This window comes from Nicotiana sylvestris, chromosome 6 (genome assembly GCF_000393655.2).
Source record: "Nicotiana sylvestris chromosome 6, ASM39365v2, whole genome shotgun sequence".
Taxonomy (NCBI): domain Eukaryota; kingdom Viridiplantae; phylum Streptophyta; class Magnoliopsida; order Solanales; family Solanaceae; genus Nicotiana; species Nicotiana sylvestris.
In genome coordinates this window covers 204,775,325-204,847,413 of record NC_091062.1, presented here as the reverse complement: position 1 = coordinate 204,847,413, position 72,089 = coordinate 204,775,325, and the positions used below count along the sequence as shown (strand labels likewise).

At 38.1% G+C, this 72,089-nt stretch overlaps 3 protein-coding genes across 4 annotated transcripts in view; 2 read left to right on the top strand and 1 right to left on the bottom strand.

Annotated features, from left to right (window-relative positions):
• The window catches only part of LOC104210872 (cytochrome c1-1, heme protein, mitochondrial), a 12,774-nt gene extending 7,978 nt beyond the window's left edge, over positions 1-4,796 (bottom strand). The window contains exons 1-3 of one of the 2 annotated variants that reach the window (XM_070147825.1): positions 4,635-4,796; positions 4,514-4,546; positions 4,328-4,413 (exon numbers count right to left, since the gene is read on the bottom strand). In XM_070147825.1, coding sequence (XP_070003926.1) covers positions 4,328-4,413; positions 4,514-4,546; positions 4,635-4,638 — 123 coding nt within the window. In that variant the 5' untranslated portion in view covers positions 4,639-4,796. The remainder of the gene's footprint in view (positions 1-4,327; positions 4,414-4,513; positions 4,547-4,634) is intronic. The other variant, XM_070147824.1, reaches the window with a different exon arrangement.
• Positions 4,797-29,552: 24,756 nt separating this feature from the next.
• On the top strand, positions 29,553-30,491 carry LOC138871955 (uncharacterized). The gene is made up of 2 exons (XM_070149883.1): positions 29,553-30,278; positions 30,327-30,491. Exons 1-2 carry the CDS (start codon positions 29,553-29,555, stop codon positions 30,489-30,491), a joined length of 891 nt encoding a protein of 296 aa, XP_070005984.1.
• A 27,518-nt stretch (positions 30,492-58,009) lies between these two features.
• Positions 58,010-61,258, top strand: LOC138871954 (uncharacterized). The gene is made up of 6 exons (XM_070149882.1): positions 58,010-58,474; positions 58,672-59,083; positions 59,196-59,434; positions 59,601-59,824; positions 59,932-60,916; positions 60,995-61,258. Exons 1-6 carry the CDS (start codon positions 58,010-58,012, stop codon positions 61,256-61,258), a joined length of 2,589 nt encoding a protein of 862 aa, XP_070005983.1.
• Positions 61,259-72,089: the final 10,831 nt, after the last annotated feature.

The following is a 72,089-nucleotide window of genomic DNA, read 5'->3' as shown; positions in this document are numbered from 1 at the left end:
AGACAATGCTTCACCTGTAGACTTAGGGATGGAAACCGAGGACAATGAAGATATAAAAGCATAATGGGGAGATGACAGACGATGATAACTCAAACCAACATAATGAGGATTAGGGTTTAGTGTGGTCCGTATACCTTTTCGAAGTGCAATCGGTGTACTAGGAGCAGGATCCGCAGTAGGAGCCGTGTCAGGTGCAGGACGAGAACCAGATGGGCCTGATGTAGGGCGCGAACGACGATGATAAGTCAAGAGTGGTGTTCCTGTGGCTGGGGAACTAGGAGGGATAACACTGGACTCCTCAAAAGTTGGTATGGGTGAAACCTCTGTGGTTGAAGGTGGAGGAGGATTACTAAACTCCTCAAAAGTCGGTATAGGTAAGACCTCAGATATGTCATGGTGGTCAGCAGAAGTGACATCAGTTGTGAAGAAAGGTTTAGACTCGAAAAATGTGACGTCAGCTGACATAAGGTACCTATGAAGATCAGGTGAATAACAACGATATCCCTTCTGAACACGAGAATAACCAAGGAAGACACACTTGAGAGCACGAGGAGCTAACTTATCTTTCCCCGGGGCTAAGTTATGAACAAAACATGTGCTCCCAAAAACCCGAGGTGGAAGAGGGTATAAGGCTGACTGGGGAAACAATATTGAATGTGGAATCTGACCCTTGATGGGAGATGAAGGCATCCTATTAATCAAATAACAAGCTGTGAGAACTGCATCGCCCCAAAAACGCAGCGGAACACGAGACTCAATTAGAAGTGTGCGAGCAGTCTCAATAAGGTGCCTATTCTTTCTTTCTGCAACCCCATTTTGCTGAGGGGTATAAGGACAAGATGTCTGATGAATAATTCCATGAGAAGACATAAACTGCTGAAACTGAGAAGATACATATTCTAAGGCATTATCACTGCGAAAAATGCGGATAGAGACACCAAATTGGTTTTTGATTTCAGCACAAAAACTCTGGAATATAGAGAATAACTCAGAACGATCTTTCATTAAGAAAAGCCAAGTACATCTTGAGTAATCATCAATAAAGCTAACAAAATAACGAAATCCCAAGGTTGAACTGACTCTACTAGGACCCCATATATCAGAATGAACCAAGGAGAAAACAGACTCTGCATGACTCTCAACACTACGCGTAAAGGAAGCTCGGGTATGTTTCCCAAGCTGACACGACTCACAATCTAATCTAGACAAACTGGATAAACTAGGCACCATCTTTTGAAGTTTGGATAAACTCGGATGTCCTAAACGTCTGTGGATTAGATCTGGAGGATCTGTAACTAGACATGTTGTGGAAGGACTGAGCGAGTTAAGGTAGTAAAGACCTTCTGATTCACGACCTGTACCAATTGTCCGTCCCGTACTGCGGTCCTGCATAATAAAAGAATCATCAATAAAATATATACCACAATTGAGGGCACGAGTCAAACGACTAACAGATGCAAGACTAAAAGGACAACCAGGAACATAAAGAACGGAATCTAGGGTGATAGAAGACAATGGGTTGGCTTGTCCAACTCCTTGTGCCTTAGTTTGACATCCATTGGCTAAAGTAACAGTAGGAAGAGACTGTGAATATACAATATTCGACAAAAGTGATTTATTACCAGAGATATGATCAGAAGCGCCTGAGTCCATGACCCATGGTCCAAGAGTACTAGACTGGGAAACACAAGCAAAAGAATTACCAGCAATAGGAGTGTCAGTCTGGGCAACTGAGGCTACTTGTGGAGATGTTTGCTTACTTGCTCGATACTGAAGGAGCTCATTATATTCTTCTTTAGATACAGAAAAGCCCTGGTTACCTGTAGTCTCGCTCTGAGCAACGTAGGCATTTTTGGGTGGACGGCCATTTAAGGAATAACACATTTCGCGAGTGTGTCCAAGTTTGTGACAATAAGAACACTTGGGTCTAGATCTCCCAAAACGACCGCCTCCTCGTCTATTCTCCATAGCTTGAGATGCCCGAACATCCACTGTCTGGGATGCAAGAATAGAGGAATCAAGTATGTGTGATAAAATCACTAGGTGACTTGGTGTTGCAGCAAGGCGAAGTAATCGAGAGAATAATTCATCAACTGTTGGGACAGTCGGACTCGCCAAAATATGGTCTCGTACTGAATCAAGATCACGAGGAAGTCCAGCGAGTGTAAGAACTAGAAACATTTTCTGTCGCTGCTTTTGTTGTTTTGACACACTAGCAGAAACTGGCATCAATGTCTCAAATTCCTCCATGATTGCCTGTACCTGACACAAGTAAGTAGACATATCTAATTCTTGCTTCTTTAAGTTTGTCGTCCGTGATATCACATCATAGAAGCGAGATATATCATTAGTGTATAACGTACGAGCCTTTGCCCAAACCAAATAACATGTCTGGAATGGCCGAAACAAAGGCATCAACTTAGAATCAATAGAACGCCACAAGATGCTACATAATTGAGCATCAATTTTTGCCCAAAGCGCTATCGCCTTTTCATCTCCTTCGCTAGACTGTTTAATCAGATGATCTTGCACACCTTGACCTTTACACCACAACTCGACAGATGAAGCCCAAGCTAAGTAGTTTGAACCTCCCATTAAAGGTTCCGAGGTAATCATAACATTAGAGTTTCCAGAACTCATGCTTTTAGACCCAAAAACATCAATTCCCAAAGACATCTTGTAAATTATTACCAAATAAGAGAAATAATCAACTGTAATCCACTGAAAATAGAGTAAGGAACACTGAACCAGAATAGTAAACTACTGTAGCAGTTGGAAAGTTACTGTTGCAGCCGGAAAATATTCAAAGTGGTCGGAATGAAATAAAAACAGTAGGGGTAGGATCGGAATTACCAGAAGACCCAACTGTTCTGAAGGAACTTTTTCAAAAAATGGCCGGAAGTCAACTTTTTGAAATCACTATTCACGCCGGAAAAATAAAAAAGTGGTCGGAATTTGGTGTAACCTGGATGGGTAGGCTCGGAATTGCAAGGGAAACAATCTGTCCTGAAGAGTCGTCGCCAAAAAATGGCCGGAAGGTGGCCCACGCAACGTTGGAATTTCGCCGAAAAATTTTCTTTGGACAGCTACAGTACCGCCGGAGATTTTCACTGGGATTTGGTCGCCGGATAGTGACTACTCTTGTGGTAGTGTTGGATTTTGTGCACAACACTGACCGAGACAAAGCAGACGCAAAACAACTTTGAAAGTCGCCGGAAAAAAGGGTTCCGGTGACTGATTTTACTTCCCAAAATCGCTGGAATTTATGCACAGCGATAAATCTCTCACGATAGCTCTGATACCATGTGAGAAGGCACGGGAGAAAATATGATATATTGATATTGTATGTGATGCAATACAAGAGGTGCTATTTATAGCTACTCTATACAAAGGGGATACTATTCCTATTTCAATGTGGGACAATTACATAGCTATTTCTAACAGACTGAAGGAAGTTCCTCTACACAAACTCGTTGGATTGTTCAGTATCCTCCTAAATAGGAAATAACACGTCATTTTACAAGGTAAGAAAAGCATGGTCGAAGATATAAGCTACAAATGTATCATGTTGTCACAACATGGAAAAGAACAACATAAGCACTTCTCTCCTATCTATGGCACGAACTATTTGGTTCTTGTCAATCGAGAAACATTGACAATTTCACTCGCAACAAACAATATGTTGTACTGTATGTAGCATTAATCAGGTGTAATTGCCTTATCGCAAATATTAATATGGTGGCAGATAGAAAGATTGAAGCCAATTCTTCTTCTTTTTATTCTTTTTTTCTTCTTTTTTTGATGAAAAGGGATTGGAGCAAATTCTATAGCTCCTATGAACCTGCTTCATGTTGAAGCTATTTTGGCGCTTCTTCCATTTCAATTTTCTTTAGCACTTTTCCCTTTCCCAACGCCACTAAAACGAAACGTGGCATTTATATTCACAACTTTCAATTATTCAAATTCTCTTTCTTCTTCTTTGATGAAGTAACATTCAAATTCATTTAACTATTCAATTTTTAAACTTTAATAAGATGTTTTAGTGATAGAACTACTTTTCAACTATTACACAATATTCTCTTCCACTACCGCTATTACAATATACAAGTCAAATTAACTTTTTAACTCCATGTCTAGTCAAATCTTGTCACATAAAATGGTACAGATAATATATCACATATATATCTGATTTTAAGCAAAATAGCATGAGAAGGCCCAAAGCATCAAATCGTACAAACAGTGTTTCTGGTTCATCATATACACAACAAATTGCTCTTGCAATTTAACTCTGCCCGCACTGAAATAACAATACTATAAAAATTGATACCTTAAGTGCATCATTTCCACTGGAAAGCTTCGAGTCGTTCCTTTGGCCAGCTGCTCTCGTAATAAACCGATTGATTCTTCCAAATCCTGAATTAGAAAAGAACAAAATTTCTAATTTCTAATTTTACACACGAAAACTAGGAAGCGAAAATGATTTCGAAATTTATGCTGAGAGTTAAGCTGATACCGTCAAATCCTATTCTGATCTTCTTCCCTAAACCTGTAAAAAAAAGCGACAAGATTTAGCTCATTTATTCATCGGCATCAGTAAAATCCAAATCGGGATTAGGATTAATAGAAAATATTACTCATGATTCAAAGAGAGGACGTTGTTCGGGTGAGTAGCGGAGGTAGAAGAATGTAGCGTTTGCAAGATGAGTGCACTGTGTTGGAGATGATTTTGTTCGTGCGCGCGCGCGAGAGAGAGAGGGGGGGGGGGGGCGCCTGGCTCATAGACTTTGAGAATGAATGGTCAGAAATTGATCGAGTCTTCAAGTCGGGTTTCCAACGTTCGGGTCAAATTCCGGTTGCTACAGCCCGAATGCCTGGCCTTGTATTATTTAATTTTGGGAATCTTATCGAAATGTATTAGATAAGTCCTAACTTACTAATAACATCTCCTAGACTTACCAAAATTAGTCAAGCACATACAAAAAATAAAAACTCAAATAAATAAAGGTTTTTTCTCTCTAAAAATCACACGCAAAGATATTCGTCCATATTTTTAAGCATGATCAACAACATTAAATACAAGACGAGGAAAGGAAATTTCATAGATTAGGTAGCAAATAAAGTAGATGAAATATAAAAAAATATATACAATATTTCAAAAATCTTAGCAAAAAGGAACATTTTTCAATGGGTATGGTTGAAAATCATTGAAAACATACAGATGAATTGTTGGGATTTTAAGTATATGATATGCTTAAAATAGGGTGAATGAGAAATGGAGGGAAATGAAATTTTTGAGTGAAATTTTAAGTTTCCCCCCTTTGCAAAGGGACATTGTCTCATATTAAAAGAGGAAGAATTTTTTTATGGGTATATAAGCAATTGCTCTTCTTCTAACTCTTAAAGAGTTGAGAAGAAGGCAAGTCTCACGTCGTCGTCGTCACTCGCTCGGCTCGGCTTCGAATTCAGATTTGGTCAAATGATTGATTGGTTAATTTTTTGGATTAAATTTATTTGTTAATAGTAAAATATTAACAAAAATGTTATTAAATATTTGTTTTAATAACAGAATATTAATATTAAAATAAATATTAATATTAAATCCAATCCGTTTTTCAGTTGTGTAACTGAAAATTAAACTACCATCTTCAATTTCCCCTCTTTATTGTTGAGTAAATAGCCATTTATGTTATGGCATTTATGATGTGGTCGTTTCGCAAAAACAATCATTCTGAAGAGTTGCACCTCTTCAGATTTCAGCCCAACTTTGGCTATAAATACAAGACTCTTCTGCTAAGAATTTCCATACGATTTTCTGAGTTTCTCCTCCTTCTTCTGCATACTTTTAACATCAAACAAAGTAACAGTAAGTGTGATTTGCTACCGAACTTTGTGTTCACTGAAATACTGGGGTTTGAAGTACCACTACACCAGTGTGTAATTCGTTCTATCCTGGGAGGAAATAATCCCTAACCTTGGGTTCTAGGAGGGGATTAAATTCTTTAAGGAAACACTGTGAATTCAGTGGGCTCGGATTAAAATTTTGTTTCTGTTTTTCATTTCTATTTATGTTTATTTATATTTTCCAGAATTATTTTACAAATACAGTTTACTAACGAGCTTAAAGAATTTAATATATTTTCTGTATTTGTACTCACTGTTTTGGAGTTGTGGTTTTGTACTCTATTGGAGATTAAAATCTACGTGATTTTAACATTTGTGTCATTCTTTTACAGAAATGACTAATGATAATGTGAATCAAGTTGTTCCAATGGTGACTGGCAATGCCTTAACGAGCCGAACAACACCGACAGCATTGGCACCAACAAAGAAACCCGAAAATTTTTTCGGGATTGATTTCAAAGCGCTGTCAGAAAAAGATGTTCTTCTACTTGACTACTCTAAGTCTCCAGAAGTTCATCAAGGAAGATGTTCCTATGCTATCCGATGAAACTCCAGAAACTGAACGTTTTCTCGTGATTGAGGCGTGGAAGCATTCAGAATTTTTGTGCAAGATTATATTCTAAGCGGGTTGTAGGATGCTTTGTATAACGTCTACAGTGGCGTGAAAACGTCAAAAGAACTGTGGACTGCGCTTGAAAAGAAATACAAAACTGAAGATGCCGGGTTGAAGAAGTTCGTTGCTGCAAAGTTTTTGGACTACAAAATGGTAGATAGCAAGTCTGTTATTACTCAAGTCCAGGAATTGCAAGTAATTATTCACGATCTCCTTGCTGGAGGTATAAATCAAATTAATACTTATGTTGAAAGTAATAATCTTAGTATTTTTACTAATAGAAATTTCATTGAAGGTCTTGTCATCAATGAAGCATTCCAAGTAGCAGCGATAATTGAGAAGTTGTCTCCTTTGTAGAAGGACTTCAAAAACTACTTGAAACACAAACGCAAGGAGATGTCCCTTAAAGATCTCATTGTTCGGTTGAGAATCAAAGTGGACAACAAATCTGCTAAAAAGAGAGGCCGTGGAAACTCAACAATAATGGGAGCAAATATTATTGAAGAGAACAAAAAGAGGAAGAAGACTTCTGGACCGAAATACAACCCAAGCAAGAAGCGGTTCAGTGTAAATTACTACAACTGTGAAAAAGCCGGACACAAATCTACGGAGTGTTGTGCTCCGAAGAAAGACAAGAAGAAGGGTCAAGCAAACATGGTTGAAAAGCATGATGATGTTGATGACTTATGTGTCATGCTTTCCGAATGTAACTTGGTGGGCATTCCTAAAGAGTGGTGGATTGATTCTGGAGCCACTCGTCATGTTTGTGTTGTTAGAGAATCTTTTGCTACTTATGCTCCTGTTGGACCCGATAAGACGCTTTCTATGGGAAATGCTACAAAGGCCAATATTGAAGGATGTGGGAAGATATTTCTCAAAATGACTTCCGGTAAAGTGGTGACTTTGAACAACGTCCTTCATGTTCCCGAGATTAGAAAGAACTTAGTCTCTACTGGACTTCTTGTTAAGAATGGTTTTAAATGTGTTTTTATTTCTGATAAGGTTGTAATAAGTAAGAACGAAATGTTTGTAGGAAAAGGCTACCTCACTGAGGGCTTTTTCAAGCTGAATGTAATGGTTGTTGAAAATAATAATAAAATTTCAGCTCCGTCTTATTATTTGAGTCAAATGAATTATGGCATATACGTTTGGGTCATGTTACTTATAAACCCTTGCGGAAAATGATTAATTTGAAAGTATTGCCTAAATTTGAATACGACAAATCAAAATGTCAAATACGTATGGAATCTAAGTATGTTAAACATCCTTATAAGTCAGTTGAAAGGAATTCAGATCCTTTAGACTTAATTCACACAGATATTTGCGATATAAAGTCAATACCATCTCGTAGTGAAAAGAAGTATTTCGTAACTTTTATTGACGATAGTACTCGATATTGCTATGTTTACTTACTTAATAATAAAGATGAAGCAATAGACACATTTAAGCAATACAAAAATAAAGTTAAAACGCAACTTAACAAGAAAATTAAAATGATAAAAAGTGATAGGGCTGGTGAATACGAATCTCCTTTTGAGCAAATATGTTTAGAATATGGAATTATTCATAAAACAATGGCCCCTTACATGCCTCAATCCAATGGGATTGCAGAAAGAAAGAATTGTTCATTAAAGGAGATAATGAACACATTATTGATAAGATCTGGTTTGCCACAGAACTTGTGAGGGGAATCCGTTATGACGGCTAGCCGAATACTAAATCGAGTACCCCATAGAAAAACACAATCCATTCCATATAAAAATTTAAAGGAAGGAAGCCCAACTTGAATTATTTTAAAGTGCGGGGGTGTTTGTCAAAAGTGCAAGTTCTTAAATGCAAAAAGATAAAAATAGGACCGAAAACCGTTGATTGTATTTTCATAGGATATGCGACTAATTGTAAAGTATATCGATTTCTGGTTCATAAATCAGAAAAATCCGACATTCATAATAATATAGTTATAGAATCAGATAATGCTGAGTTCTTTTAAAATATATATCCGTATAAAAAGGAATGTGAGTCGATTGGTGAAGGATCTAAACAACATCGGGAAGAAACAAAAGAAATGGAGGGAGAGTTGCAGTTTTGGTCTTGAAATTCATCAAATGGATGTTAAGACAACCTTCTTAAATGGAGAGTTGGAGGAAGAAATTTACATGGAACAACCTGAAGGGTTTCTGGTTCCAGGTAAAGAAAAGAAGGTATGTAGACTTGTTAAGTCCCTTTACGGACTAAAACAAGCACCCAAATAATGGCATACGAAATTTGACCAAACAATGTTGTCAAATGATTTTAAAATAAATGAATGTGATAAATGTGTGTATATTAAAAATATTTCAAATCACATAGGCATTGTTTGCTTATATGTGGATGATATGTTGATAATGAGTAATGACATTGCCAACATAAATGCTACTAAGCGTATGCTAACTGGCAAGTTTGATATGAAAGACTTGGGAGTTGCTAATTTAATTCTAGGGATTAAGATCCATAAGACTCCTCAAGGTTTGACATTGTCACAATCTCATTATATTAATATAGTACTTGAAAAGTTCTAGCACTTAGGGTTTAAAGTTGCAAAGACTCCAATTGATGTGAATCTTGCATTAGCAAAGAACAAAGGCCAAAGCATATCACAATTGGATTATGCTCATGTGTTGGGATGCTTAATATACATCATGAATTGTACACGACCAGATATAGCTTGTGCTATAAGTAAACTGAGTTGATACACGAGCAATCCAGGTCAATCTCATTGGATGTCAATGAAACGAGTTTTGGGATATTTAGAACATACTCAGGGCTTTGCTTTGCACTACAGTAAATATCTTGCGGTGATTGAGGGATAATGTGATGCAAATTGGATCACAAGTTCAACTGATTCTAAGTCCACAAGTGGATATGTATTCACTATTGGTAGAGGAGCGGTATCTTGGAAGTCATCCAAACAAACTTGTATTGCCTGCTCTACAATGGAGGCTGAGTTCATAGCCTTGGATAAAGCCGGTGAAGAAGCTGAATGGCTCTGGAATTTCTTGGAAGATATTCCATTTTGGCCCAAACCGTTGGCACCAATATGCATACATTGCGATAGTCAAGCGGCAATTGGAAGGGCTAGGAGCGTTATATATAACGGTAAATCTCGTCATATACGATGAAGACATAAAACCGTTAGACAATTACTCTCTAGAGGAATTATCATGATGGACTATGTAAAGTCAAGTGATAATGTGTCAGATCCACTTACAAAAGGCCTAACTAGAGAGGTAGTTGAGAAATCATTAAGGGGAATGAGACTGTGGCCGAGAACAAGTCATAGTGGCGATAACTCTACCTAGAAGACTAGAGATCCCATGATCTAGGTTCAAGGAGATCAAATAAAGTCATTAATGGCGGTTCAACATTATCAACTAAACTTTTGGTCCATTCTCATGATGAGACAATGTTCAGTATCAAGAATAAGCAATAAGGCTTTTTAATGATTTCTAAATTTGATACGGGGTATATCAAATAGTTTATCTACGGGATGACACGTTTAGGAATCACCTATGTAAGTGCGAAGTGTTAGCCGCTTCAAGAAGAATTTTGCAAGGCCAGTTCTCTATGCATTTATGAAACCAGGCTGTGTTTATGGCTGAAACGAATACAACAATGAGAACCAAAGACGGTTAAGAGTTGGTTGTATGACTTATGGTTGTCTAGATATACACTAAAGTTCGACGGTTTAAAGATATCAAATCTACCGATTGACCGAGTATATCCGACATAAGTTCACTACGGAAAGTTCAAAGGGAAACCTACTTATCCAGATGTAATTAATCCTTGCTTGCAAATCACACAGTTTTTCATGAATATTTTCGTGATATAGCCATTACCCATTCATGTGGGGGATTGTTGGGATTTTAAGTATATGATATGCTTCAAATAGGGTGAATGGGAAATGGAGGGAAACAAAAAAATTTGAGTGAAATTTTAAGTTTCCCCCATTTGCAAAGGGACATTGTCCCATATTGGAAGAGGAAGAGATTTTTTATGGGTATATAAGCAATTGATCTTCTTCTAGCTCTTAAAGAGTTGAGAAGAAGGCAAGCCTCACGACGTCGTTGTCGTCGCGACCTCGGCTCGACTTCGACTTTGGCTTTGGATTCAGATTCGGATTTGGATTTGGTCAAATGATCGATTAATTAATTAATTTTTTTGGACCAAATTTATTTGTTAATAGTAGAATATTAACAGAAATGTTATTAAATATTTGTTTTAATAACATAATATTAATATTAAAATAGATATTAATATTAAATCCAATCCGTTTTCAATTGTGTAATTGAAAATTAAAGTACCCTATTCAATTTTCCTTCTTTATTATTGAGTAAATAGCCATTTATGCTATGTCATTTATGTTATGGCCGTTTTGCATAAACAGCCATTCTAAAGAGTTGTTGTGATGATCCAAAAGGTCATCACTTGTTTTAAAAGTAAATTCTACGTTTTGAGGCCTTAAAAACCTTTTTCTGTCTCACTTTGATTTGCATGCGTAGTCCGGGCACGTAGTCGGAAAGCCAATTTGTGAAAATCTATGAAAAATGATGAGTTTTGACTTTAAAATGAATTTAAGTTGACTTCGGTCAACATTTTGGGTAAACGGACCCGGACCTGTGATTTGACGTTCCTGGAGGGTCCGTAGGAAAATATGGGACTTGGACGTATGCCGGAATCGAATTCCAAGGTCCCAAACCCGAGAAATTAATTTTTAAAGAAAATTATTTTCTGAAATTATTTATGAGTTTTGTAAATGAAATTTGTTTAAAACTTGATGGTATCGGGCCCGTATTTTGGTTTTGGCGCCCAATACAGGTCTTATATGTGATTTAAGATAAACTTGTGAAATTTGGTAAGAAACGGACTTGAAACGACGTGAATCGGATCGTATTTGAGAAAATAGAAAAATTTGAAGTTCTTGAGAAATTTCTTGATTTTGATGTTAAATTAATAGTTGTTGATATTATTTTAGTGATTTGAATGCACGAGCGAGTCCGTATGATATTTTTAGGTTGGTGTGCATGTTTGGTTTGGAGCCCCGAGGGCTCGGGTGAGTTTTGGATGGCCACGGGGTGAATTTTTGGACTTAAGGAATTGCAGGCTTCAACTGTTTTAGTGCAGGCCTGTAGGCTTCGCATTTGCGAAGCCTGGCTCGCAAATTTGAAGTCGCAAACGCGAGGGCTATGTCGCAATTGCAAAAGTAGCCCAGGCCAGCCTATCTCGCAATTGCGAGGATTTTAATCGCAAATGCGATCCCCCAGCTTGTGGCAGTCGTCGCAAATGCGACAAGTTGATCGCAATTCCTAGATCGCAAATGCGAGCCCATTTTCGCAAATGCGAACTCAGCAGAAGTTTGGGTTCGCAATTGCGAACCCTGGCCGCAATTGCGACATCTGCAACCTGCAATTTTGTAACTTAACCGAAAATGTCTCATTTTTCACACTCTTTCAAAACCAAAACACTCTTGGGCGATTTTTCAAAGACAACTCTTCTTCCAAATCAGTTGTAAGTCAATTTTAACTCGTTTTCTTCAATCGTTAATATCTTTTCACATGTTCTACTCAAAATCAATGATTTTCATGGGGGAATTGAGTGTTTTGGGTAGAACCTAGGTTTTTTCAAAAAACTGGGGATTTGGACCTCGATTTGAGGTTCGATTTCAAAATAAATTATATATTTGGGTTCGTGGGAAAATGGGTAATCGGGTTTTGGTCCGAACCTCGGGTTTTGACCATATGGGCCCGGGGGCGATTTTTGACTTTTTGGGTAAAACTTTATAAAACCTATTTTCATGCATTGGAGTTGATTTATTTAGCATTTATTGATGTAATTAAGTAACTTGTGGCTAGATACGAGCGATTTGGTGGTGGAATCAAGGGGTAAAGCGATAATTGAGATGTGAATTGTGTTCGTGGCATCGAGGTAAGTGTTTGGTCTAACCTTAGCTTGAGGGATTAGGAGTCGAGTCCTATTTTCTATGTGGTAATTGTTGAGTACGACGTATAGGTATGGTGACGAGTATCTATACGTTGGTGTCTAGCATGCCCGTGAGTATTATATTGTGATTATCATGACTTCGTTGTATTATTCATACTTTGGTGATGATTTCTATTTGTTGGGCAAAGTTTGTGGAAATAATTATGACATTTGAACATTGAGGAGCGTTGGCTCAAGTTGTATAACGAATTGTGAAAGTATAAGTGGTAATTGAACCCTTTGGAGCATTGGCTCAAGTTTTAAAGTGAGTTTGAAGTAAAAATGAAAAAGAGAAAAGAATCACTACATTGACTCCCTTGCCGAGATATTGTTGTTATTTTGATGTTGTCCTTTGCCGGGACTCGATTGTTGAACCATTATTCCCTTGCTGAGATTCTTATTGTAATTTCATTCATTTCCTTGCCCTATTGTTTGTGATTGTTATTTGGGTGAGGAAGAGAGTTAAAGCACGAAGGGTGATGTCGTGTATTGTTTTGGTAAGAGAGTGTTAAAGCACGAAAGGTGATGCTGTGTATGATTTGTGAGGAAAGAGTGTAAAGCACGATGGGTCATGCCGTGTATTACGATGTGCCATTCCGTGCCAATTTTATTGATTATATGGTAAGGACAAGAGTAAAAGCACGAAGGGTGATGCCGTGCACATTTTCATTGCTTGATTGCTTTGGTGAGGACGAGTGTAAAAGCACGAAGGGTGATGTCGTGCACTTATTGATTTCTGATTCTTTGTTGATATTTGAGATATGTTGCTTCTTTCATTTACCCACTGTCTTTCTAATCTAAATTGGTATTTCCCCCGCAGCTACCCCTCTCATACTTGACTGTATATTACTGTTCTTCTTTTCCGCTATATATATATTTGAATTGCACAAGTTATTTGGTAGTCTGGTCCTAGCCTCGTCACTACTTTGCCGAGGTTAGGCTACGCACTTACCAACACTTGGGGTCGATTGTGCTGATACTACACTCTGCACTGTATGCAGATCCCAAAGCAGCTTTTGAATCGTAGATTGGGTGGCTGCCTTCAGTCCACGTGGAGATCCAAGGTAGTCCTGCAGGCGTCCGCAGGCCCTAGCGTCTCCCTCTATCCCTTTATTCCTGTTTCATTTCCTTAATTCAAAAATAGTGTATCGTTTATTTTTTGGACTTTATATGTAGTAATCTTAGATCGTCTGTGACACCAGTTCTGGGTGGTTGAGGCTTAAACAGTTGTATTAGATACATATTTTAGATAGTTTACTGCATTTCTTCCGTTTATTGAAATTTTCGCTGTTTACACGTTATTGATTTATAATTCTTAAAGAGTATAAAAAGGGTAAAAAGGAAATTTGCTCAATAGTCAGCTTGTCTAGCTCACATTAGTAGGCGCCATCACGACTCCCGAGGGTGAAAAATCCGGGTCGTGATTGTTGCACCTCTTCAGATTTCAGCCCAACTTTGGCTATACATATAAGACTATTCTGCTCAGAATTTCCATACGATTTTTTGAGTTTCTCCTCCTCCTTCTGCATACTTTTAACATCAAGCAAAGCAACAATAAGTGTGATTTGCTACCGAACTTTGTTTTCACTGAAACACTGGGTTTGAAGTACCACTACACCAGTGTGTAATTCGTTCTATCTTGGGAGGAAATAATCCATAACCTTGAGTACTATGAGGGGGTTAAATTCCTTAAGGAAACACTGTGAATTCAGTGGGCTAGGATTAAAATTTTATTTTTGTTTTTCATTTCTGTTTATGTTAATTTATATTTTTCAAAATTATTTTACAAATACAGTTCACTAACATGAATCAATACACAAAATTTGAGGAAGATTGGGGGTGATTTTGACTGATTTGCTATCAAATTCATAGTTAATTCGAGTTCAAAAAAGTCTTGTAGGAGACATCTATCAAATATGTATCATGCATGTATCTCACATATATATGGATATACATGTGATACACATTTGATACAAAGATGATACATATATGATACACAAATGGTACAAACTGTGATATTGTTCATCTTTACTTGGAATCCACCTCAAAACTCTACAAAATCATCTCAAAACTTAGATTTAAATTCCTTAACATGTATAGAATATATTCCACCAACATCCCCTTAAAAGAAAGCGAAAATTTAATATTTTTTTTTGCTACAAGTAACTAATTAGCTAATATTTTATAAATTGGCTAATTTTTGTACTAACTTACTTATGTGCTAACATAACTAGTAATTTCCCTTTAATTTTTCTATGTCCATAACTATATTCTTTCAAGTTGAGTAATTTTTCTCGGAAAAGGGCCAAAATTACCTATACATGTATTACATCTTCCTTTAAAAGTTGGTAGTATTAATACCTAAAAATGGCAGGTGGGGCGGGGCAGGTTCTGTTTGAAGCCGCGCAATTTAGACTCGCCCCGCCCCGCATAGGATTTAAATTCGCGTTCACCCGTCCTGCACTCTTCCCGCTCCGCTCCGCAATTTTTTTTAATAAAAATTCTTTTATTAACACTGAATAAAACTTGAATCATTCTCTTGGATCTTGTTTTCTTCTTGCTTAATAAAATATTCTGGGTATATAAAAAGTTATGCCTTTTTGTCACGATCCTAAACCCAGACCCGGTCGTGATGACGCCTTTCGTGAAGATAAGGCCAGCCAACACAAACTCCCAATTAAATTAACAGATAATAATTCATAATTAAGTCATTAATAATGATAAATCCCATAATAGAGTGAACTATATCAACTGCGGAAAACCAAATACATCCCGACATCGGGGTGTCACTAGTCATGAGCATATAACATAGTCTAAGAGTATGAAAGAGTTTATACAATCTATTACATGACTAGAACAAGGGAAATAAAATCGGAGGGAGAAACACTGGGCTGCGAACGTCGAGCAGCTACCTAGTGGACTCCGAATAGCCTGCTGAGTAATCAACCCTCACTGGCGGGACCTGAAGAACTTGAATCTGCACACAGGGTGCAGGGAGTAAAGTGAGTACTCCAACTCAGTGAGTAATAAAAATAAATGAAGACTGCGATAAGAAATCATGTAAAACACTACAACATGCTATAAAGAAGTAGTGTAAAACCAATAAAAGGCAATGAAACAGTGAAATCTTATAAAAACACCTTAGTTCAGAATAAGCTTCTTTAAAGCACTTTTTTAACAGTTAAACAAGTAAATGAAAGGCAACTAGAAAAGATAAACACATAAAATCCGTCCCTCGGGCACCATATCAATAGAATCAGCCCCTCGGGCAATAACATAGAACAACACCAGCCCCTCGGGCTATATCTCATATCACAATGGGTACCCGCACTCACTGGGGGTGTCCAGACTCCGGGAGGGCCTCCTTACAACCCAAGTGCAATATCAAGCCATCTCGTAGCATAATCAAATAGGCTCTCGGCCTCATATCAAGCCACCTTGTGGCGTACAACTTAGGCCCTCGGGCTCATAATCATAATCAATACAACATTGTTGCGGCATACAACCCGATCCCATAATAATCCTCACAACACAGGCCTTCGGCCCTGCTCAGTCAGAAATCTATAAAAGCCACTCGGGTACAATATAACATGATGCTCAGCCCAAAATATCATTTAAAGTGTTAAAACAGAGTAAACATGACTGAGTTATGAAAACAGTAGGATATAGCATGATTGAGTGCAGATATAAAATTAAAACAATGAGGAAGTAGCAGTAAACATCCCCTAAGGGTCCAAATAGTTGACACGGGGCCCAAATATGGCATTCAGCCCAAAACATGATGATAGCAAACAATTTTTTAATCAAATATGCGGTACAATAGTTATTTGGGATGGACTAAATCCCCAACGGTGCATGACCCACGCTCGTCATCTAGCGTGTACGTCACCTCAATATAGCACAACGATGTGAAATCTGGGGTTTCATACCCTCAGGACAATATTTACAATCATTACTCACCTTTATCCGGTCCAAACTCTAGCTCGCGACACCTTTGCCTCTTAAAATCGGCCTCCGGATGTGCCAAATATAACCAAAATCAGTGCAAAACCATCAAAATATGCTGAGGAACAAAGCCCACTCGAAAGAAATCAAATTACAACACAAAATCCCGAAATTGGCCAAACCCCACCCCCGGGTCCACGTCTCAAAATCCGATAAAAATTACATCAATAGACTCCTTATCACTCCCCGAGTTCATTCATATCATAAGCACCAAAATCCAATCACAAACGGCCCCTCAAATCCCAAATTCTAAGTCTCCAATTACAAGCCCTACTTCTTCAATAATTAGGCTTAATTCAACAATTTCCATGATTAATTAGGTAGAAATCACATTAGTATTGAGTATTAAGTCCATAAATCTTACCTCCAAGTGTTCCCCATTGATTCCCTTCAAAAAGCTTCAAAATCGCCAAAAATGGAGGAACTTAGGCTAAAAATTGCGGAAATGGCCTTTTTAAACATTCTGCCCAGTTATTAAATTTCCTTCACTGCGATCGCGAAAGTAGCATTGCGATAGCGAAACACAAAAGCTGACTGCCCCCGCTTAACCTTACGCGATCGCGAAGCAATAACACGCAGACCCACACGATCACAACAAGACTCACGCAAACGTGAAGGTACACCACATAGACCCATGCAATCGTAACCAACTCTATGCGATCGCGTAGGGAAACTCTGCCTCAGCCCCTACCTAAGCCTACGTGATCGCAACCCCTTCTATGCGATCGCGAAGAACAAAAGGTTTGCAACAGACCTGAAGCAAAATCTGCAACTTCTCAACATGCAATTTCATCCGTTTAACCACCCGAAACTCATCCGAGGCCCTCGGGACCTCAACCAAACATGCCAATATATCCCATAATATCATTCAAACTTTTTTCAACCTTCGGAACGCTCAAAAACAACATCAAAACACCAAATTTGCATCAGATTCAAGTCTGAGAATTCTAAACACTTCCAGATTCCTCTTTCGATCAAAAAGTCTATCAAACCACGTCCGAATGACCTGAAATTTTGAACACACATCCCAAATGACACAACGGACCTACTGCAACTCCCGAAATTCCATTCCGACCTCTATATCAATCTTACCTATCAACCGGAAAACACCAAAATTCCAATTTCGCCAATTCAAGTCTAAATCTACTCCGGACCTCCAAAACACATTCCGATCACGCTCCTAAGTACCAAATCACCTCCCGAAGCTATCCAAACCATCAGAATTCACATCCGAGCCCTTTAACACATAAGTCAACATTCGGTTGACTTTTCCAACTTAAGCTTACTCAAAAGAGACTAAGTGTCCCAAACCTTACCAAAACCACTCCGAACCCGAGCCAACCAACCCGATAGCACAAAATACAATTGAACAAGGCAATAAGAAGCAGAAATGGGGGAAACGGAGTGGTAACTCATGAAACGACCGGCCAGCCATTACATTCTCCCCTCTTAAACAAACGTTCGTCCTCGAACGAGTCAAGAAACAAACCTGAAACCTCAAATAGGTGAGAATATCTGCTCCGCATCTCCTGCTTGGTCTCCCAGGTAGCCTCCTCTACGAGACAAACTCTCCACTGCACTTTCACTGAAGCTATATCCTTTGATCTCAACTTTCGAACCTGACGCTCCAAAATAGCTGCTCGCTCCACATCATAAGTCAAATCACCATCTAACTATCCAAAACATGATACGGATCCCCAATATACTTCTAGAGTATAGAAACATGAAATTCCGGATGCACACTCGATAAGTTGGGTGGCAAGGCAAGCTCATAAGCCACCTCCCCAATCCTCCGAAACACCTCAAAAGGCCCAATGAACCGAAGACTCAATTTACCCTTCTTACCAAATCTCATAACACCCTTCATGGGTGAAACCTTCAACAGAACCTTCTCACCAAGCATGTAGGACACATCTTGAACCTTCATGTCAGCATAACTCCTTTGTCTCGACTGCGCTGTACGAAGCCTCTCCTGCATTACCTTTACCTTTTCTAAAGCATCTTGCACCAAGTATGTCCCCAATAGCCTAGCCTCACACGGCTCAAACCAACTAACTGGAGATCTACATCGCCTCCCATACAAAGCCTCATATGGAGCCATCTGAATACTCGACTGGTAGCTGTTGTTATATGCAAATTTTGCGAGCGGTAGAAACTAATCCCATGACCCTCCGAAATCAATGACACAAGCACACAATATGTCCTCCAATATCTGAATAGTGCGCTCGGACTGTACGTCCGTCTGAGGGTGAAAAGCTCTGCTCAACTCCACTTGAGTACCCAACTCTCGCTACACAGACCTCCAAAACTGCGAATAAACTGAGTGCCCCTATCTGAAATGATGGAAACTGGGACACCATGCAAATGAACAATCTCCCGGATATAGATCTTTGCCAACCGCTCTGAAGAATAAGTATTACACACAGGAATAAAGTGCACGGACTTGGTCAGCCGATCCACAATCACCCAAATAGCATCGAACTTCTTCAATGTCCGTGGGAGCGCAACTACAAAGTCTATGGTGATCCGCTCCCACTTCCACTCTGGAATATCCATCTGCTGAAGCAAGCCACCCGGTCTCTGTGAGCACCTAATTTTTGCCCTACATGAAAATAACTCCTAAAAATAAAACAAAAATAATTTTTAAGGGATTTTAGAAGTTTTTCTTTATTTAGTTGCATTTCATGCATTTTTAATATTTTTTTAAAATCATAAAAAATTGTCATGTTTTAATTTCATGCAATCTTAGGTTCAATTTGCATGTAGGAGTTAATTTTATTAAGCAAAAAATCATAAAAATAGTCATTTTTACATATTTAGAATTTAGTCTTTAAAATTAGCATTTTGTATTTGGTTTTAAGTTAATTAGTTATTTTAATGTTAAAAATGAATAAAAAATTTTAATTTCTACAAAAATAGACTGATTTAGAATTTTAATTGATTAAAGAAAAGGAAAATAGGAAGAATATATTTTTGGTCTTGTTTCTTTTAAAATTGGGCCAATTCCTAAAGACCCAAATTAATTTTAAACCCCAACCCAATTCCAGTAGCACTATCCAAATACCCATTACCCTTTATTAAAACTCTACCCCTACATATAAAAACACATTAGAGCTAAGAGAAAAAACACACTTTAGACCCCCCTCCTCCTTTCCTAAATGAACAACGACGCCTCATCCCTAATCCTTTCGAATGATATCTTCTCCAAACAGATAGCCACAACTCAATGCCCCTTCTAATTTTCCATCTCTAACGAGCAGCCACATAGAGCCAAAGAAAAAAATTAATTAAACAAGAGCTTTCATCTTCTCCATAGGCACAAGGACGACAAAAACAAAGGGATTTGCAGATAGAAACGAAAAACAGAGCACACATGAGAACACACACACATACGCAGATAGAGTAGAACAAACAGACGATAAGAGAGACCTAACCCCTAAGAGAATAGCTGCTGCTCTTCTGCTGAAAAATAAAAGACCAAAACAGAAAATAAATCCCCAAAAAAGGATGCAAAGTTATTATTAATTTCTAGCTTTTGTTTCAAACCTTCTGGATTTAAGAAAAAGAAGTTGTTTGTGTATGAAGAAATCATTGTCTCTGCTGGTTCGATGTGGCTGAGCTTGGTTCTTCGGGTTCGAGACTTTTATTTGGTCATTTTTCTCTCGTTTTATCCTTTAGGTATGTACATATCCACCTATCCGTATTTACTTGAATTTATAAATGAAATTTGGTTAGTTTGTTTTGAGATTTTATTCATCTACCTAAATTCTGACTGTGATGATTTGTAATGAACATGAATATGTCTGGAAGGACACTAGTACAAAAAAGGTCTTTGGCGGCAATTATTTAGTGGCAATAAGACAATTGCCGCTAATGAATTACTCAAGGTAAAATATTAGCGGCACATGACCATTAGCCAGTAAAAGATTTCCTTTTACCGACAAAATAAAATTACCGCTAAAAATTACTAATTGAATTTTTTTTTTTATTATTTTAACTTTCCCTCCCTACAAAAAGAAGAAAATATTTCCTTCCAACTTTTTTAGACAAGAAATTACATTCCCTCTAATTAGAAAACAATAGGAAAACATATTACTACTAGAGCTTCTGGTCAATGTGAGATTACCAAAAAGGGAACAAAACCCTAAGACTCTCAAATGCTTCAAAAAGGACTTTGAAAAATTAGAAAAACTGCGTTATTCTCTGTGGAGTCATCTTAATCTTACCACCACTTTCTTTTATCTTCGGCTATAACTTTCTTGTTTCTCTCTCTTGCGCTCTCTCTGACGTATATAAAGGTAGGGGGACATGGCGATTGCAGCGGAGACACAACCACACCAACTCAAGGTAACAATAGAAAAAGACAATTTTGGCAAAATCAAAAACTATTGAACTTTTGGATTTATATTGAAAATTTGTCGCAAGTTTAAGGATTTTAGGATTTTAACCTATTGAATTATCGGTATTCTCTTTTATTCGATTTCAATATTGCGATGAGCTTGAACTTGACAGATTTGTGGAATCCCTTTTGGAGTAATAAGTTTTTCTCCATTTTTAATGTGAGGTAAACAATTTTTACTAATTTCTTTATTTCATCTTAAATGACAGGTCTTTGCAGTTGCATTACAATTGTATACAACAACAATAACATCCTAGTATAATCCCACAAGTGAGGTCTGGGGAGGGTAGTATGTACGTAGACCTTACCCCTACCAATTGTATGATCTAAGGAAAATTGGTTATATTGAGAGAAAAGAGGTAGGTGTTGCAACCATACTTATACTGGTTTACTCTATGCTCCCCTTGTCAGTTGTCACGAGCATTAAGTCTCATCCAAACAAAAAGGAAAGAAAAGGAACTCTAATATTACTCTGAGGTGAAACAGTACGTGTGACGGAGTTAATAGTATATTCACTGCTTGGTTTTAATTGCAGCTGAAAAAGATGGTTTTGGCATTGCTGCATGAATCGATCTGATTCTTTCAGATGATATAATTGAAATGATTGTAGATAAGGTTGACTGCTCGACTCTATCTTTTGCTTGGCTGTTGCTGTGTGCCTTTTTGGTATTCATATTTAACGCCTAAGTTTTATCTTGTGCACCACACATTTTGTAAAGCAGATAAAAAGGGTGACAAGAAGATAGATCCAGAAGAGTGGAAGGAGTTTGCTTCAAAGAATCCTTCTCTTCTAAAGAATATGACCCTTCCCTCTCTGAAGTAAGTTATAAGGCATTTAGTTGCATTTTATAAAAAAAAAATTGAATAGCTAGGTTATTGTTACTTAACAAGTGGCCTTGCTTTATTATAGGGACATAAATTTAGCATTTCCTAGTTTTGTGATGAGCTCTGAGGTTGAAGATTTGGAAATATAGGCTCATACTTAGCATATAGCATTTCAATTGTTTTATGTCCCTCTTTAGAATAGAGGACAGTAGGAGGCGACTCTGAACACTTTCTAGTTGTTACGGGGTTGCACCAAGGGTCTGCGCTCAGCCCATTCCTATTTGCCCTGGTGATGGATGCACTGACTCATCATATTCAAGGGGAGGTGCCATGGTGCATGCTATTTGCTGATGACATTATTCTAATTGACGAGACACGAGGCGGCGTCAACGAGAGGCTAGAGATTTGGAGACATGCTCTTGAGTCTAAAGGTTTCAAGTTGAGCAGGACGAAGACGGAATACCTCGAGTGCAAATTTGGAGTTGAGCCGACGGAAGCGGGAGTTGAAGTGAGGCTTGACTCTCAAGTCATTCCCAAGAGGGGTAGTTTCAAGTACCTTGGATCGGTTATTCAGGGGATCGGGGAGATTGACGAGGATGTCACACACCGTATAGGGGTGGGGTGGATGAAGTGGAGGTTAGCGTCGGGAGTCTTGTGTGACAAGAAAGTGCCACCGTTACTAAAAGGTAAGTTTTATAGAGCAGTGGTTAGGCCTGCCATGTTATATGGAACTGAATGTTGGCCGGTAAAGAACTCACACATCCAGAAGATGAAAGTAGCAGAGATGAGGATGTTGAGGTGGATGTGCGGGCATACAAGGATGGATAAGATTAGGAATGAAGATATTCGAGAGAAGGTGGGCGTGGCCCCCATGGAGGACAAGATGCGGGAAGTAAGACTCAGATGGTTCGGGCACATTCAGAGGAGGAGCACTGATGCACCGGTGAGGAGGTGTGAGCGACTGGCTGTAGTGGGCACGCGGAGAGGTAGAGGGCGACCTAAGAAGTATTGGGGAGAGGTGATCAGACAGGACATGGCGCGACTTAGGATTACTGAGGACATGGCCCTTGACAGGGAATTATGGAGGTCGAGCATTAAGGTTGTAGGTTAGGGGAAAGTTGTGAATATTTCTACAGCACAATAGAGTGAGACTAGCCAGTTAGGAGTTAGACTAAGAATGTCATTGGTCGTCTATTGATGCAGGGCTTTACCTGCTAGTTTTACTATACCAGCCATCTATTTCGTATTTCGTATTCTGTATTTCATATCTCTTATATTGCTGTTATTTTATTATGCATTTTTATGGTACTAATATATCGGCTCCTGTTGCTTTTTTTGAGCCGAGAGTCTCCTGGAAACAGCCTCTCTACCCTTCGGGGTAGGGGTAAGGTCTGCGTACATATTACCCTCCCCAGACCCCACTTGTGGGATTATACTGGGTCGTTGTTGTTGTTGTTGTTGTTTAGAATAGAGGACAATCTAGGAGGAAATTTGAGGAATAGCAAATATAGGTTTCATTTTTGTTGCCTCATTATACGTATAGTTCGTTAATACCTCTGAGAGCGTATCAGGACTTTCATCAACCACATGATGCAATTCAGGTACTCAAATACTATATAACTAAAGTTCTGTCATTATGAATTCCCTTTAGGAGCTCTCTAATATACTATTCTGCTCAATTTTTCTGATAATAATAATAATTGATCATAGATGAAGAGATATTTTAGTTTTTTTTGATAAGGTCATATTTTAGCTTCTTTATTGCCAGAGTATCACCCTTAAATCAGCAAGTACTTGACATTAATTTATTATATATGTCAAAAATGTAAAAGCTTATAATTGAAAGTACAATCAGTATTTCATTAGCATGACACGTAAAACATACCTTCTTGCGTGTTTAGGTCTATTCTCGGTTTCCAAACCTCTCTATTTGGCTCTCTGAGAGATCAAGTATGGTAAGTTCACTTGGATAATAATCAGAATAAAATCTTGAAAGTGTGCATCTTTTCCATTGGAACCGTTTTAGTGAAGCAGGTAATTTTCCCAAATTTCTCTCTAGTTTCACATTATCGAATTGGAGTAGCCGCATATTAACTATTGGATCAAATACTTCGGTGTTCAATACCAACTCGTTGGTTTCTTTTGCATCATTTTGAAATTGTTCTTTGTACACTCTTTAATGTAAGCTAATGCAGAAGTAAAAGTGGGAACTTGTTGAAAATGCTCTCTAGTAATTGCTTTCGCACTTTTAATCTTTGATGATGGCTTCTGATATAGAATTGAAGATTGCCTCATTGGAAAGTTACAGCAGGGCTATTGCTCGTGAAAAATATTATTTCAAAGAGTTGGTGATCTCAAAATTAGGCCCTTGTTTTTTAGATATAACTTGGAATGGTATAGTTATTTTTAGTTTTGAAGTTTTAATACTATGCACAAAATGCTTCAGTTATCACATGATAGAAATTGCACCTGACAAGTATGTTATTTATTCAGTTGTTCTTTTATTCTTCAATATTATCTTTAGTAGATCTAAGCAATGTCCATTCAAGGGCATGAAAATAATTTCACTTAATTAGTCACTATTTCAAATCCTTTTGAATATTCTGTTTGATGAAAGAAATAAATCATGGCGCCAACATCTTTGTTCCAAGATTAGGGTGATGCGCTATGCAGTATTTTATGACTTAGGATATTAAAATATTTGTGCCATAGACATCGTAGTCATCCATAACAACAACTCGAACTTCTGATCGTTTACCACAATAAAGTCAATCTTCAGTTCCACAACAAGATTCAAACACAGACTTTTTTCATGTTCCTTTACAAAGATCATTCCTTTTTTGCCCAAGAATCATTCTTGGACTTTTGGGTATCTCTATAATTGCTTTATCATTCTGGTCTTCACCTTCACAAGAGACCCTTTTTGAATTAAGAGATGTGGACCGTGATGATAATAATAGTTTCAAAAGTTCTTTTATTCTTCCTTTGTATCCTAAGCGTGGTAGTATTTGGAATTCAAGGACAAATGTAGAGTTCAAACTTGGGAGGTTTGTGGATTTTAAACCTGATATTGTTATGGAGCTGGTCAATGATCAAGAAAAGATTGCTAAGTCTGTGTCTGCTGCTACTAAGTTAGACTCTTCTGCTAATTTTTCTGTCAAGGGTAATATTCATTCGGATGGGTACGTACGTCTGATTGAAGTATATTTGGTATTGTTTTTAACTTGTTCCTATATTTTATTTCATGATAATTTCTAAAATCATTAACTATTCCTCAATCTCAAAATAATTGGGTGTGTTTTATGTTAATTTTCTATATCCATTTCATTCTATTCATGTCATTTACTTATTTAGAGGAATATCACACAATTTGACTATATTTGACTACATTGAAAAATTTGCGAAATATCTTCAATTACCTGAGTTCTAAAAAGGAGTTAGGGTTGTGGATTAGGGATTTCTCATGGAAATGTTTTAGAACAAAATAGAATGTTGACTTTCTCCAGCTCTGTTTTATTTGGGGTGTAAACTTTTTTTTTTGTGTAAATTGGATTTATTAGGATTTTTAACTTATGCAGGGTCTTTTGACGGCATAGTGGTGGATAACCTGAGATGGACTCCACTAATTTTCACATTAAAAAGCCCCTTGGAAGAAAAAAATCCGGTCATGTATAAAATACAATGATAAATAGTATATAATAGATGATTAAACTTATAATTAGTTTAGCTACTCAACTAATCATGTTTTGTTAATTCAAGATATTATTCATGTTTTGGCAGAGAAAATTCGGTCATGCTTTGGCTAAGAAAATCCGGTCATGCTTTGGTGGAAATAATCAAGCATTTCAGTGCAATTCTTCAGGGGGAGTTCACGATAGGAAGCGACACCTTTAGCATTCAGAGTACTTACTCTTAAGGGTGAGTGAATTACATTAATTTTAAAGTTTGCAGAATTAAATAAAGTGTGTAGCCTCTATATATCTATCAAGTTTATTAGTTGTCTACTGAAGGCATTTGCTTGCTTTTCTTTTGTTAGTCGTTGCATATGTTGCTTTGATGTTATAAAGGCTATAGTTCTATAGTAGTGTTCTGTCATAGAATGATGTTGCATAAAGAAATATGGTAATATCTTTAGTCCCTTTATGTATGCTTTTTTTGTTATGTTAAAACTTGTGTATCTCTCATTTTATCAGTAATTTGATATTTTTAACAATTGCCATGGCTGCTTTATATAATTCTTAAGCCATCATGTTCAGTATCATACTGTAAAATTCTTGGGGCCTGGGAGAACTGTGAATCAATTCTTAGCTCATTGATCTAGCTCACTTTTCTTAATAAACAACCAACTTCTTAATGTTCTCTCTATATACTTTTGTCACATGAAGTTTGCAACTATATTCATAGCCTTATAATGCCACCACATTGATAGAAGCTGCATCAAATGTGTTTTTCCGCAAGTTCATCTAAACTTGCAAGAAATGGAAACAATATCCATAGGTCCTTACTCTCTTTTTTTCTTTCTAAACTTTATGGTATAGGATTGTCCATATTATATATAAGTTAATCCAAACAAATTTACTAGGGGCTTACAGTGGCCTTGATAGTCCATATTAGATGATTAAGTTGAAATACCATCCAGAACATTTTAAAGCATTTCTGCCTTTTCTGAAGATCTGGAATCACTTGATTAATATCCTTTTAAGGAAACAAAAGAAGGAAATGCAAAATTAAGATGGCGACCTTAGGGAAAACTGAAAAAGTAAGGAGACCATAGTTGAGATTCTATATATAGATCAATAGAAATTACATGAAAAGAAGTAGTAGCAATACATATTCTCCAAGCTTAGATGTAAATTGCTTACGATCTTCAGTGAGTTTGACCTTATTTTAGTGAGAATAACAACACAATTTGAGCCTTAAGAAGGTCAATAAAATTCTGATAAATCCCTTCAAATTCTGCTTATGAAGCTGAGAACATTGAAAGACTAGTGATTGTGAAGCTAAGAACTTCAGCTATATGCCAACGGTCTATCTTTGTTGTAGTTTGTGTTTCTTATATGGCTAAGCACTTCAGTGTTGCTCTTCTGTTAATTATGAGAAAGTGTGCTGTTTTTTTTCACCACGAGAAAGTGTTGCTGTAAAGGAAAAATGCTGGCAAATTTAAAGGATTTACATGCTCTTTAGGTACGTTTATAACATAGAATATAACTATTTCTATTCTGCTGCCCACATAGAGCTGAATTTACATATTATATCGAGCATTGCCGTTCTATATCAAACAATTATGCCATGATACATAAATTTAATAATTTTGCTCGATAAATATCTCAGTTGAAGACTATTATATTTCATCTCCTTGACATAATTATTTTGTAATTTCAGGTCATACAGTCTGATGATCCATAATTTAGCGGGTGGAAGATTTCAATAAGATGAAGTGTTGCAGAAATTATTTGAAGACTTATTCGTTATGATTTGTTATATAATGACATTAGCCATTTTCTTGAAACAATATAAGTTTATTTTTTAAGTTACTATGATATTAATATTTTGGATCACTACTTCCTTTTGTTTGTTAAGATTTAATAAAATACATTATGTTTTTATGAATCAATATTAATATGTTTTATTATTTAGATCATATTTCAAAAGAGCGTGTAGCTATTATTAATGGTGGCTAAACTATTGTCATTAAAGTTGGTGACTTTTAGTGCCAATTTAACAGGATATACCGATTATAAAAATTGATGATAAAAAGACAAATTATGATGTTTCCATCGGGAATATTGCCGCCATTATAATTGTTGTTAAAGATGAGTTTTAGCGGCAATTTTATTGAAGGGAAAATGCATAAGTACCCCCTTGACTTAGACCCGGATTTTCAACTACACACTTTTTCTTTGTGGGAATCCTATTACCCCCTAAACTTATTTTAAATGAAATTATTTGCACCCTTAACACCGACAACCAAACTCTTGGCAAGTGGTGAGTTACACGCGTCCCCACATGTATTTTTAGTACTTTTTTTATTCTTTATTCTTTTTCTTATCCTTTTTCTCTTATTTCTTATTTCTTATTATTCTCATTTTTTTGGTTATTTCATTCTCTTTCTTTTTGTTTTGGTCACCGGTAGTATAAAATGGTGGTCATCGAAATTTCACAAACACAATTTTTTTCGGTGAATTTTTTTTTCGGCAACAAAATTTTACCCCGATCTAAGTGTGTTTTGTTTTTTATATATATAATTTTTTGAAAGTGTAATTTATGTATGGGAGAAAGAGCAAAGAAATAAAAACGAATATAAGATGAGAAAACTTTTTCCAGTTAAAATTTCAATACATCATTTTTTTTTCCGGTGTGGGAAGGTTTTCCGATGATGAATTCCCCCCCCCCCAAATCTGAGTGTATTTTGTTTTGCTTATGAATAGATCTTTTTGAGAGTTTAATTGTGTGTGGAAAAAAAATAAAAGAAAAATAGTTAGACAAAGTCGCCGATGAATGAATATCCGCCGGAATTAGAGAAGAAACGAAAAAAAAGTAAAAGAAAAAAGAATAAGAAAAAGGAAAAGAAAAAAAAAGGCAAGAAAAAATGGTAAAAAGGAATAAAAAATAATCTGAAAATCGTTTTTTCTTGCTTCCCACTTTCCTTTGGGAGCGTGAAATATTCACACTCTGCCAAGTCCAAAAATATTTTTGCTTTTCTTTAGAAGTGCTTTTGTAAATAAATAAAAACTCAGAAATCCAAAACATTTTCTTAAAAGTTTCCTCTTTCGAAAATTAAGAGGCAACATCCAAAATCCAAAAATATTTTGTTTCTTCTTTAGAAAAAGAGAAAAATAAATGAAAATTCAAACAAAAAATATTTTCTTTTTTACTTTTAAAATTCCCATAGTTCAAATCAAAAGCAAATGAATTTTTAGAAGTCTTTCTTTCAAAAACAAAACAAAAATCAAAATCGAAAAATCAAAAAAAAAATTCTTTCTTCTTTTAAAGCATTTCTTTCAAAAATTCCAACCAAAAAAAAGTTAGTTTATTTACTCCATTTTCGATCTTCCCGAATTACGCAAGATCTGATTCATGCGGCGTCATGATACGTAGGTAATCCTCATCGGATTCAATCATAGCCATAAAATTAATTGAGTGAAAAATAAACTAAAAAAAAGAAGGAAAAATTGAGTTAAAAATAAAGAAAAAGTGAAAAAAAGAGCGACATAAAATAAAAGAGTAAAAAAGTACGAAAAGAGAGTGCCAAAAAAATTAAAAAAGCGAAAAAAAAGAAAAAAAAGAGTGATTAAGAGGCAGAAATAAAAAGAAGGGTACATACTGAAAGGGTTAACTAAGGCCGGGATGAAACATGCAACCGTTCAAAGACATGGTAGAAACGTTTAACTGTTTAGGTGCATTGCATCCAAACGTGCGATTTCCTATCTGTTAAGCGTCTCAAAACTAACAAGGTTGTTGGGTGTGCAAACTAGCCAGGTTTTAGTAGTTAGCTTTGTTGGTAGTCTAGCCTCCCCTCCTTCACAAGATCCAAAGGCACAGATGGCCTCCGTAAGCAATCTACCAATCATCGGTCCTGAGGATAGCCCAACATCGACGATTCTGCAGCTAGAATCAGCAGCTGCTGAAGAGAATAAGATGTTGCGTCTCCGCATAATGGAAATGTGGGATGCCTGATCTAATGGTAGGGAACTGCCAAGTGCAATCCCCGGGTTCCCTGAGTTGATCCCCAGGTCAAGTGAGGTTACCAATGCCCTTGTGCCCAACCCGCTCATCCCATGCGGGCACCCTCCAATGCCGTTCAATGATACTGGCATGCCTTCTGTGGTTCGCCCCCAAGCGCCAGTTTCTTGGGCACCTCCAATATTGTTCTCTACAGCACCAGTCGACACCAGAATACAACTAACTTTACCACAGCCGTATGTTGTGCCTCCAATGTTCACCTTTCAGCGTCCACAGCTTCAATCAGAAATAACATATGTGACCCCGTACACTTTCATTCAACCTCCACAATATTATCTCTCGGGGGAGCAAGAAAAGATTGTTAAAAATCCCGAGCAAGAGGAAGTGGCTCGGAAGATGAAGAGCCTGGAACAAAGCCTGAAAAACATGGAAGGTCTGAGTGGTCAAAAGAGTGTCTCATACTCCGACCTCTGTATGTTTCCCCATATCCACTTGCCAGCTGGCTTCAAGATGCCAAAATTTGAAAAGTACAACGGGCATGGAGACCCGGTTGCTCATCTGAAACGATACTGTAACCAATTGAGGCGTGCTGGTGGAAAAGAGGAGCTGCTAATGGCCTATTTTGGGAAAAGCCTCACCGGAATCGCTTCTCAGTGGTATACGGATCAAAAAATTACCCATTGGCACGTGTGGGACAATATGGCACAAGATTTTGTTCGCCAGTTCCGGTATAATGTGGACATCGCTTCCGACAGAAACTCTTTGTCCAATTTGAAAAAGAAAATCACGGAAAGCTTCCGCGAATATGCTGTCAAATGGCGTGACCAAGCTGCCATGGTAAAGCATCCAATGGATGAAATTGAAATGGTCACGGTCTTTCTATAGGCCCAAGAGGCAGACTACTTCCAGAACATGATGGCTGCTATAGGAAAGCCGTTTGCTGAGGCTATTAAAATTGGGGAGATGGAAAAAAATGGGCTAAAAACGGGTCGAATCTTGAGTCATGTTTCTTTTAAAGCCACATCACCTGATGTTGAAAATGGTTCATAGGATTTGATAAATGGAAATGGGAGAGAAGAAGGAGCCATGGTGGTTTCGAGCTCGAGGGGGACCCGTAGGTCATCCAGCCCATCATATATATGCTTCCTGAGGTCCTTCAACATTATTATCCTTTTCAAGATGCTGCGTATGCCGTGGCACTGCCTCCCTATGCGGTGATGAGCGCGCAATCTTACACGCAGCCACAACCTTATACACAAAATCGAGCTCTACCTCCCAGAAATGCCCATCCTTACCAAGCTCCATATAATCCTCAACCAAATTATCTCCAATACAATCCTAGCCCAAGAGAGCCTTTCAGAAAGAATCAGTTCACCCCTATTGGTGAATCGTATTCAAGCTTGTTCCAAAAGCTAATCAGGCTAGATCTATTGCAGCCAGTGGCCCGAACAGGCCAAACCCCGAGTCCCTCCTTGCACCGAGCTGACACTAGATGTGAATACCACTCTGGAACAGTAGGACATAGTACAGAGGACTGTTGGACCCTCAAAAGGGCTGTTGAAGATTTGATTGAAGCTGAAAGAATTGTTTTTCGGGATGAAGAAGCTCCTGATGTGATGAAAAATCTGTTGCCTGCCCACAACATTGGGCCAATGGCCAGAATGATTTGTGAAGCTGAGGAATTTGATCCGGCACTGAAAGTCGTTGCAACCATTGCCGAGACAGAAGAAAAGCCAAAAATGGTCGCCAAGCATGAAAGTTCTCCATTAGACGGGGGTCTTAGTAGCCAGTCTTGCTATCCTTTTTGCGTTCGGATTATCTCAGGGTGTGATCCGGATGTTTTACTTTATTGTCTTACTTTCTGATGTAAACCCTTCTATCTTCAAAAAACAGAAAAAAAAAAGATCAAAAAAAATAAAAAATAAAAAATGAAATGAAATTAATATTTCATTGTCCAAGAATGTCTCTTTTCTTAATCTTGTAATTTTTCTTTCTTTTTCTCTTTTTAGTTCTGTTAAATGCATATTTCAATAACATGATATGCTTGCGGACTTCATGCCCAAATCCTGAAAGTTGTCAGAGCTCGAAATAATGAATCAAGTATTAGATCGCAATGAAGATAAAGTTTAAGGAAATAAAACAAAGAGTTGGAATATCTGAAGGAAAATTGGTTCCAGATTAGAAAGGCCCATACATTACAACAAAAGTACTGCCAAAAGAATGCGTTGTACTTGAGACACATCAAAGGAAATGTTCTTGAAACAACTATCAATGCAAATGCAGTCAAAAGGTGCTCTGTTTGATCCTCCATATAGTATTAATATTCTCCGGTTGGGATGACGAAGGCTTTTATTCTCGCTACCCAAACACTATTAACCCTTTTGTAAACCATTTGAGCCGGTTACTCTTGTTTGATTACCCTCTTTGGAACTTAAAAGTGTTATTGAATTTTTTTTTGAAAAGAAATGAAAAAAGAGAAAACAAATATATACAAAAAAAGAGAGGAAGAAAAGACAAAGAAAATGAAAAAATGAAAAAGAGAAAAAAAGAAAGGAAAAAGAAAGAGAAAACAAAACAAAATAATCCAAATCACACCAAAACAAAAATCCAAATTCCCCCAAAAGTGAAACTAGGGCAGATGTTATAATGGTGTGGCGGCGATCCCGCCTGAATGGTTCCAAAGTTGTAATTCGATCCAAATCATTTTTACCCAAATCCTTTCAAGTCCTTTCGATCAATCGGTGAGAATGTTCAAGGATTAGAGAATACGGCTACTTGGATCCGATGCAATAAAAATGAGAGAAATAAAATGAGAGAGTTTTATTGGTAAAAATCCACACGGGCACCATGAGGCGATTGTAGGCAGAGAAATGAAAAACGAGAGAGTCTTGTTAGTGAAAACTCGTAAAAAGCACTATAAGGTGAGAAGAGAAATGAGAGAGGTCAGCTCGTGAAAACCCGCAAAGGGCGCCCTTGATCAAAAAGAGGATCCTCATAGCCATCGGCACCAACAGAGTCCTGGCAAGGTTTCTCGATTTTGAGGCAAAAATTGTGATGAATTTATGAAAGTCGAACGATTTACACAGATAAGACATCCAGTCCAAAAGGCATGTCATGTTCACTGAAGTCCGCATGTACTCTAGATAAGTCCTTCTTTCTTTTCCCCGAAAGGGACACTTCTTATTTTAAACTCATTCTCCATTCCATTGTTTGTTTTCTTTGAATTCCTTTCGGTCTAACACTGTTCCGAAACTAAGACAAAGAAAGGATGGCAAGACTGATTTACAGGGTTCTCATTTGGCACGAGCTAATGTGCAGAAAGGCACCCAGCCTCATCACGGGCATCAAGTCGACCCCGACTATCCATGACGGCCGATGCTTCGAAATCAAAACTCTTGGAAAGAGAAAATCAAATGGAGCGCCTATAAAGGCAAATGAAGTTGAAAAGGTTGAGTCCCACGTGGTTAAACGTCTCAGCAAAGAGTTGAAAAAAGAAGAAGCCAAGGTACCCCAAATGCTCTGAATTTGAAGTTGGGAGAAAGAAGCCAGAAAAGAAAGGCCTGCGAAGGCGAAATAAAGTTGGAAAAGGTTAAGTCCCACGCGACTAGCCGTTGCAGCAAAGTTTGAGGAGCCGAAAGTTCCCCAATGCTCCGAAGAAAAGAAAAGAACAAAAAAAATGAATGATGAAAAAAAAAGAATACAAAAAAAGAAGAAGAAAAAAAGAGAAATCAGAAGGGAAAGGCCTGTGAGGGCAAGATAAAGTCGAAAAGGTTGAGTTCCACCAACCAATCATCATGACAAAATCTGGAAAAGCAAGAGTTTTTCCAGAGTCAGAAAGGCAATCGGTATTCAGGAAGCAACCAGTTGCAGTTTAAAGGGCCGAGATCAAGTGATCAAAACAATCAAGGCCACAAAACCAACCACTGTTTCAAACTAACAATTGTTCTTTGTTTAAAAACATGAAATAAGTGCAATACAAAGCAACCTTGCAAGAAGCAGGTGCAACCGAAGAGAAATTACGCAAGGGCTAAAAACAGCTTTGTAGCAATAATCAATCCAAAAGGGAAGTCCCCTCTAAATTCTTTCCCGCATTTACTCATTCCATGAAATAAAGGAAGAAACAAAAAAATAAAGAAAAGAGATAAGAAGAAAACTCAAAAAAATAGTAGCCTAGGATCCCCAATCTCTATTTTTGATTTTCAAACATAGGGTCTCCACTCCCTAGTTGATTTTATTTTAAACATAGGGTCTCCACTCTCTAGTCGCTTTTTCGACATAGGGTATCCACTCCCTAGTTAAGATCATTTTAGACATAGGGTCTCCACTCCCTAGTCGCCTTTTGCCAACATAGGGTGTCCACTCCCTAGTTGAGATTATTTTAGACATAGGATCTCCGCTCCCTAGTCGCCCTTTTGCCAACATAGGTCTCCACTCCCTATTTGAGATTTTAGACAAAGAGTCTCCGCTCCCTAGTCGCCTTTTGACAACATAGGGTCTCCACTCCCTAGTTGAGATTTTAGACATAGGGTCTCCACTCCCTAGTCGCCTTTTGCCAACATAGAGTCTCCACTCCCTAGTTGAGATTATTTTAGACATAGGGTCTCCACTCTCTAGTCGCCTTTTGCCAACATAGGGTCTCCACTCCCTAGTTGAGTTTATTTTAGACATAGGGTCTCCACTCCCTAGTCGCCTTTTGCCAACATAGGGTCTCCACTCCCTAGTTGAATTTATTTTTAGACATATGGTCTCCACTCCCTAGTCGCCTTTTGCCAACATAGGGTCTCCACTCCCTAGTTGAGATTATTTTAGATATAGGGTCTCCACTCTCTAGTCGCCTTTTGTCAACATAGGGTCTCCACTCCCTAGTTGAGATTATTTTTGACATAGGGTCTCCACTCCCTAGTCGCCTTTTACCAACATAGGGTCTCCATTCCCTAGTTGAGATTATTTTAGACATAAGGTCTCCACTCCCTACTCGCCTTTCCAACTTAGGGTCTCCACTCCCTAGTTGAGTTTATTTTTAGACATAGGGTCTCCACTCTCTAGTCGCCTAGTTGACTTTTAGTATAGATATAGGGCTCGACTCCCCAATCCTTTTTTCTCAAGGATACACAATCCTGCTTTTTTTTTTTGCTTTCAATAAAGAAGTAGTTTAGAATTTTGTTACAATAACTCATGAAATTTTCCTAGTGAAAACTGGGGCAGAAAAATTTCGTTCGTTTATTTGTTTTGATGTCAGAGCAGGTTTTACCTCGAGGCGCAGGGTTCAAGATGACCAAAAGAATGAGTTTCAATCCAGAATAAAGAAAAAGAAAAAAAGAAAAAAAAGGGAACTCAAAGTGCAGAAGTGGAGAAAGATGTGGACTACTCAAGATATGATTGAAGTCACAAGCTTTGCATGTCCCGCCTTGATCCGAAAAGCTGAAGAAGAAGGAACCAGTATCTGCAGCTAACAAGTATCAAGATTCACATCAGAGTTTGTAGGAAGAACCATCCAAGACTCAAGATCGAGCTTTAGAAAGTTTATAGATAGGAATCTTGTAACTCGTAGTTGATAGGCTTAGCTAGTTTAGCTTTTCATCTTTCATTTTGGTGTAATAAGGAGCTCAACAAGCAGAAACAGCAGCAACAACAGTGAAATCACAGTTTTCCGGTAATCTCAGCTATCAAAACTTCCAGAACTACACCGACCTGATTCCTTTATAGCCAAGGATATGTAAGCAACCTCCGAAGTAAGGTTCAGTCAAACATTTCCAAAATGCTTCCAAATGGAGTTTCAAACGGGCAAAAATTGCTCGTAATTGCTCACTTTATCTTTGCTCGAAAATTCTTCTTGTTTCCGAGCAAAGAGGGGCAGCTGTGAGCACCTAATTTTTGCCCTACATGAAAATAACTCCTAAAAATAAACCAAAAATAATTTTTAAGGGATTTTACAAGTTTTTCTTTATTTAGTTGCATTTCATGCATTTTTAATATTTTTTAAAATCATAAAAAATTGTCATGTTTTAATTTCATGCAATCTTAGGTTCAATTTGCATGTAGGAATTAATTTTATTAAGCAAAAAATCATAAAAATGGTCATTTTTTTACATATTTAGATTTTAGTCTTTAAAATTAGCATGTTTTCTTTGGTTTTAAGTTAATTAGTTGTTTTAATGTTAAAAATAAATAAATTTTTTTAATTTCTACAATAATAGATTGATTTAGGATTTTAATTGATTAAAAAAAAGGAAAATAGGAAGAACATATTTTTGGTCTTGTTTCTTTTAAAATTAGGCCAATTCCTAAAGGCCCAAATTAATTTTAAACCCCAACCCAATTTCAATACCACTACCCAAATACCCATTACCCTTTACTAAAACCCTACCCCCTACATATAAAAACACATTAGAGCTAAGAGAAAAAACACACATCAGACCCCCCTCGTCCTTTCCTAAATGAACAACGGTGCCCCATCCCTAATCCATTCGAATGATATCTTCTCCAAACAGATATCCACAACCCAATGCCCCCTTTTGATTTTCCATCTCTAACTAGCAGCCATATAGAGCCAAAGAAAAAAAATTAATTAAACAAGAGCTCTCATCTTCTCCATAGGCACAAGAATGACAAAAACAAAGGGATTTGGAGATATAAACGGAAAACAAAGTGCAAATAAGAACACACACACAGATAGAGTAGAACAAACGGACGATGAGAGAGACCTAACCCCTAAGAGAATAGTTGTTGCTCTTCTGCTGAAGAATAAAAAACCAAAAACAGAAAATAAACCCCCAAAAAAGGATGCAAAGTTATTATTAATTTCTAGCTTTTGTTTCAAACCTTGTGGATTTAAGAAAAAGAAGTTGTCTGTGTATGAAGAAACCATTGTCTCTGCTGGTTCGCTGTGGCTGAGCTTCGTTCTTCGGGTTCGAGACTTTTATTTGGTCATTTTTCTCCCGTTTTATCATTTAGGTATGTACATATCTACCTATCCGTATTTACTTGAATTTATAAATGAAATTTGGTTAGTTTGTTTTGAGTTTTTATTCATCTACCTAAATTCTGACTGTGATGATTTGTAATGAACATGAATATGTCTGGAAGGAACTGATTATAATGTTAAAAACATGATGTAATATTAAGTAATGACAAAAAAAGTAATTGTGAATAGTGGTTATAGCTTGAAACTAACTGTTTAGATCTTAATGACCTTCTGCCGTATTGATTGGTGGCGAGACATCCCAATAATTTCTAAGACTATTTTAGAATCTTGGAAGACCTCCATATTTTGGGGCCTCGCTGGAAGCCCATTCTGTTCATTGGATTTGGTAAATTCTGGTACAAACTCGTGGAGCAAACTAATTAGTAGATTCTTTATTTTATTCTTAATCAACACAATGTCAATAATAAAGAGTGGTTTCGAGGGTCTTGTGCCCAGATTTTTGGACCGCCATTTGAATTTTCATATTCATTTAAGATATCTCATACTTCACAACCAGTTTTAATCATTCTTCCATATAAAAATCATATAATGCATTAGGTGCACCCATAATCTAGCATCGTGATCATGTACACGTTTGCATGACATAATTACAATTTTTCTAAATAAATCGAGGTGTGCCATACAAATAAGAATCTATAAGCTATGGCCCTCACTTTAATATTAACTTAGTATTAAACGATCTTAAACACTCGTAGTTTGCTTTAGGATCGACTTAGACTATTATTGTGATTATGTATACGTTCGTGTAACATAATTGCGAAATTAATTCTAAAAAGAGACTCGAAGGATGCGTTCGCGCAAATTCAACCAAACTTTCTTAATAATTAACAAAGCATTATAAATTGTGGACACGTTCGCGTGACATAATTTTTGACGCGCCAAAGGAAATGAGTATACGTACGCGTAACTCGATTCTTTAATTACGGTTAATTCAAGTGACTAAAAGCGGTAAAAAGATAAATGCACATAGGTCCTAAATAAGTAATTAGACAATTTAAGCCAAGTAGTAATCACTAAGCGATCGTGCTAGAACCACGGAACCCGGGAATGCCTAACACCTTCTCCCGGGTTAACAAAATTCCTTATCTAGAATTTCTGGTTCGCAAACTTTTAAAATAAAATAAAAACTTCCTCGATTTGGGATTTAAAATAAACTGGTGACTTTGGACACCAAATAAATTATTCCAAGCAGCAACTCTAAAAATTAAATAAATAATCCCATTTCGAATAATATCACTTAAATTGAAAAAACTACCTTATCCCCTCTCGGGCAGTAAAAAGGAGGTGTGACAGCTCTGGCGACTCTGCTGGGGATAAGAACCCAGAACTTCTGGTTCAGGGTTCAAGAATTCGAGCTTGTTAATGCGATTTTTATTTGTCTTTATTGTTGATATTACTGTATTTTGTGGACTTAATGTGCTAATTGTCAATTACCGCTTTGATATTACTTGAACTGTATTTAAAGGTTTTCTTACGCCACCCCTCTGAGTCTTCTGAAAATGGTGCACACGTCCGCGTGGACCGCTTTTTCTGTAGAAATTATACCAAATAGATTAAGGTTGGGCCAGCAACAAGGCCGGGTAGACTTTAGTGCTCCCGGTACGTTGCCCCCTCTTCGGCCCCAATTGTCCGCTCGGGTAACCAAAGTCTAGAACACAAACCTCATGTTTTAAACCTAGAATAACGCAACGTCATGCCGGATTCCTAGTAGGAATGATTATTTACATCACGTGCATTTGACCTTGGGGACTCAACACAGGGGTTTTGTCCGTCTAGGACAGGTGTACCCAAAATAAAGACCATCCTGATGCATCTTACGTGCTACTTATGCATCTGTTTGTTTCGGCTTGCATGTTGACCGGCTTCTAAAATAGGGAAAGAAAATAAAAATAATAATAATAAAAAAAAGGAAATCAAAAAAAAAGTGAGAGGTAGGTATTTAGAAAATTTGGAAACTTTGCTGAAATTCTGAAAAAAGAAAAGTCATTTCAAAATGAGCCAAAATTTCAAGTGCAATGTTTTCCCTGTTCCTTCAAAACTGACCGATCTATGCGGGTTTGATTCTTACCGAATATGAGATATGTAGGCAAACCTCATCGATTCCGACCCCAATTTTCAAAAAAGAAAAATCCAAAAATATTTTCTTTTAGTCCCTTCTTTAGAAATCTTTTCTTAGAAAATTAAAAAAAAGGTTTTTAAACTCAAAAATAGTTTCCTTCTTTCTGAAGTCTTTCAGATGGAAAAAGAAATAAAAAAAATCAAAAAGAATAAATATCCGAAATACGGGTTTCCTTTATTTTGAAGTATTTTTTCAAAAATTAAAAAAAACCAAAAAAGGGGGAAATATTCTTTTCTTTCTTTAAAAGTATTACTTTCGTAAATGTCAATAAAAAAATTTAAATTGAAGTCCAAAAATATTTTTGCTTTTCTTTAGAAGTGCTTCCATAAATAAATAAAAATTAAGAAATCCAAAATATTTTCTTAAAAGTTCCCTCTTTCGAAAATTAAGAGGCAACATCCAAAATCCAAAAATATTTTGTTGCTTCAATAGAAAAAGAGAAAACAAATGAAAATTCAAACAAATAATATTTTATTTTTTAATTATAAAATTCCCAAAGTCCAAATCAAAAGCAAATGATTTTTAGAAGTCTTTTTTTCAAAAACAAAACAAAAATCAAAATAAAAATATTTCTTTTCTTCTTTTAAAGCATTTCTTTCAAAAATTCCAACCAAAAAAAGTTAGTTTATTTACTCAATTTTCGATCTTCCCGAACTACACAAGATCTGATTCATGCGGCGTCACGATACTTAGGTAGTTCTCATCGGATTCGATCATAGTCATAAAATTAACTGAATGAAAAATAAACTGAAAAAAAGAAGGAAAAATTGAGTGAAAAAGAAAGAAAAAGTGAAAAAAGAGCGACATAAAATAAAAGAGTAAAAAAGTAAGAAAAGAGTGCCAAAAAAATAAAAGAGCGAAAAAAAGAGTGATTAAGAGAGACAGAAATAAAAAAAGGGGTACATACTAAAGGGGTTAACTAAGGCCGGGATGAAACATGCAACCGTTCAAAGACATGGTCGAAACGTTTAATTGTTTAGGTGCATTGCATCCAAACGTGCGATTTCCTATCTGTTAAGCGTCTCAAAACTAACAAGGTTGTTGGGTGTGCAAACTAGCCAAGTTTTGGTGGTAGTCTAGCCTCCCCTCCTTCACAAGATCCAAAGGCACAGATGGCCTCCGCAAACAATCTACCAATCATCGGTCCTGAGGATAGCCCGACATCGGCTATTCTGCAGCTAGAATCAGCAACTGCTGAAGAGAATAAGATGTTGCATCTCCGCATAATGGAAATGTGGGACGCCTGGTCTAATGGTAGGGAACTGCCAAGTGCAATCCCCGGGTTCCCTAAATCACCAGGTCAAGTGAGGTTACCAATGCTCCTGTGCCCAACCCGCTCATCCCATGCTGGCACCCTCCAATACCATTCAATGATCCTGACATGCCTTCTGTGGTTCGCCCCCAGGCGCCAGTTTCTTGGGCACCTCCAATATTGTTCTCTACAACACCAGTCGATACCAAAACACAACTAGCTTTACCACGGCCGTATGTTGTGCCTCCGATGTTCACCTTTCAGCGTCCACAACTTCAATCAGAAATAACATATGTGACCCCGTACTCTTTCATTCAACCTCCACAATATGATCTCTCGGGGGAACAAGAAAAAATTGTTAAAAATCCTGAGCAAGAGGAAGTGGCTCGGAAGATGAAGAGCCTGAAACAAATCCTGAAAAACATGGAAGGTCTGAGTGGTCAAAAGAGTGTCTCATACTCCGACCACTGTATGTTTCCCCATATTCACTTGCCAGCTGGCTTCAAGATGCCAATATTTGAAAAGTACAACGGGCACGGAGACTTGGTTGCTCATCTGAAACGATACTGTAACCAATTGAGGCGTGCTGGTGGAAAAGAGGAGCTCCTAATGGCCTATTTTGGGGAAAGCTTCACTGGAATCGCTTCTGAGTGGTATACGGATCAAGAAATTACCCATTGGCACGTGTCGGATGATATGGCTCGAGATTTTGTTTGTCAGTTCCAATATAATGTGGACATCGCTCCCGACAGAAACTCTTTGTCCAATTTGAAAAAGAAAATCACGGAAAGCTTCCCCGAATATGCTGTCAAATGGCGTGAGCAAGCTACCAGGGTAAAGCCTCCAATGGATGAAATTGAAATGGTCACGGTCTTTCTACAGGCCTAAGAGGTGGACTACTTCCAGAATATGATGTCCGCTATAGGAAAGCTGTTTGCTGAGGCTATCAAAATTGGGGAGATGGTAAAAAATGGGCTAAAACAGGTCGAATCTTGAGTCATGTTGCTTTTAAGGCCACATCGCCAGATGTTGAAAATGGTTCAGAGGATTTGATAAATGGAAACGAGAGAGAAGAAGGAGCCATGATGGTTTCGAGCTCGAGGGGGATCCGCAGGTCATCCATTCGATCATATATGCTTCCTGAGGTCCCTCAACATTATTATACTCTTCAAGATGCTTCGTATGCTAGGGAACCGCCTCCCTATCCGGTGATGAGCGTGCAATCTTATACGCAACCACATCATTATACACAAAATCGAGCTCCACCTCACAGAAAGGCCCATCCTTACTAAGCTCCATATAATCCTCAACGAAATGATCCCTAATTCAATCTTCGCCCAAGAGAGCCTTTCAGAAAGAATCAGTTCATCCCTATTGGTGAATCGTATTCAACCTATTTGCAAAAGCTAATCAGGCTAGATCTATTGCAGCCAGTGGCCCCGAACCGGCCAAACCCCGAGTCCCCCTCGCACCGAGCTGACACTATATGTGAATACCACTGGAGCAATAGGACACAATACGTAGGACTGTTGGACCCTCAAAAGGGCAGTTGAAGATTTGATTGAAGCTGAAAGAATCATTTTTCGGGATGAAGAAGCTCCTGATGTGATGAACAATCTGTTGCCTGCCCACAATATGGGCCAATGGTCGGAATGATTTGTGAAGCTGAGGAATGTGATCCGGCACTAAAAGCCGTTGCAGCCATTGCCGATATAGAAAAAAAGCCAAAAATGATCGCCAAGCATAAAAGTTTCCCATCAGACGGGAGTCTTAGTAGCCAGTCTTGCTATCCTTTCTGCGTTCGGATTATCTCAGGGTGTGATTCAGATGTTTTACCTTATTGTCTTACTTTCTAATGTAAACTCTTCTATCTTCAAAAAATTGAAAAAAAATCAAAAAATAAAAAAAAATAAAAAAAATCAAAAATCAAATGAAACTAATATTTCATTGTCCAAGAATGTCTCTTTTCTTAATCTTGTCATTTTTCTTTTTTATTCTCTTTTTAGTTCTGTTAAATGCAGATTTCAATAACATGACATGCTTGCGGACTTCATGCCCAGATTCTAAAAGCTGTCAGACCTCGAAATAATGAATCAAGTATTAGATCGCAATGAAGATAAAGTTTAAGGAAATAAAACAAAGAGTTGGAATATCTGAAGGAAAATTGGTTCTAAATTGGAAAAGCCCGTACATTACAACAAAAGTACTGCCAAAAGAATGCGTTGTACTTGAGAGACGTCAAAGGAAATGTCCCCGAAACAACTGTCAATGCAAATGCAGTCAAAAGATGCTCTGTTTGATCTTCCATATAGTATTAATATTCTCCGGTTGGGATGACGAAGGCATTTGAGCTGGTTACTCTTCTTTGATTTTCCTCTTTGGAACTTAAAAGTGTTATTGAATTTTTTTTGAAAAGAAATGAAAAAAAAATGAAAAAGAGAAAAAATATATATACAAAAAAGAGAGGAAGAAAAGACAAAGAAAATGGAAAAAAGTGAAAAAGAGAAAAAAAGAAAGAGAAAACAAAACAAAACAGAAAAACAAAAGAAAATCGAAAACAAAGTTCCCTGAACTACGTTCAACTTGATTCCGAAAGGATACGTAGGCAGCCTCTCTCTGGGGTTCAGTCACACCAAAACAAAAATCCAAATTCCCCCAAAAATGAAACTAGGGCAGATGTTGTAATGGTCCGGCGATGATCCCGCCTGAATGGTTTCAAAGTTGTAATTTGATCCAATTCATTTTTATCCAAATCCTTTCAAGTCCTTCCGATCAATCGGTGAGAATGTTCAAGGATCAGAGAATACGACTACTTGGATCCGATGCAATAAAAATGAGAGAAATAAAATGAAAGAGTCTTATTTGTGAAAACCCACACGAGCACCATGAGGTGATGGTAAGCAGAGAAATGAAAAACAAGAGAGTCTTGTTAGAGAAAACTCGTAAAAAGCACTATAAGGCGAGAAGAGAAATGAGAGAGGTTAGCTCGTGAAAACCCGCAAAGGGCGCCCCTGATCGAAAAGAGGATCCTCACAGCCATCGGCACCGACAGAGTCCTGGCAAGGTTTCTCGATTTTGAGGCAAAAATTGTGATGAATTTCTGAGAGTCGGACGGTTAACACAGATCGGGCATCCAGTCCAAAAGGCATGTCATGTTCATTGAAGTCCGCATGTACTCCAGATAAGTCCTTCTTTCTTTTCCCAGAAAGGGACACTTCTTGTTTTAAACTCATTCTCCATTCCATTGTTTGTTTTCTTTGGATCCCTTTCGGTCTAACACTGTTCCGTAACTAAGACTAAGAAAGGATGGCAAGACTGATTTACAGGGTTCTTATTTGGCGTGAGCTAATGTGCAGAAAGGCACCCAACCTCATCATGGGCATCAAGTCAACCCCGACTAGCCATGGCGGTCGATGCTTCAAAATCAAAACTCTTGGAAAGAGAAAATCAAATGGAGTGCCTATAAAGGCAAATGAAGTTGAAAAGGTTGAGTCCCATGTGGTTAAATATCTCGGGAAAGAGTTGAAAAAAGAAGAAGCCAAGGTACCCCAAATGCTCTGAATTTGAAGTTGGGAGAAAGAAGCCAGAAAAGAAAGGCCAGCGAAGGTGAAATAAAGTTGGAAAAGGTTAAGTCCTACGCGACTAGCCGTTGCAGCAAAGTTTGAGGAGCTGAAATTTCCCCAATGCTCCGAAGAAAAATAAAGAACAAAAAAAAATGAATGATGAAAAAAAAGGAATACAAAAAAAAAAAGAAAAAAGAGAAATCAGAAGGGAAAGGCCTGCGAGGGCAAGATAAAGTCGAAAAGGTTGAGTTCCACCAACCAATCATCATGACAAAATCTAGAAAAGCCAGAGTTTTTCCAGAGTCAGAAAGGCAATCAGTATTCAGGAAGCAACCAGTTGCAGTTGAAAGGGCCGAAATCAAGTGATAAAAACAATCAAGGCCACAAAATCAGCCACTGTTTCAAACTAACAATTGTTTTTTGTTTAAAAACATGAAACAGATGCAATCCAAAGCAACCTTGCAAGAAGCAGGTTCAACCGAAGAGAAACTACGCAAGGGCTAAAAACAACTTTGTAGCAATAATCAATCCAAAAGGGAAGTCCCCTCCAAATTCTTTCCCGCATTTACTCATTCCATGAAATAAAGGAAGAAACAAAAAAAATAAAGAAAAGATATAAGAAGAAAACTCAAAAAAATGGTAGCCGAGGATCCCCAATCTCTATTTTTGCTTTTCAAACATAGGGTCTCCACTCCCTAGTTGAGATCATTTTAGACATAGGGTCTTCACTCCCTAGTCGCCTTTTGCCAACATAGGGTCTCCATTCCCTAGTTGAGATTATTTTAGACATAGAGTCTCCGCTCCCTAGTCGCCCTTTTGCCAATATAGGGTCTTCACTCCCTAGTTGAGATTTTAGACATAGAGTCTCCGCTCCCTAGTTGTCTTTTGCCAACATAGGGTCTCCACTCCCTAGTTCAGATTTTAGACATAGGGTCTCCACTCCCTAGTCGCCTTTTGCCAACATAGAGTATATGGTCTCCACTCCCTAGTTGAGTTTATTTTAGACATAGGGTCTCCACTCCCTAGTCGCCTTTTGCCAACATAGGGTCTCCACTCCCTAGTTGAGTTTATTTTTAGACATATGGTCTCCACTCCCTAGTCGCCTTTTGCCAACATAGGGTCTCCACTCACTAATTGAGATTATTTTAGACATAGGGTCTCCACTCTCTAGTCGCCTTTGTCAATATAGGGTCTCCACTCTCTAGTTGAGATTATTTTTGACATAGGGTCTCCACTCCCTAGTTGAGTTTATTTTTAGACATAAGGTCTCCACTCTCTAGTCGCCTAGTTGACTTTTAGTATAGATATAGGGCTCCACTCCCCAATCCTTTTTTCTCAAGGATACACAATCCTGCTTTTTTTTTGCTTTCAATAAAGAAGTAGTTTTGAATTTTGTTACAATAACTCATGAAATTTTCCTAGTGAAAACTAGGGCAGAAAAAGTTTGTTCGTTTATTTGTTTTGATGTCAGAGCAGGTTTCACCTCGAGGCGCAGGGTTCGATATGACCAAAATAATGAGTCTCAATCCAGAATAAAGAAAAAGAAGTAAAAAGTGAACTCAAAGTGCAGAAGCGGAGAAAGATGCGGACTACTCAAGATATGATTGAAGTCACAAACTTTGCATGTCCCGCCTTGATTCGAAAAGCTGAAGAAGAAGGAACCAGTATCTACAGCTAACAAGCATCAAGATTCAAATCAGAGTCTGTAGGAAGAACCATCCAAGACTCAATATCTAGCTTTATAAGGTTTATAGATAGGAATCTTGTAACTCGTAGTTGATAGACTTAACTAGTTTAGCTTTTCATCTTTCATTTTGGTGTAATAAGGAGCTCAGCATGCAGAAAAAACAGCAACAACAGTAAAATCGCAGTTTTCCGGTAGTCCCAACTACCAAAACTTCCAGAACTACACCAACCTGATTCCTTTATAACCAAGGATATGTAGGCAACCTCCGAAGTAAGGTTCGTTCAAACTTTTCCAAAATGCTTCCAAATGGAGTTTCAAACGGGCAAAAATTGCTCGTAATTGCTCACTTTATCTTTGTCCGAAAATTCTTCATGTTTCCGAGCAAAGAGGGGCAGCTGTGAGCACCTAATTTTTGCCCTACATGAAAATAACTCCTAAAAATAAACCAAAAATAATTTTAAGGGATTTTACAAGTTTTTCTTTATTTAGTTGCATTTCATGCATTTTAAATATTTTTTAAAATCATAGAAAAAATCATAAAAAATTGTCATGTTTTAATTACATACAATCTTAGGTTCAATTTGCAAAAATAACTTTTAACGGATTTTAGAAATTTTTCTTTATTTAGTTGCATTTCATTCATTTTTAATATTTTTTAAAATCATAGAATCATAAAAAATTGTCATGTTTTAAGTTCATGCAATCTTAGGTTCAATTTGCATGTATAAAATAATTTTATTAAGCAAAGAATCATAAAAATGGTCATTTTTTAACATATTTAGATTTTAGTCTTTAAAATTAGCATTTTTTCTTTGGTTTTAAGTTAATTAGTCGTTTTAATGTTAAAAATAAATAATTTTTTTTAATTTCTACAAAAATAGATTGATTTAGGATTTTAATTGATTAAAAAAAAGGAAAATAGGAAGAACATATTTTTGGTCTTGTTTCTTTTAAAATTAGGCCAATTCCTAAATGCCCAAATTAATTTTAAACCCCAAACCAAATCCAATACCACTACCCAAATACCCATTACCCTTTACTAAAACCCTACCCCTACACATAAAAACACATTAGAGCTAAGAGAAAAAACACACATTAGACCCCCCTCGTCCTTTCCTAAATGAACAAAGGTGCCCCATCCCTAATCCATTCGAATGATATCTTCTCCAAACAGATAGCCACAACCCAACGCCCCCTTTTGATTTTCTATCTCTAACGAGCAGCCACACAAAGCCAAAGAAAAAAAATTAATTAAACAAGAGCTCTCATCTTCTCCATAGGCACACGGACGACAAAAACTTAGGGATTTGGAGATAGAAACAGAAAATAGAGCGGAAATAAGAACACACACACACACAGATAAAGTAGAACAAACGGACGATGAGAGAGACCAAACCCCTAAGAGAATAGTTGTTGCTCTTCTGCTGAAGAATAAAAAACGAAAAATAGAAAATAAACCCCCAAAAAAGGATGCAAAGTTATTATTAATTTCTAACTTTTGTTTCAAACCTTCTGGATTTAGGAAAAAGAAGTTGTTTGTGTATGAAGAAACCATTGTCTCTGCTGGTTCGTTGTGGCTGAGCTTCGTTCTTCGGGTTCGAGACTTTTATTTGGTCATTTTTCTCCCGTTTTATCCTTTAGGTATGTACATATCCACCTATCCGTATTTACTTGAATTTATAAATGAAATTTGGTTAGTTTGTTTTGAGTTTTTATTCATCTACCTAAATTCTGACTGTGATGATTTGTAATGAACATGAATATGTCTGGAAGGAACTGATTATAATGTTAAAAATATGATGTAATATTAAGTAATGACAAAAAAAAAGTAATTGTGAATAGTGGTTATAGCTTGAAACTAACTGTTTAGATCTTAATGACCTTCTGCCGTATTGATTTATGCGAGACATCCCAATAATTTCTAAGACTATTTTAGAATCTTGGAAGACCTCCATATTTTGGGGCCTCGCTGGAATCCCATTTTGTTCGTTGGATTTGGTAAATTCTGGTACAAACTCGTGGAGAAAACTAATTAGTAGATTCTTTATTTTATTCTTAATCAACACAATGTCAATAATAAAGAGTGGTTTCGAGGGTCTTGTACCCAGATTTTTGGACCGCCATTTGAATTTTCATATTCATTTAAGATATCTCATACTTCACAACCAGTTTTAATCATTCTTCCGTATAAAAATCGTATAATGCATTAGGTGCACCCATAATCTAGCATCGTGATCATGTACATGTTCGCGTGACATAATTACGATTTTTCTAAATAAATCGAGGTGTGCCATACAAATAAGAATCCATAAGCTATGGCCCTTACTTTAATATTAACTTAGTATTAAATGATCTTAAACACTCGTAGTTTGCTTTAAGATCGACTTAGACTATTATTGTGATTATGTATACGTTCGTGTAATATAATTGCGAATTTAATTCTAAAAAGATACTCGAAGGATGCGTTCGCGCAAATTCAACCAAACTTTCTTAATAATTAACAAAGCATTATTAATTGTGGACACGTTCGCGTGACATGATTTTTGACGCACCAAAGGAAATGAGTATACGTACGTGTAACTCGATTCTTTAATTACGATTAATTCAAGTGACTAAAAGCGGTAAAAAGATAAATGCACATAGGTCCTAAAATAAGTAATTAGACAATTTAAGCAAAGTAGTAATCACTAAGCGACCGTGCTAGAACCACGAAACCCGGGAATGCCTAACACCTTCTCCCGGGTTAACAAAATTCCTTATCTAGAATTTCTGGTCCGCAGACTTTTAAAATAAAATAAAAACTTCCTCGATTTGGGATTTAAAATAAACCGGTGACTTGGGACACCAAATAAATTATTCCAACGGCGACTCTAAAAATTAAATAAATAATCCCATTTCGAATAATATCACTTAAATGGGAAAAACTCTCTTATCCCCTCTCGGGCAGTAAAAAGGAGGTGTGACAGCTCTGGCGACTCTGCTGGGGATAAGAACCCAGAACTTCTGGTTCAGGGTTCAAGAATTCGAGCTTGTTAATGCGATTTTTATTTGTCTTTATTGTTGATATTACTGTATTTTGTGGACTTAATGTGCTAATTGTCATTTACCGCTTTGATATTACTTGAACTGTATTTAAAGGTTTTCTTACGCCACCCCTCTGAGTCTTCTGAAAATGGTGCACACGTCCGCGTGGACCGCTTTTTCTGTAGAAATTATACCAAATAGATCAAGGTTGGGCCAGCAACAAGGCCGGGTAGACTTTAGTGCTCCCGGTACGTTGCCCCCTCTTCGGCCCCAATTGTCCGCTCGGGTAACCCAAGTCTAGAACACAAACCTCATGTTTTAAACCTAGAATAACGCAACGTCATGCCGGATTCCTAGTAGGAATGATTATTTACATCACGTGCATTTGACCTTGGGGACTCAACACAGGGGTTTTGTCCGTCTAGGACAGGTGTACCCAAAATAAAGACCATCCTGATGCATCTTACGTGCTACTTATGCATATGTTTGTTTCGACTTGCATGTTGACCGGCTTCTAAAATAGGGAAAGAAAATAAAAATAATAATAATAAAAAAAGAAAATCAAAAAAAAGTGAGAGGTAGGTATTTAGAAAATTTGGAAACTTTGCTGAAATTCTGAAAAAAGAAAAGTCATTTCAAAATGAGCCAAAATTTCAAGTGCAATGTTTTCCCTGTTCCGTCAAAACTGACCGATCTATGCGGGTCTGATTCTTACCGAATATGAGATATGTAGGCAAACCTCATCGATTCCGACCCCAATTTTCAAAAAAGAAAAATCCAAAAATATTTTCTTTTAGTTCCTTCTTTAGAAATCTTTTCTTAGAAAATTAAAAAAAAAAGGTTTTTAAACTCAAAAATAGTTTCCTTCTTTCTGAAGTCTTTCAGATGGAAAAAGAAATAAAAAAAAATCAAAAAGAATAAATATCCGAAATACGGGTTTCCTTTATTTTGAAGTATTTTTTCAAAAATTAAAAAAAACCAAAAAAAGGGGGAAATATTCTTTTCTTTCTTTAAAAGTATTTCTTTCGTAAATGTCAATAAAAAATTTAAATTGAAGTCCAAAAATATTTTTGCTTTTCTTTAGAAGTTGCTTTTGTAAATAAATAAAAACTAAGAAATCCAAAACATTTTCTTAAAAGTTCCCTCTTTCGAAAATTACGAGGCAACATTCAAAATCTAAAAATATTTTGTTTCTTCTATAGAAAAAGAGAAAACAAATGAAAATTCAAACAAATAATATTTTCTTTTTTAATTATAAAATTCCCAAAGTTCAAATCAAAAGCAAATGAATTTTTAGAAGTCTTTTTTTCAAAAACAAAACAAAAATCAAAATCAAAAAATCAAAAAAAAAATATTTCCTTTCTTCTTTTAAAGCATTTCTTTCAAAAATTCCATCCAAAAAAAGTTAGTTTATTTACTCCATTTTCGATCTTTTTCCGAACTACGCAAGATCTGATTCATGCGACATCATGATACCTAGGGTTCTCATCGGATTCGATCATAGTCATAAAATTAATTGAGTGAAAAATAAACTGAAAAAAAAGAAGGAAAAATTGAGTGAAAAAGAATGAAAAAGTGAAAAAAGAGCGACATAAAATAAAAGAGTAAAAAAAAAGAAAAAGAAAAGAGAGTGCCAAAAAAATAAAAAAGCGAAAACAAAAAGAAAAAAAAGAGTGATTAAGAGAGACAGAAATAAAAAAAGGGGTACATACTAAAAGGGTTAACTAAGGTCGGGATGAAACATGCAACCGTTCAAAGACATGGTAGAAACGTTTAATTGTTTAGGTGCATTGCATCCAAACGTGCGATTTCCTATCTGTTAAGCATCTCAAAACTAACAAGGTTGTTGGGTGTGCAAACTAGCCAGGTTTTAGTAGTTAGTTTTGTTGGTAGTCTAGCCTGCCCTCCTTCACAAGATCCAAAGGCACAGATGGTCTCCGCAAGTAATCTACCAATCATCGGTCCTGAGGTTAGACCGACATCGGCTATTCTGTAGCTAGAATCAGCAGCTGCTGAAGAGAATAAGATGTTGCGTCTCCGCATAATGAAAATGTGGGACGCCTGGTCTAATGGTAGGGAATTGCCAAGTGCAATCCCCGGGTTCCCTAAATCCCCAGGTCAAGTGAGGTTACCAATGCTCCTGTGCCCAACCCGCTCATCCGATGCGGGCACCCTCCAATGCCATTCAATGATCCTGGCATGCCTTCTATGGTTCGCCCCAGGCTCCAGTTTCTTGGGCACCTCCAATATTATTCTCTACAGCACTAGTCGACACCAGAACACAACCAACTTTACCACGGTCGTATGTTGTGCCTCCAATGTTCACCTTTCAGCGTCCACAGCTTCAATCAGAAATAACATATGTGACCCCATACTCTTTCATTCAAACTCCACAATATGATCTCTCGGGGGAGCAAGAAAAGATTGTTAAAAATCCCGAGCAAGAGGAAGTGGCTCGGAAGATGAAGAGCCTGGAACAAAGCCTAAAAAACATGGAAGGATTGCGTGGTCAAAAGAGTGTCTCATACTCCGACCTCTGTATATTTCCCTATATCCACTTGCCACCTGGCTTCAAGATGCCAAAATTTGAAAGTACAACGGGCACGGAGACCTGGTTGCTTATCTGAAACGATACTGTAACCAATTGAGGCGTGTTGGTGGAAAAGAGGAGCTGCTAATGGCCTATTTTGGGGAAAGCCTCACCGAAATCGCTTCTGAGTGGTATACGGATCAAGAAATTACCCATTGGCATGTGTGGGATGATATGGCTCGAGATTTTGTTTGCTAGTTCCAGTATAATATGAACATCGCTCCCGACAGAAACTCTTTGTCCAATTTGAAAAAGAAAATCACGGAAAGCTTCCCCGAATATGTTGTCAAATGGCGTGAGCAAGCTACCAGGGTAAAGCCTTCAATGGATGAAATTGAAATGGTCACGGTCTTTCTACAGGCCCAAGAGGCGGACTACTTCCAGAATATGATGTCTGCTATAGGAAAGCCGTTTGCTGAGGCTATCAAAATTGGGGAGATGGTAAAAAATGGGCTAAAACAGGTCGAATCTTGAGTCATGTTGCTTTTAAAGCCACATCACCAGATGTTGAAAATGGTTAAGAATATTTGATAAATGTAAACGAGAGAGAAGAAGGAGCCATGATGGTTTCGAGCTCAAGGGGGATCCGCAGGTCATCCATCCAATCATATATGCTTCCTGAGATCCCTCAACATTATTATACTCTTCAAGATGCTGCGTATGCCAGGGCACCGCCTCCTTACACGGTGATGAGCATGCAATCTTATACGGAGCCTCATCATTGTACACAAAATCGAGCTCTACCCCACAGAAAGTCCCATCCTTACTAAGCTCCATATAATCCTCAACCAAATGATCCCCAATACAATCTTCGCCCAAGAGATCCTTTCAGAAAGAATCAGTTCATCCCTATTGGTGAATCGTATTCAAGCTATTTGCAAAAGCTAATCAGGCTAGATCTATTGCAGCCAGTGGCCCCGAACCGGCCAAACCCCGAGTCCACCTGACACTAGATGTGAATACCACTATAGAGCAGTGGGACACAATACGTAGGACTGTTGTACCCTCAAAAGGGCAGTTGAAGATTTGATTGAAGCTGAAAGAATCGTTTTTCGGGATGAAGAAGCTCCTGATGTGATGAACAATCTGTTGCCTGCCCATAACATGGGCCAATGGTCGGAATGATTTGTGAAGCTGAGTAATGTGATCCGACACTGAAAGCCGTTGCATCCATTACTAAGATAGAAGAAAAGCCAAAAATGGTCTCCAAGCATAAAAGTTTCCCATCAGACGGGAGTCTTAGTAGCCAGTCTTGCTATCCTTTCTGCGTTCGGATTATCTAAGGGGGTGATTCAGATGTTTTACCTTATTGTCTTACTTTCTGATGTAAACTCTTCTGTCTTCAAAAAATTGAAAAAAAAAAACAAAAAATCAAAAATCAAATGAAATTAATATTTCATTGTCCAAGAATGTCTCTTTTCTTAATCTTGTCATTTTTCTTTTTTATTCTCTTTTTAGTTCTATTAAATGCAGATTTCAATAACATGACATGCTTGCGGACTTCATGCCCAGATTCTAAAAGCTGCCAGACCTCGAAATAATGAATCAAGGATTAGATCGCAATGAAGATAAAGTTTAAGGAAATAAAACAAAGAGTTGGAATATCTGAAGGAAAATTGGTTCTAAATTGGAAAGGCCCATACATTACAACAAAAGTACTGCCAAAAGAATGCGTTGTACTTGAGACACGTCAAAGGAAATGTCCCCGAAACAACTGTCAATGCAAATGCAGTCAAAAGATGCTCTGTTTTATCCTCTATATAGTATTAATATTCTCCGGTTGGGATGACGAATGCCTTCATTTTCGCTACCCAAACACTATTAACCCTTTTGTAAACCATTTGAGCCGGTTACTCTTCTTTGATTACCCTCTTTGGAACTTAAAAGTGTTATTGAAAATTATTTTTGAAAAGAAATGGAAAAAATGAAAAAATAGAAAAAATATATATACAAAAAAAGAGGAAGAAAAGACAAAGAAAATGAAAAAAAGCGAAAAAGAGAAAAAAAGAAAGGAAAAAGAAAGAGAAAACAAAACAAAACAGAAAAACAAAAGAAAATCGAAAACAAAGTTCCATGAACTATGTTCGACTTGATTCCTAAAGGATACGTAGGCAGCCTCTCTCTGGGGTTCAGTCACACCAAAACAAAAATCCAAATTTCCCCAAAAATGAAACTAGGGCAGATGTTGTAATGGTCCGGCGATGATCCCGCCTGAATGGTTTCAAAGTTGTAATTCGATCCAAATCATTTTACCCAAATCCTTTCAAGTCCTTCCGATCAATCGATGAGAATGTTCAAGGATCATAGAATACGGATACTTGGATCCGATGCAATAAAAATGACAGAAATAAAATGAAAGAGTCTTATTGGTGAAAACTCACACGGGCACCATGAGGTGATGGTAAGCAGAGAAATGAAAAACGAGAGAGTCTTGTTAGTGAAATCTCGTAAAGAGCACTATAAGGCGAGAAGAGAAATGAGAGAGGTTAACTCGTGAAAACCCGCAAAGGGCGCCCCTGATCGAAAAGAGGATCCTCACAGCCATCGGCACCGACAGAGTCTTGGCAAGGTTTCTCGATTTTGAGGCAAAAATTGTGATGAATTTCCGAAACTAAGACAAAAAAAGGATGACAAGACTGATTTACAGGATTCTCATTTGGAGCGAGCTAATATGCAGAAAGTCACCCAGCCTCGTCACTGGAATCAAGTCGACCCCGACTAGCCATGGCGGTCGATGCTTCGAAATCAAAACTCTTGGAAAAAGAAAATCAAATGGAGCGCCTATAAAGGCAAATGAAGTTGAAAAGGTTGAGTCCCACATGGCTAACTGTCTCGGCAAAGAGTTGAAAAAAAGCCAAGGTACCCTAAATGCTCTGAATTTGAAGTTGGGATAAAGAAGCCAGAAAAGAAAGGCATGCGAAAGCGAAATAAAGTTGAGGAACCGAAAGTTCCCCAATGCTCCGAAGAAAAGAAAAGAACAAAAAAAATGAATGATGAAAATAAAAGAATACAAAAAAAGAAGAAAAAAAGAGAAATCAGAAGGGAAAGGCCAGCGAGGGCAAGATAAAGTCGAAAAGGTTGAGTTCCACCAACCAATCATCATGACAAAATTTGGAAAAGCCAGAGTTTTTCCAGAGTCAGAAAGGAATTTGGTATTTAGGAAGCAACCAGTTGCAGTTGAAAGGGCCGAGATCAAGTGATCAAAACAATCAAGGCCACAAAACCAGCCACCGTTTCAAACTAATAATTGTTCTTTGTTTAAAAATATGAAACGGGTGCAATCCAAAGCAACCTTGTAAGAAGCAAGTGCAACCGAAGAAAAACTGCGCAAGGGCTAGAAACAGCTTTGCAGCAATAATCAATCCAAAAGGGAAGTCCCCTCCAAATTCTTTCCCACATTACTCATTCCATGAAATAAAGGAAGAAACAAAAAAAAGAATGAAAGAAAAGAGATAAGAAGAAAACTCAAAAAAATGGTAGCCTAGGATCCCCAATCTCTATTTATGCTTTTCCAACATAGGGTCTCCACTCCCTAGTTGATTTTATTTTAGACATAGGGTCTCCACTCCCTAGTAGCTTTTCCGACATAGGGTCTTCACTCCCTAGTTGCTTTTCCAACATAGGGTCTCCACTCCGTAGTTGAGATTATTTTAGACATAAGGTCTCCACTCCCTAGTCGCCTTTTGCAAACATAGGGTCTCTACTCCCTAGTTGAGATTTTAGACATAGGGTCTCCACTCCCTAGTCGCTTTTTGCCAACATAACGTCTCCACTCCCTAGTTGAGATTATTTTAGACATAGGGTCTCCACTCCCTAGTCGCCTTTTGCCAACATAGGATCTTCACTCCCTAGTTGAGTTTATTTTAGACATAGGGTCTCCACTCCCTAGTCACCTTTTGCCAACATAGGGTCTCCACTCAATAGTTGAGTTTATTTTTAGACATATGGTCTCCACTCCCTAGTCGCTTTTTGCCAACATAGGGTCTCCACTCCCTAGTTGAGATTATTTTAGACATAGGGTCTCCACTCTCTAGTCGCCTTTTGCCAACATAGGGTCTCCACTCCCTAGTCGCTTTTTGCCAACATAGAGTCTCCACTCCCTAGTTGAGTTTATTTTTAGACATAGGGTCTCCACTCCCTAGTCGCCTTTGGCCAACATAGGGTATCCACTCCTTAGTCTCCTTTTGCCAACATAGGGTCTCTATTCCCTAATTGAGACTATTTTATACATAGGGTCTCCACTCCCTACTCGCCTTTCCAACATAGGGTCTCCACTCCCTAGTTGAGTTTATTTTTAGACATAGGGTCTCCACTCTCTAGTCGCCTAGTTGACTTTTAGTATAGATATAGGGCTCCACTCCCCAATCCTTTTTTCTCAAAGATACACAATCCTGCTTTTTTTTTTGCTTTCAATAAAGAAGTAGTTTAGAATTTTGTTATAATAATTCACAAAATTTTCCTAGTGAAAACTGGGGCAGTAAAATTTTGTTTGTTTGTTTGTTTTGATGTCAAAGCAGGTTTCACCTCGAGGTGCAGGGTTCGAGACGACCAAAAGAATTAATCTCAATCCAGAATAAAGAAAAAGAAGAAAAAGAAAAAGAAGTGAACTCAAAGTGCAGAAGCGGAGAAAGATGCGGACTGCTCAAGATATGATTGAAATCACAAGCTTCACATGTCCCGCCTTGATCCGAAAAGCTAAAGAAGAAGGAACCAACATCTGCAGCTAACAAGCATCAAGATTCAGATTAGAGTCTGCAGGAAGAACCATCCAAGACTCAAGATCGAGCTTTAGAAGGTTTATATATAGGAATATTGTAACTCGTAGTTGATAGGCTTAGCTAGTTTAGCTTTTCATCTTTCATTTTGGTGTAATAAGGAGCTCATCAAGCAACAACAACAGCAACAATATTGAAATCGCAGTTTCCCGGTAGTCCGAGCTACCAAACTCCCACTACACCGATCTGATTCCTTTATAGCCAAGGATATGTAGGCAACCTCCGAAGCAAGGTTCGGTCAAACTTTTCCAAAATGCTTCCAAATGGAGTTTCAAACGGGCAAAAATTGCTCGTAATTGCTCACTTTATCTTTGCCCGAAAACTCTTCATGTTTCCGAGCAAAGAGGGGCAGTTGTGAGCATCTAATTTTGAAAGAATTACAAGAAAATACACATGACTTCACACCATAACAAAAAATGGCCCATGTTTTTAAGTTTTACCCTACCTAGCCCATATTGTACATATTTTGAAAGCATTAGTAAATTCAAAATCTGTGTTCTTACCACCATTGCTTCTAAAAGCTATGGAGTTAAATTTGTGTTCTCACAACTATTGCTTTCACTCTCTCTTCTTCTCACATCTTCTACATATGCTTCAAGAGGCCATGTGTTTTCTGCTTCTTCCCCTGTTTGTAATGTCAGAAAATTGAAGAGTAGAAGTCCACCATTAAAGGCTATTCAAAGCTTTGCTTTCGAAAATAAGATTTTTTGAGTTTGTTAGTTGTTTGGATTGGGTGTTGTTCCAATTGATTGAAAATATCAAAAGGATACTGCACAATGGGTTGAAAGAAGTTTCAAGGATAAAACAGGAGATGGAATAGTGAAGATCAATACATCATGCCGAGAAAACCCATCACAAGATACATTTGTGAACAAGGAACTTAATAAAACTCCAAATTCTCAAGCAGAAGGGTCAAAATCGTCTACATTTAAAGAAAGAGTGCAAGGCTGTGGTGGCAGGCTATGGGATGCACAAAGGGAATACGATTCAGACGAGAACGAAGTACCACTAGGAGCACAAGCTGATGAGGAACCAAATGAGAAGGACAAAGAAGAAGACGAGCAAAGTGTAAATGAACAAAGTGTAAATGGAGAGCTCCATGCCAATGACAACAATACAACTGGTAATTTTTAATAATGGGAGAATCAGAAATTGTTGAGCATAACAATAATTATCAAATAGCAGAAGTAACAGAAATTAGAAACTATGAAGGAAGAGGCCCAGAGGTAAATGATCCTGGAGGAACAGAAGACGATAAACTTCAGAAATCACAAGAAGACCCACAAGGACACAACCCAACAGAGAAGGAGAAACAGCTAAAACAAAAAAACAAAAATAGTAAATGTTACTGTTACATTGGAGAAAAAGCAGTTGCAGCTGTTAAAATGAGGAGAAGAGAAGGCCCTGGTCCCTAAAAATATTGCAGTTGGAGCTACATCAGGAGGGAAGAAAGACAATGAAGAAGGAGAAGAACCTGGTAGATCAGGATACGACATGGATCATGAATCGACTACCCAACACCTTATGAATGCTGCAAGATAAGGTGACTTATCACCTACGCAAGTGGAAAAGGCAAAATCAGCAGCAAAAGATAAGAAGAAGCAACAAAAAGATAATTTTGCAGCACCAAAAGCTGGGGTGCACACAAGGAGAACGCTAACTAAATCCAACAATCAGTGATGAATGCTATCATTTGGAATATAAGGTCAGTCAACACACAACAGGCCTTTGAAAGGTTGACAAAAATGCACAGGCAAAATCACTATGAATTTGTAGGATTGATGGAGCCAAAGCAACTAGCAAAAAAACTGGAAAGGTACAGAAACAAGATAGGACTTGCACAGGCAATTCAAATGTTTCCAACAAGATCTGGGCTTTCATAGATGAGGTATTTGAGGTAACTGTTATGTACAATATGGTGCAACAATTAACACTACGATTGTTTCATACTGAATCGCATGTGGAGTTTGTCCTAACATTGATATATGCTAAATGTGATGCAATTGAGAGAATAGAATTATGGGATTCATTATATGCAATGGCAAGGGATATGGATGCACCATGGCTTGTAGGAGGTATTTCAATGTAATATGGGATGAAGCAGAGAAGTTTGGTGGGCTACCTGTGTCATTGAATGAAATTGATGATTTTCAACACTGCGTCAACACTTGCAATCTCTTCGACCTTGGATTTAAAGGCAGCATATTTACATGGTGGAATGGGAGAGCAGAGGAAGACTGTATATTCAAAAGGCTAGACAGATGTTTGGCCAATGTTGAGTTCCAACAAACATTTCCAGGAATAGAGGTGCAACATTTGTTAAAGACTGGTTCTGATCATAGTCCAATGTATCTGAAGTGTGATATTGAGACTCCACAAATAAAAAAGCCTTTTAAGTTCTTGAATTTTTGGGTGGAACATGCGACTTTTAAAGATGTGGTGAAAGAGAATTGGACAGCTGATTTCAGTGCAAATCCTTATATTCTTTTTAATCACAAGTTAAAAAATTAAAGAAGGCCCTTTCATTGTGGAGTAAGGCTACATTTGGAGATATTTTCCAAAAGATAGCAAGCATGGAGGAGGTAGTGATGGTTCATAAAGCAGAATTTGAAGCAAATCCTACAGGGATGAACAAGGAAAGGCTACAAAAGGTTCAGGCAGAATTGATCAAATGTCTTGCACTAGAGAAGAAATATTGGCAACAAAAGGCAGGCATGACTTGGTTCAAGGAAGGGGATAGAAATACTAAGTGTTTCCACGCACAAGTGAGAGGTAGGAGAAAGAGACTTCAGCTTAACAAAATTCAAAATAGTGGAGGAACCTGGATTGAAGAAGAACAAGAAATTGCAGAAGAGGCTATCAAATACTACGAGGAACAGTTCACAGAAGCAGCTACTCCTTCATCATTTGATATCTTAGAGCATGTTCCTAATCTGATTAACACTGAGCAGAATGTAGAATTGAATAAGCAGCCAACAAAAGAGGAGGTTAAAGTGGCAGTACTTGGACTTAATGGTGATAGTGCTGGGGGCCAGATGGTATGACAGAAAAATTCTATCATTCTTGTTGGGACATAATAGGGGATGACCTGTACGACATGGTGAGGGCTTTTTTCAATGGTCATAAGCTACCCAAGTGTGTAACACACACCAACCTAGTTCTGCTACCAAAGAAAAAAGAAGTTACCACCTTTTCTGATTTAAAACCAATAAGCCTCAGTAATTTTTCTAATAAGGTTATATCGAGGGTGGTACATGAAAAGCTAGTGAAATTTCTGCCAAGTCTGATATCAGAGGAACAAGCAGGTTTTGTTAAGGGCAGGAATATAGTAGAAAACATACTTCTAACTCAGGAGATAGTGACTGACATTAGGCTTAGAACTAAGGCTGGACCTAATGTCATCCTGAAGCTAGATATGACCAAAGCTTATGATAGATTATCTTGGCTATTCCTAACCAAGGTACTGAGAAAGATGGGATTCACAGAAAGGTTAATAGGGATTGTCTTTGAATTAGTTTCAAACAATTGGTATTCTACTCTAATCAATGGTCAAGCTCACGGGTTCTTTAAGTCCTCAAGGGGAGTAAAACAAGGTGATCCTGCATCTCCAACTTTGTTTATATTGGCAGCAGAAGCATTATCTAGGGGTCTCAATGCACTTCATACTAACCTGTATTTTTGTGGATTTGGGATGCCAAAGTGGAGTCCAAAGATCAATCATTTGGCGTATGCAGATGGCATTTATTTTCTCATCCTCAGATGAAACATCTCCGATGCTGATTATGCAAGTGCTGAAGGCATATGAAGCTGCATTTGGGCAACTTGTTAACAAGACCAAATCAGCTGTGTACCTGCATCATTTAACAGACATGGAAGTGGTCAGCAAGGTGGAAAGGATCACAGGCATTCATAGGAATGATTTCCCTATCATATATCTAGGTTGTCCTATATTTTATGCAAGGAGAAAGCTGGAATACTATCAGCCCCTAATTACTAAGGTAATGGACAAACTGCAATCATGGCAGGGCAAGTTATTATCAGTAGGGTAGGGCAGTTCTCATATCCCATGTACTGCAAAGCATGCCTATGCATCTATTATCAGCGGTAAACCCTCCAAAGTATGTGATAAATAGGTTGCACAAATTGTTTGCTCAGTTTTTCTAGAGCAGCACTGTAGGAGGAACTAGTAGGCATTGGGCTTCATGGAATACCTTATGCATGCCAGTTGAGGAAGGAGGAATAGGTTTCATGTCACTGCATGATGTAGCAAAGGCATTATTCAGCAAGTTGTGGTGGAATTTCAGAACAAAACCAAGCATATGGAGTTCTTTCGTATGTCAGAAATACTGTAAAAAATTAAATTCTGTAATTGTTCCATGGAAAAGGGGGTCTCACATTTGGAGAAAAACGTTGGAATGCAGAGATCTGATTGAACATCAAATCCTTTGGCAAACAAAAAGGAGATCCTCATTATTTTGGTATGAAAACTGGACAGGTCTTGGGGCACTATATTCTTTTTAGATCCTCAGGACTTTGGCATTGATGAAAATGTACATAACGTGCATGATGTTACCTTAGATGGTGAGTGGGATGTGGACAAGCTATTTGAAATGCTTCCTGAAGACTTAGCAATACACATTCTGGAGAAAATCAAACCACCTTCACCTCAGCAGGTTCTTGACATGCCTTGTTGGATGCTGGAAACAAGAAGATATTTCAGTGTTAAGTCAGCATGGGAGTATACGAGAAGAAGAGACGAACCAAGAACAGCTTATAGGATGATTTGGGTAAAGGGACTGCCTTTTAAAATAGCATTTTTCATGTGGAAAGTGTGGAAAGCAAAACTACCTTTAGATGATTTCTTGAAAAAGGTAGGCTACTGCATGCCATCAAAATGTTGGTGTTGTGTACAGCCTGACGAGGAATCTCTTCAGCACTTGTTTTTTAGATCAGAAACTTCAAAGACAACTTGGAAGTATTTTCTATCGAGGGAAGGAATAGCTGTGGAGGGAATTACATTGCACCAAGCAATCACAAAATGTTGGACGACAAATGTGTGCTTAAGGCTCAAACCAGTAATGCAAGCACTTCCCTCATGCGTAGTCTGGGAACTTTGGAAAAGAAGAAATAGTATGAAGTGTGGTGATGCTGTGACAACTAGCAGGGTGATTTATCAAGTTTCATCAAATCTCCAGGCATTGGTGAAAGTGAGAAAGCCTGGGATGGACATGGTACCTCACAAATGGCAAGATCTATTAACTATGATGGAAAATTTCACTCCTAAACTTAAGGTTACAAAAGTCATGTGGGAATTTCCAAGTGCAGGATGGCTAAAAGTTAATACGGATGGTGCGTCGAGAGGAAATCCAGGCAGGAGCTCAATAGGTTTTTGTATACGAAATGAAAATGGTGACATAGTCAAGTCAGTAGGGAAAGAGATTGAGGATACAACAAACACAATAGCTGAAGCGAAGGCCATGGTATAAACACTAAGGTTCTGCATATTTCAACAATACTCTCATGTATGGCTTCAAACTGACTCAATGTTATTAAAAAAGATAATGGATGGGATCTGGAAACCACCATGGATCATAACTGACCAGGTAGAGGAAATGATGCAACTAATGAATGGGGGAAATTACACAGTTACTCATATTCATAGGGAGGGCAACAAGCTGACAGATCACTTGGCTAATTATGCTTTAGATAATGGAGAAATAGAATGCCAACAATTCTGGCATCGAGATACACAGGGAAGGAGGTTGGTTAATGAAGATAAGCTGAAATGTCCAAGTCTAAGGGTGAAGGTGGACAGGAGATAAGAATCAAAGAGAAAAGGAAGAGCAGGAGGCATGTCAACTTAATCGACCAATATATTCAAATCCTAAGGGAGAAGGATATAATGGTTGGTATTTCTATCTATCTTCTCTGTAGCGCAGGTGACACTACGTTATCACAATGCTTATGGCACTCCATGCTGCAACTTTTCGAGATAACTTATGCTAAAGAACAAAAACACATCAATAATCGAGCACAACAACAAAGACTAATGGCATTGGAAACCCAACCAGCATGGGGTGATCGCGTGCTTTCAGTTCCTTGGATATACAACCAGCATGGTGCAGAAGTGTTTAATAGCACACACACAGTTCGTTTAGAGACATGATATGGGAATATAAAAATGATTGCTCTTCATTTCGACCACAACAAGAAGCAAATGGCATTGGAAACACAACTACCATGTGAAGAAAAAAGTTTTCGAGAAAAGATGGCAACAAAGGCCAATGCAACTTTGTATATTTCTTTCGGATTCATAAAATAATCCACTCTCGTGGAAGGCCAATGCAACATGTGTTGCTTCAATACATTTTCGGATTCATTAAAATAATGTGTACACATGGTTTAATGTGGAAGGCATGGCAGACAACACATGCTGTTGAGCAAAGGAATCAAATGGAAAAGTGGAATGCACATGGAAAGTTATCTAGGATACATAAAAGCATGCAATACTCTAGGATGAAGGTACTATGGGATATATTTCTTTATGATGCAGCTGTAGGTGGAGCTCACGTGCGTTCCAAGAGGGAGGCTCAGATTCTTTATGCTTCAGTTGTATATGGAGCTCACGTGATTCTTTACCAAGCACAAAGCTGTCTTCATTGATCAGCTCAAGGAATCAAAAGGAGCGAAGCAAGGACAGAAGCTGCGTGATACGCACAAAACCAGATGACATGCATGCACATGCAAGCACACGCACGCTTTCTGCTGTCCAGCTTTATCAAACGGATGCTGGCAGCTGGGAGGCTCGAACAGGAAGGCATTGTGCTTTCTGTGCGTGATCGAACAGGGAGGCAGCTGGGAGGCTCGATTCCATCCTGGCAGCTTATCGAACAGGGAGGCTCGGCAAGAGTAAATCGAACAAAGGCTGTCGAACATGGAATTGCACGCCAAGAGTAAATCGAGCTCACGTGCTTCTGGATTACACAACACAAAGCTGTCTCTATTGATCACCTCAAGGAATCAAAAGGAGTGCAGAAAAGACAGAAGCTGCAGATCACGCACATAAGACATGCACGCTTTATGATGTCCATCTTGACGAAAGGTTACTGGCAGCTGAGGCGTGATCGAACAGGGAGGCTCGACAGTCCCAAAATGGAATTGAACGCCAAGAGTAAATTGAGGAGAGCATGCGAGGAAGCGTGTTTGAAACAAAAGAGAAAACAAGTGTCGAAAAAAGTTGGAATTGATACAAACAGCTGGGAATTTTTAATAGAAGGAACGTTGCATTGTGCGCTGTAAAAGCCTTTCACATGCACATTCTTGGATACAGACTTGTATTTCAAAGTTTAATAGCATTAATGTGGTATCAATGTTGAGTGCAACACTCAATTTTGATAATAGGCTATTTGTTAAATTCAAACTTTATTTCTTTCATTTCGTAGGATATCAGGACATTGTATTTTGTCTTTTATCATGTTATAAATAAAACTAACCCTAGGCGTTTGCCTAGCGGATTGAAAAAAAAAAGTCATTTTTTGTATAATCATGTATAATAGTGTATATGTGTGTTATACACCTTTATACAAGCGTCTGAGACGAACTTCTTCCACGATTTTTAGTTACAATTCTTGTTCAAAACTAGTCCAAATCTCCATTAAATGACTTCAAATTCTATATACAACCTCCTTATACTATTTCTAACAAGTCTAAATAATACTCACTCTAAATTTCTCACAAAATCAAATTTAAAATTTAAACCCACATATTTAAGCTTGTTAAAAAATATTATTCACCACCCAAATGTATTTGATTTGTTGAACTAATATTTGAGTCACAACCACTGATTCAAAAATTAACTTAAAAGCTTGAGCAATCTTTTTTTAAAATTAAACAGTAATTTTGAGAATCTTTTGGAGTTGAATATTGAGTATTAGCCTATTATTTTTGGGCTAGTTGGTTGTAAATTAAAATATAGGTTATAAAATTGAAAAGTAGGGAGCCCAGTTATTTTTATGTGAAATTTTTCCCCTAATTTTTGCCCTACATGAAAATAACTCCTAAAAATAAACCAAAAATAATTTTTAAGGGATTTTAGAATTTTCTTTATTTAGTTGCATTTCATGCATTTTTAATATTTTTTAAAATCATAGAAAAAAATCATAAAAAATGTTATGTTTTAATTTCATGCAATCTTAGGTTCAATTTGCATGTAGGAATTAATTTTATTAAGCAACAAATCATAAAATGGTCATTTTTTACATATTTAGATTTTAGTCTTTAAAATTAGCATTTTTTTGGTTTAAGTTAATTAGTTGTTTTAGTGTTAAAAATAAATAAAGAATTTTAATTTCTACAAAATAGATTGATTTAGGATTTTATTTGATTAAAAAAAAGGAAAATAGGAAGAACATATTTTTGGTCTTGTTTCTTTTAAAATTAGGCCAATTCCTAAAGGCCCAAATTAATTTTAAACCCCAACTCAATTCCAATACCACTACCCAAATACCCATTACCCATTACTAAAACCCTATCCCCTACATATAAAAACACATTAGAGCTAAGAGAAAAAACACACATCAGACCCCCCTTCTCCTTTCCTAAATGAACAATGGTGCCCCATCCCTAATAATTTCGAATGATATCTTCTCCAAACAGAGCCACAACCCAACACACCCTTTTGATTTTCCATCTCTAAAGAGCAGCCACACAGAGCCAAAAAAAAAATTAATTAAACAAAAGCTCTCATCTTCTCCATAGGCACAAGGACGACAAAAACAAAGGGATTTGGAGATAGAAATGGAAAACAGAGCACAAATACGAACACACACACACACACGCAGATAGAGTAGAACAAACGGACGATGAGAGGGACCTAACCCCTAAGAGAATAGCTGCTACTCTTCTGCTGAAGAATAAAAAACCAAAAACAGAAAATAAACCCTCCAAAAAGGATGCAAAGTTATTATTAATTTCTAGCTTTTGTTTCAAACTTTCTGGATTTAAGAAAAAGAAGTTGTCTGTGTATGAAAAAATCGTTGTCTCTGCTGGTTCGATGTGGCTGAGCCTGGTTCTTCGGGTTCGAGACTTTTATTTGGTCATTTTTCTCCTGTTTTATCCTTTAGGTATGTACATATCCACCTATCCGTATTTACTTGAATTTATAAATGAAATTTGGTTAGTTTGTTTTGAGTTCTTATTCATCTACCTAATTATGACTGCGATGATTTGTAATGAACATGAATATGTCTGGAAGGAACTGATTATAATGTTAAAAACATGATGTAATATTAAGTAATGACAAAAAAAGTAATTGTGAAGAGTGGTTATAGCTTGAAACTAACTGTTTAGATCTTAATGACCTTCTGCCGTATTGATTTGTTGCGAGACATCCCAATAATTTCTAAGACTATTTTAGAATCTTGGAAGACCTCCATGTTTTGGGGCCTCGCTGGAAGACCAATTTGTTCATTGGATTTGGTAAATTTTGGTACAAACTCTTGGAGCAAACTAATTAGTAGATTCTTTATTTTATTCTTAATCAATACAATGTCAATAATAAAGAGTGGTTTCGAGGGTCTTGTACCCAGATTTTTGGACCGCCATTTGAATTTTCATATTCATTTAAGATCTCTCATACTTCAACAACCAGTTTTAATCATTCTTCCATATAAAAATCGTATAATGCATTAGGTGCACCCATAATCTTGCATCGTGATCATGTACACGTTCGCGTGACATAATTACGATTTTTCAAAATAAATCGAGGTGTGCCATACACGAACAAGAATCCATAAGCTATGGCCCTCACTTTAATATTAACTTAGTATTAAACGATCTTAAACACTCATAGTTTGCTTTAGGCTTGACTTAGACTATTATTGTGATTATGTATACGTTCGCGTAACATAATTACGAATTTAATTCTAAAAAGAAACTCGAAGGATGCGTTCGCGCAAATTCAACCAAACTTTCTTAATAATTAACAAAGCATTATTAATATTGGACACGTTCGCGTGACATGATTTTTTACGTTCCAAAGGAAATGAGTGTACATACGCGTAACTCGATTCTTTAATTACGATTAATTCAGTGACTAAAAGCGGTAAAAAGATAAATGCACATAGGTCCTAAAATAAGAAGTTAGACAATTTAAGCCAAGTAGTAATCACTAAGCGACCATGCTAGAACCACGGAACCCGGGAATGCCTAACACCTTATCCCAGGTTAACAGAATTCCTTATCTAGAATTTCTGGTTCGCAGACTTTTAAAATAAAATAAAAACTTCCTCGATTTGGAATTTAAAATAAACCGGTGACTTGGGACATCAAATAAATTATTTAAAGTGGCGACTCTAAAAATTAAATAAATAATCCCATTTTGAATATTGTCACTTAAATTGGAAAAACTCTCTTATATACCCTCGGGGTAGTAAAAAGGAGGTGTGCCAGTCTCTGATGTTCATATTTCACCTGCTGACAATTGAGACACCGAGCTACAAATCTCAAAATGTCCTTCTTCATTCTCCTCCACCAATAATGTTGTCTCAGATATTGATACATCTTCGCGGCACCCGGATGAATGGAATACCGCGAGCTATGGGCCTCCTCCAGAATTAACTCTCGAAGCCCATCTACATTGGGCACACATATCAAGCCCTGCATCCTCAACAACCCATCATCACCAATAGTCACATCTCTGGCATCATCATGCTGAACTATGTCCTTAAGGACAAGCAGTTGAGGATCATCATACTGGCGCTCTTTGATGCAATCATATAAGGAAAACTGAGAAATCACACAAACCAATACCCGACTAGGCTCAGAAATATCTAACCTCACAAACCGATTGGCTAAGGCCTGAACATCAACTGCAAGAGGTCTCTCCCCAACTGGAATATATGTCAAACTCCCCATACTCGCTGCCTTTCTACTCAAGGCATTAGCCACCACATTGGCCTTCCTCGGATGGTACAAAATAGTAATATCATAATCCTTTAGCAACTCCAACCATCTCCGCTGCCTCAAATTGAGATCCTTCTGCTTGAACAAGTGCTGGAGGCTACGATGATCAGTAAACACCTCACAAGACACACCATACAAATAATGCCTCTAAATCTTCAACGCGTGAACAATGGTAGCCAACTCCAAATCATGAATAAGGTAGTTCTTCTCATGGGGTTTCAACTGACGAGAAGCATAAGCAATAACTCTACCATCCTGCATCAATACACACCCAATACCAAATCTCGAAGCATCACAATACACGGTATATGAACCTGAAGCTGCTGGCAAAACTAACACTGGAGTTGTGGTCAAGGCTGTCTTGAGCTTCTGAAAGCTCTCCTCACACTCATCCGACCACATGAATGGAGCACCTTTTTGAGTCAACTTGGTCAAGGGCGATACGATAGAGAGAATCCCTGAACAAACCGACAGTAATAACACGCCAAACCAAGAAAGCTGTGAATCTCCATGGATGAGGACGGTCTGGGCTAACTCTGAACCGCCTCTATCTTCTTCGGATCAACCTAAATACCCTCGTTGGACACCACATGCCCCAAGAAAGCCACTAAACTCAGCCAAAACTCACATTTGGAGAAATTTTCATAAAGCTTCTCCTCCCTCAATCTCTGCAACACCACTCTCAAATGCTCTGCGTGCTCCTCCTGACTACGCGAGTATACTAGAATATCATCAGTGAAGACTTTGACAAACAAGTCGAGATAAGGTCGGAATACGCTATTCATCAAATGCATGAACGCTACTGGGGCATTGGTCAGACCAAAAGACATCACCAAGAACTCATAATGAGCATATCGGGTCCTGAAAGCCGTCTTAAGAATATCCGAGTCCCTGATCTTCAACTGGTGATAACCTGAATGGAGATCAATCTTGGAGAACAATCTCGCTCCCTCAAGCTGGTCAAATAAATCATCAATGCGAGGCAGAGGATACTTTTTCTTAACTGTAACTTTGTTCAACTGCTTATAATCAATGCACATCCTCATAGTGCCGTCCTTCTTCTTCACAAATAGAATCGGCGCTCCCCAAGGCGACAAACTAGGCCGAATGTACCCCTTATCAAGGAGTTTCCTGAAGCTGTTCCTTTAATTCCTTCAACTCCGCTGGTGCTATATGATATGGTGGAATAGAAATGGGCCAAGTGCCCGGCACCAGATCAATACCAAAATCAATATCCCTATCCGGCTACCTGCCCGACAGGTTTGCAGGAAACACATCGGAAAAGGCCTCACAACTGGAACAAAATCAATACTGGGAGTCTCTGCATCGACATCCCTCACAAAGGCTAGATATGAAAGGCAACCCTTCCCAACCATATGTTTGCCCTTCAAGAATGAGATCACCATACTAGGAACATAATCAGTCGAACCACGCCACTCAATCCGTGTCACACCCCGCATAGCCAATGTCACTGTCTTAGCATGACAGTCTAAAATAGCATGACACAGAGATAGCCAATCCATGCCCAATATGATATCGAAGTCTACCATACATAACAACAACAGATCCACTCGGGTCTCCAGACCCCAATAGTCACCACACACGACCGGTACACACAGTCTATAACAATAGTATCGCCCACCGTAGTAGATACATGAACAATGAAATAAGAGACTCACAGGGCATATCCAAATAACGAGCAAAGTATGATGACACATAAGAATAAGTGGAAACAATATTAAATAATATAGAGGCATCTCTGTGACAGACTGAGACAATACTTGTGATCACGACGTCTGAAGCAATAGCATTGGGTCTAGCTGGAAGTGCATAGAAATGGGCTTGACCGCCACCTGATCGACCTCCCCCTCTAAGGCGACCCCTAGCTGACCGACCTCCACCCCTAGCTGGGTGGGTGGGTGGTGGTAAAGTAACTGGCACTGAAGCCGATGGCTGACTCATCTGCTGAGATGGACCCACAAGACGACAAGGACATTGCCTTTACATATGACCCATCTCTCCACACTCATAGCAACTCCCAGGTGATAGAGACGGGGACTGAAGGGAACCCCTAGCACCGAAATGACTAGCAGATGCACTTGGCATAAAAGAGCCCTAAACTGATGGAGCACAGGACGAACTCTGAGATGGAAGGGCACTAAGTGATGACTGACCCTGATGAGAACTATGAGAACCATGACCCGATGATGCCCCACGATAACCTGGGTGAGCTGGCTGAGCATGCCCGAATGGAGGACCTCTATCGTGCTGAAACTGACCTCTTGAAGGAGCACCACCATAACTATCAGATCCTCGAGGCCTCTTGGACTCCCTCTCATCTCGCTCCTGGCGAAGAACCAACTCAATCTCACGAGCAATGTCAACAACCTTCTTAAAAGTAGCACCAAACACACTCTCCTTGGTCATAAGAATACAAGGCTGATAAGTAAGGCCATCAACAAACCTCCTAATCCTCTCTCTATCTGTCAGAACCAACAAAATAGCATGACGAGCTAACTCCGAAAACCTTATCTCATACTGCATCACAGTCATCTTTCCCTGACGTAACTACTCGAACTTCCTGTGCAGCTCCTCTCTACGAGACTATGGCACATTCCAAAAAGAGAACGAAGAACTGCTGCCAGGTAAGGGGTGCTGCACCAACAGGCCTACGCTTCTCATAAGCCTCTCACCAAGTGAATGCAGCTCTAGAAAACTGAAAAGTAGTGAAAGCGACCCCGTTGCTCTCCAGAATACCCGTTGTACGAAGAATTCTCTAATACTTGTCCAAGAAACCCTAATCATCCTCGCCCTTTGCACCACTAAAAGTCGGAGGCTGAAGTCTACCAAACCTCTCCAACCTGCGTTGCTTGTCCTCTGGCTTGGCAGGAGCTACATAGTCCTGAGCAGCTGCAACCAGCTGGGCTGGATGTGCCCCCAGTGTCTGAAGTCCATGCACGACCTACTCAGGTGTGTGAGTGGCGGGAGTCTGAGTGCCTCCCCTAGCCTGAGAAGTAGCTGCGGCTGTAGTAACTGAGACCGCCTGAGCTAGGCCAGTGCATACTGATAGAATCTGAGCCAAGGTCTCTTAAAAACTCGGAATCACAATGGGCACAGCTGGTGCCTAAGCTGGTGCTGCTGGAGTGTCTACAACTGGGATGTGATCCTGAACTGGGGCGGCTGGTGGATCTGTAGGTGCTGCCCTAGCTGCTGTGCGGGCCACACCCCTGCCCCTACCGCGACTACGTCCACGTACTTGGCCTCTAGTGGCCACAACTGGTGGTACTGGTGGTCGTCCATCCTGTCCGGTAGCGTGTGTCCTTACCATCTGTGAGAGAATAGAATAACAAAAGTTTAGTACTCGGATCAACATATTCGAACAACAAATATTTCAAGAATATGAAGTTTTTTCTAGAGGTTCTATAGCCTCCCGAGGATAAATACAGACGTCTCTGTACCGATTTGCGAGACTCTACTAAACCTACTCATGACTCGTGAGACCTATGTAACATAGGCTCTGATACCAACTTGTCACGACCCTAAACCCAGACCTGGCTGTGATGGCGCCTCTCGTGAAGACAAGGCCAGCCGACACAAACCCCCATTAAATTAACAGATAATAATTCATAATTAAGTCATTAATAATGATAAATCCTATAATAGAGTGAACTATATCAACTGCGGAAAACCAAACACAGCCCGATATCGGGGTGTCACCAGTCATGAGCATCTAACATAGTCTAAGAGTCTGAAAGAGTTTATATAATCTATTACATGACTAGAACAAGGTAAATAAAATAGGAGGGAGAAACACTGGGCTGCGAACGCCGAGCAGCTACCTAGTGGACTCCGAATAGCCTGCTGAGCAATTAACCCTCATTGGCGGGACCTGAAGCTCTTAAATCTGCACACATGGTGCAGGGAGTAAAGTGAGTACTCCAACTCCGTGAGTAATAATAATAAATGAAGACTGAGCGATAAGAAATCACGTAAAACACAACAACATGCTATAAAGAAGCAGTGTAAAACCAATAAAAGGCAATGAAATAATGAAATCTTATAAAAACACCTTAGTTCAAAATAAGCTTCTTTAAAATACTTTTTAACAGTTAAACAAGTAAATGAAGGGCAGCTAGAAAAGATAAACACATAAAATTCGCCCCTCGGGCACAATATCAACATAATCAGCCCCTTGGGCAATAATATGGAACAACACCAACCCCTAGGGTTATATCTCATATAACAATGGGTACCCGCACTCACTTGGGGTATACAGACTCTGGGATGGGACCCTTACGGCCCAAACGCAATATCAAGCCATCTCGTGGAATAATCAAATAGGCTCTCGGCCTCATATCAAGCCACTTTGTGGCGTACAACTCAGTCCCTCGACCTCATAATCATAATCAATACAACACTGCTGCGGCGTGCAGCCTGATCCCATAGTAATCCTCATAACATAGGTCCTCGGCACTACTCAGTCAGAAATCTCTAAAAGCCACTCGGGCACAGTAAAATATTATGCTTAGCCCAAAATATCATTTAAAATATTAAAACAAAGTAAACATGACTAAGTTATGAAAACAGTAGGATATAACATGACTGAGTACAGATATAAAATCAAAACAATGAGGAAATAGCAGTAGAAATCCCTAAGGGTCCAAATAGTTGGCACGAGGCCCAAATATGGGATTCAGCCCAAAACATGATGATACCAAACAATTTTCAATCAAATACGCGATAAAATAGTTATTCGGGATGGACTAAGTCACAATTCCCAACGGTGCACGACCCCACGCTCGTCATCTAGCGTGTATGTCACCTTAATATAGTACAACGATGTGAAATCCAGAGTTTCTTACCCTTACACAACATTTAATATCATTACACACCTCTATCCAGTCCAAATTCTAGCCCGCAACGCCATTGCCTCTTGAATCGGCCTCCAGATGTGCCAAATCTAACCAAAATCAGTGCAAAACCATCAAAATATGCCGAGGGAACAAAGCCAACTCGAAAAAAATCAAATTACAACACAAATCCCGAAATTGGCTAAACCCGACCCCAGGGCCCACGTCTCGAAATCCGATAAAAATTACATCAATAGACTTCTTATCACTCCTTGAGTTCATTCATATCATAAGCACCAAAATCTAACCACAAACGACCCCTCAAATCCCAAATTCTAGATCTCCAATTACAAGCCCTAGTTCTTACATATTTAGGCTTAAATTCAATAATTTCCATGATTAATTGGGTAGAAATCACATTAGGATTGAGTATCAAGTCCATAAATCTTACCTCCAAGTGTTCCCCCTTGATTCCCTCTTCAATCCCCTTCAAAAAGCTTCAAAATCGCCCAAACAAAACTCACGCGAACGCGAAGGTACACCACACAGACCCACACGATCGCAACCAACTCCAGGCGATCGCATATGGCAACTCTGCCTCAGGCCCCCACTAAGCCTACACGATCTCAACCCCTTCTACGCGATCGCGAAGAACAAAAGGTCTGCAACAGACCTGAAGCAAAATCTGCAATTTCTCAACATGCAATTTCATCCGTTTAACCACCCGAAACTCACCCGAGGCCTTCGGGACCTCAACCAAACATGCCAACATATCCCATAACATCATTCAAACTTGTTCCAAACTTCGGAACCCTCAAAACAACATCAAAACACCAAAATT

What these genes read in the sequence shown, in the direction of transcription:
- LOC138871955 (XM_070149883.1), top strand. Translation starts at nt 29,553, where the DNA reads ATGCCGTTCAATGATACTGGCATGCCTTCTGTGGTTCGCCCCCAAGCG. An exon ending in GGCGTGACCAAGCTGCCATG is followed by an intron (nt 30,279 to 30,326) that starts GTAAAGCATCCA and finishes GTCTTTCTATAG; the next exon opens with GCCCAAGAGGCAGACTACTT.
- LOC138871954 (XM_070149882.1), top strand. Translation starts at nt 58,010, where the DNA reads ATGGAGGAGGTAGTGATGGTTCATAAAGCAGAATTTGAAGCAAATCCT. An exon ending in AGCAGAAGCATTATCTAGGG is followed by an intron (nt 59,084 to 59,195) that starts GTCTCAATGCAC and finishes TCTCATCCTCAG; the next exon opens with ATGAAACATCTCCGATGCTG. An exon ending in ATCAGCCCCTAATTACTAAG is followed by an intron (nt 59,435 to 59,600) that starts GTAATGGACAAA and finishes CAGTTTTTCTAG; the next exon opens with AGCAGCACTGTAGGAGGAAC.